General features: G+C 49.2%; 4 protein-coding genes and 2 long non-coding RNA genes across 8 annotated transcripts in view; 4 read left to right on the plus strand and 2 right to left on the minus strand.

The window, feature by feature from the left end:
- The first annotated feature begins 239 nt into the window (after positions 1 to 239).
- LOC125716992 (lipoprotein lipase-like) lies at positions 240 to 6,619 on the plus strand. Its single transcript, XM_048989888.1, has 10 exons — positions 240 to 467; positions 1,384 to 1,565; positions 1,701 to 1,880; positions 2,350 to 2,461; positions 2,600 to 2,833; positions 3,067 to 3,309; positions 4,283 to 4,403; positions 4,579 to 4,761; positions 4,866 to 4,973; positions 5,090 to 6,619. Exons 1-10 carry the CDS (start codon positions 374 to 376, stop codon positions 5,139 to 5,141), a joined length of 1,509 nt encoding a protein of 502 aa, XP_048845845.1. The 5' UTR covers positions 240 to 373; the 3' UTR covers positions 5,142 to 6,619.
- Positions 6,620 to 9,817: 3,198 nt separating this feature from the next.
- On the plus strand, positions 9,818 to 15,566 carry LOC125716822 (lipoprotein lipase-like). Of its 2 annotated transcripts, XM_048989585.1 has the most exons (10): positions 9,819 to 10,101; positions 10,926 to 11,146; positions 11,248 to 11,427; positions 11,510 to 11,621; positions 11,905 to 12,138; positions 12,324 to 12,578; positions 12,707 to 12,827; positions 13,084 to 13,305; positions 13,407 to 13,502; positions 14,750 to 15,566. In XM_048989585.1, the coding sequence occupies exons 1-10, from the start codon at positions 10,005 to 10,007 to the stop codon at positions 14,769 to 14,771; spliced, it is 1,560 nt and encodes a 519-aa protein (XP_048845542.1). In that variant the 5' UTR covers positions 9,819 to 10,004; the 3' UTR covers positions 14,772 to 15,566. The 2 variants fall into 2 exon arrangements, with proteins under 2 accessions (XP_048845543.1, XP_048845542.1); XM_048989586.1 differs by lacking the exon at positions 14,750 to 15,566 and having other exon boundaries at positions 9,818 to 10,101; positions 13,385 to 13,502.
- Positions 15,567 to 20,413: 4,847 nt separating this feature from the next.
- LOC125716821 (mucosa-associated lymphoid tissue lymphoma translocation protein 1-like) lies at positions 20,414 to 31,102 on the minus strand. The gene is given in 18 exon segments (XM_048989584.1): positions 20,414 to 23,418; positions 23,512 to 23,649; positions 24,082 to 24,239; positions 24,325 to 24,474; positions 24,734 to 24,861; positions 24,945 to 25,019; positions 25,573 to 25,750; positions 26,052 to 26,255; positions 27,634 to 27,675; positions 27,762 to 27,806; positions 27,896 to 27,992; positions 28,528 to 28,596; positions 28,598 to 28,716; positions 28,796 to 28,946; positions 29,227 to 29,348; positions 29,636 to 29,802; positions 30,341 to 30,511; positions 31,081 to 31,102. Coding segments are annotated over 17 exon segments (2,442 nt in total). The 5' UTR covers positions 30,478 to 30,511; positions 31,081 to 31,102; the 3' UTR covers positions 20,414 to 22,956.
- Positions 31,103 to 31,177: 75 nt separating this feature from the next.
- On the plus strand, positions 31,178 to 34,510 carry LOC125716823 (uncharacterized). 2 transcript variants are annotated; one of them, XR_007384409.1, is made up of 4 exons: positions 31,178 to 31,531; positions 32,335 to 32,387; positions 33,149 to 33,288; positions 33,522 to 34,510. It is a non-coding gene; the product is annotated as an uncharacterized LOC125716823 (long non-coding RNA). The 2 variants fall into 2 exon arrangements; XR_007384408.1 differs by having other exon boundaries at positions 33,149 to 34,510.
- A 10,610-nt stretch (positions 34,511 to 45,120) lies between these two features.
- On the minus strand, positions 45,121 to 50,134 carry LOC125716229 (uncharacterized). The gene is made up of 4 exons (XR_007384280.1): positions 50,013 to 50,134; positions 49,118 to 49,280; positions 45,978 to 46,017; positions 45,121 to 45,808 (listed from the first exon to the last, which is right to left on the minus strand). It is a non-coding gene; the product is annotated as an uncharacterized LOC125716229 (long non-coding RNA).
- A 12,072-nt stretch (positions 50,135 to 62,206) lies between these two features.
- The window catches only part of LOC125716942 (Krueppel-like factor 2), a 2,516-nt gene continuing 1,595 nt past the window's right edge, over positions 62,207 to 63,127 (plus strand). The window contains exons 1-2 of the mRNA XM_048989806.1: positions 62,207 to 62,722; positions 62,900 to 63,127. The exon at positions 62,900 to 63,127 is cut by the window's right edge and continues 703 nt beyond it. Of these exons, the coding sequence (XP_048845763.1) occupies positions 62,651 to 62,722; positions 62,900 to 63,127 (300 nt within the window). The 5' untranslated portion in view covers positions 62,207 to 62,650. The remainder of the gene's footprint in view (positions 62,723 to 62,899) is intronic.

Raw genomic sequence — 63,127 nt, forward strand, 5'->3', positions numbered from 1 at the left:
GATGAAAAACAACGAAAGGGGTGTTTTTATTAAATGAATAAATATTTTGTTATAAATACCCAATAAGCCATATAAAATGTGATCGGCAAAACGTTTTATTTTGAGGGTTACAGGTACGGGACCGTGCGGAGAAAGTTTTACAAGACTAAGTCACCGCCCATTAGAAGTATTTCCGACCAATGGGCAGTAGGACATTTGTGTGAACCATTGGCTTTGGCATAAAACCGCAAGAGCGCACCGAATGCGCAACAAAGAACGGGATCGCCGCTCCGCTCCTGGCCGAAGGCTGAAGTAGAGTCGAGGGACCCGGGATTGTTCCGCACACGTCTTTTCATCCGGGATCCGCAAAAAAATAATATTAATTCTTAATAATATGGGAAAACAAAGTATCTACATACTGTTTTTTGGGGTTTGTTTTATCAAAACTTGCGCAAGTTTTTCCAATACCACTGAAGCAACTTCATCCAGTAAGTTGAAAGTTTTTAACTTTTTTTCCAGCTAACTTTTTTAACCAGTTAACTTTTTGTGTATATATTATTTATATCTATGCAGTTCGTTATTGCGATTTAACGTGAATGAAAACGCCATTGCCGGCGGGAGGGCAGATGAAACCTATGAAGTCCGTTTCTGGGGCGTTCGAAAATCGCAGACACTGATGACAGCAGTCTCTGTCTTTCAGTCTGCAGCTAATCCTCTGTATGTGACCTGATGTCATACGAAATGAGCGAAGGGCAATTAATTTGTGGACGAATGGGAGTAGCCAAAAGACGCCGATGCATTTGCCATTTCGCGACGGTGGTGTCAGTTTGATGATATTCGTAAGTCAGATGTTGGATCGGAGTTTTTTTATTTGCAACAGGGGGCGATATTGCTGCTGATTACTGAAAATTGTTTGGTCAGTGGACAGTTATCATATAAAAATACTAGACACGTCTTCATCGGAAAAAACGCTGTTTGTGATAATATGACTTTTTTTGCAAGACAAACACCTTAAAAGCTTGTGTTAGGTAAAGGAGTTACTCAACATGACCGAGTCAAGTTAACACTGCGCTAAGCGGTTAATTTGTAAACCTCTTGTTCTGTCTATATAACTTATTTAGCACTTCAGGATGGTGATCGCCGAGCATCTCCGTGTTAGAAACCCCTCGTTAATAATGCGCTGTTATAATACTGTGTTTGTCGATCTCAATGAGTCTGTAGCAGAGAAAAACAGGAGATTTTCTTATGGGCTGAAATTTTATTCATCTCAAATGATGGCGATCTTCCCGTTTGTCAGAGATGCACCTTCCTTTCCTCTGTGTATCCTGCTGAAACCACTGACATGGTGTGTGTGTGTGTGTGTGTGTGTGTGTGTGTCTGCCTGTTTTTCCACGTGGTGTCCAGGCACTGGCAACACCACCTCCTGGATCGAGAACTTCAGCGACATCGAGTCGAAGTTCTCGCTAAGAACGGCCGACACCCCGGATGAGGACCTGTGCTACATCATTCCCGGCCAACCGGACACCATCGCGGGATGTAACTTTAAATGCGACTCACAGACCTTCGTGGTCATCCATGGATGGACGGTGAGTCTTTGGCAGCGTTTGGTGAAATAAAGGGGAAAAAAATTAGCTTAAAATCATGGGTTAGCCTAACTCTGGATGTGGATGTCGGTGGGGGTCCTGTGTGAACCGCGTGGCCCTCTCTGCGCCCGTCCACAGGTGACAGGGATGTATGAGAGCTGGGTGGTGAAGCTGGTGAAGGCCCTGTATGAGCGGGAGCCCTCTGCCAACGTGCTGGTGGTGGACTGGCTGGCGAGAGCCCAGCAACACTACCCCACATCAGCCGCCTACACCAAGCTGGTGGGACGTGACGTGGCCAAGTTCGTCAGCTGGCTGCAGGTGAGTCCAGGGGCCCCGTAAAGGATGGGACCAGGGGCCCCGTAAAGGGTGGGACTAGGGGCCCCGTAAAGCGTAGGGGCTTAGGATGATTCAGAAGGCACCATAGTGAGAAGGGCTCTAAAAAATTTTTTTATATAATTGGACTGATCTGGGTTAGGGGTCCAAAATTTTATTTTTCATGGGGCCCAAAGTCTCTGGTTGAACCCCTTTAGCCGAGGCCCCACTTTGGGGGGAGGTTTGTTGTTATCTTTACAAGCAGGGCCCCTCAAATCAGTTGCTGGCCCCTGGACACGTGATACGCAAGCAGTGGGGGGTGATTAAGTCAGCTGGTGCCGGGACACGCATGGCGGCAGTATGAAGGTCACACACATGGCCTTCAAGAGAAACACTTGGGACCCGTAACACAACAGTGGCGGCTCGTGACATAGCTGTTCTTGAAAGCTGTTTAAAAAACTGCCGCCTACCACAGGCCGAGCTGAAGTACCCCTGGGAGAAGATCCACGTGCTCGGTTACAGCCTGGGGGCTCACGTGGCAGGAATCGCCGGCTTCCTCACCAAGCAGAGGATCAGCAGGATCACAGGTAAGCAGCGGTCAGGTCTGCTAGTCACTCACGGGCCTGAGGACAGGGCATTGTGCAATGACCCCTTAATTAGTTACACCACGAGTAAATGGACTCATCATGAACAAGCCCCTCCCCCCACCCTCTGTCCCACTCCAGGCCTGGATCCTGCCGGGCCCGGGTTCGAGTATGCCGACGACCAGAGCACACTGTCCCCGGACGACGCGGAATTCGTGGATGTGCTGCACACGAACACCAGGGGGTCGCCGGACCGCAGCATTGGCATCCAGAGGCCCGTGGGTCACGTGGACATCTACCCCAACGGGGGCACCTTCCAGCCGGGCTGCGACCTGCAGAACACAGTCATGATGATCGCCACCTCCGGCTTCCACCGTACGCTGCCTGCAGAACATGTCGGGTCCCTTGCGATCTTAGACAGGGCAAGCAGGTTTAACTGAAATACATTACACCTGCAATATGTCAAACAGCCAGTCAATCAAAAGTCAGCTGCAGTTATTGGCCAGTAACGTCTCTGACCACGCCCCCTGGCATTGATCTCACCATGTTCCTTTCTGTTCTGACCCCGCCCCTTCCCCTTGCTCCACCCCCTTATTGGCTCCTCGCAGACATGGACCAGATCGTAAAGTGTTCCCATGAGCGCTCCATCCACCTGTTCATCGACTCACTGGTGAATCAGGAGAAGCAGAGCCTGGCTTTCCGCTGCGGCACCAAAGAGGCTTTCAACAGCGGCCTGTGCCTGAGCTGCCGCAAGAACCGCTGCAACAAGCTGGGCTATGATGTCAGCAAGGTGCGCTCACGAAGGTCTGTGCGAATGTTCCTGAAGACCCGCGAGGCCATGCCCTTCAAAGGTAAGGCCCCAAGTCTGCTGCCATTGGGTAGAGTATTTAGCCCACGACTCTCTTCCTATGAGCTTTGAGCTTTTTGTCACATGACCTCTGGAATTGCTTTGATGCAGATTCTGAAAGTTTAAACTGACCACAGGTGGCGCATTGGTTAAGGTTCCGGCTAAGCCTGTATGGGGGGGGCTTTCTTTGCACATGGCAGCTGAGTGAAGCTTTGAGCTCATTCACGTACCTTTCCACGTGAAGACGCCCACCCCCATTTTCAGTATGGAAAGCCACACGTGACATCAAGAGTAGAGCTAGCGGTGACACACCTCCAGGCTTCTCGCGTGGGATTGGTGGAGAGTGGCATCCCTGCAATTGGTGTGTCAGGGAAATCACAACAAGGAGGTCACTGGGAGGAACGGGGCACAGATATTTAAGTCTGAAACTGGACACCCCCGTGATCGAGGCAAGCGAGTGCAGAAAGAATCGGGCATTTTAGTCCAGATCCTGCAATCCTAAACCATGTCTGATAGCCTGTGGACTGTTCCACAGCAAACCAATTAATGCCCGCAAAATATTCGCATAGCCAACATCTGCTAATGTTTAAATCCCGGTGGATAAAAACTTTTGTGCCCTCAAATAAGGTCATCCACCCGTTTACTCTGGTACACATTATGTTGCATTATAAGCTGCGAAAGTAGAAATGCACAGCTGTCGGTCCCCTGCTCAGAGAGTGGATGTCCATCTGTGAGCCCCCTAAACAAACATGATGATAATGTAGTTATGCTAGAGTTGGGCCGTGGTCCAAATGCCGTGCTTCCCATAATGCTGTGCTGCTTGACTTTCCTGGGTCTCCCTGATGGAGACAAGTGTCTTCCACACATCATGCTGACATCCTGAGCTTTTCCTGATCATGCAGCTGTGTGTTGGGGAGAGGGTGTCTGAGGCCCTTGCTCATGATGCTATTATCAACCCACCCCCCCACCCCCCCCAGTCTTCCACTACCAGGTGAAACTGCACCTCTTCAGCCAGCAGAATCAGACCTTCGTCGAGCAGCCAATCAAGATCACTCTGCTTGGGACCAATGGAGTGAAGGAGGACATCGCCATCGTTGTGTAAGACGCACCATCTCACACAAATGGTTCTTGCCAGTTAGGACTGCTCTGCTTCTCTGAATCAGTTTTCATAGCATACAATTACAGTGAGGATTTCTATCTAACCTCTGTGCCCCCTGGTGCCCATAGTATGTACTGCAGAAGAGTTAGAGGTTTCCTGTGTTTGATCGCAAAGGCCTCAGCTGAGCACCAACAGCACCATTTCCTTCCTGCTGACCTCCGACGTGGACATCGGAGACCTGCTGATGGTGAAGCTGGTGTGGGAAAAGGACTCTTTCCTCAGTTTGTCCAGCTGGTGGAGCAGCAACAGCTTCCTGGTCCGGAAGATGCGCGTCAAAGCTGGAGAAACTCAAGCCAAGTAGGTCCCCCAAATCCCTGCCTGCGTAACCCGTTGCTGGTACCTGGTTCTGTTGCCAATGCGTGTGAGGATGACCCAAAACTCACTATCTGCACACATTCCAGGGCCGTCTTCACTGTCAAACAGGGGGACTTAGTACACCTTGTGAAAGGTGGGGAGGAGATAGTCTTTGTGAAGTCTGAAGAGGATGAAGCCAGCCGGAAGCAGAGACGGTACAGGCCTGCCTTCTCAGACACGCAGCCAATGGAGTTTCATGTGCGGCATCAGGTGACTTCTTGCTGGCACGCCATTGGCTGATTGAATGTTTTTTTTTCTTTCCTGATTGTAGGATGCACAGACTGAAGATGTATGGGAGTTCCTTCAAACAAAGCACTATGTAAAACTTCCCCCAAAGCCAGCGCCCTCCTGCTGGCCAGAGGCTGGTTCCTGCACAATGTAGCTCTCTCTAAATCAGCATGTCTGTCTCACTGAAATGTGCCCGCTCACTGATTCTTTGTCCTTTGACAATTTAAGCACTTTGGTAACAGTCTTCTAATCAGTGATGAAACACCTCATTGCTGTCTTCCAGTCCTCAGTCCAGAACTAAGTGCACTCTGGATTTTTAAACTGGACTTTTAAAACCGACAAGGGTTGAACGTGGAATGTGTAGCCTTTGGACTTTCCCTTGAAGCTTGCAGTGGTTTCTCTTCTTCCCCTGCCTACTTGTTAGAGTGTACTGCAAACATACCTGCTTAATTTATATATGTATAGCACTTGTCTGATTGTCCTCCAAGTGCTGCAGTGCCTAGATGGGCCTGAAGTGCAAAACACAAAGTGTTAATAAAACACAAAACATCAAAGAAAGCACAAAAGTTTGAGAAAAACGCAAGACGGACATTTTTGGGGGTTTCCTTAATGTCTTGTGTTTTGCACTTCGGGGCCACCTTAGCATTCAGATAGAATTTAGCTTCTTTCTTAGCTTTTTAGCATTAGCTTGCAGGTGCAGCCTGTACTTTGTGGGCATCATTCACTGTCCAGTGTTGCTTAGATCTGCTCTCCAGATGTCCTAAGGTTACCTTTGGTCGCATCATGCCCATAATGACATAAAGATGAATCCCCTCTTTAAGCAGACACGTTACCTCCAATAGCATATTAGCCATCCCAGTTAACTCCCAGGGCTGACTGTACATGTGTCTCAAATGTCTTTGGAATGCATGCTATATCTAGGCTCTTAGAATAATAATAATAATTTAAAAATGTGGGTCTCAAAGCTTCCCATTGTTACACCAAAGGGACCAACCCAGGCAATTGTCACAAATTCCATGGAATGGTGCCATTTGGGATGCGATTTCTCAAATTTAGATAAAACAAATTGAAACTCACATATCCTGTCTCTTTTGTGTCTATAACGTCATTGGGCTTAGGGGGTGCAGTCAAGGTATGGTTATGAGTCCCCACAAGTCAGGGTTAACCAAAAAAATCATACAGCTAGTTCAGTATGACTGTCTGCTATAAGGGACTGACCTGAAATCGAAGCTCATGTCAGCCCTGGTACTTGAGTGTATTACCTTCCATGATTATTATCTCTCCAATAATACTGCATACTCTATTTATTGAATGTATGTGTATATTTGTATATTACGCTGTACATAATATATTTTTGCTAGGCTTCCAAAGATATCTATTTTATTATCCTGTTCTTTGAAGTACTATTGAGCTAACATTCTGCTTTTGAAGGTCGATTTCATACAGAGGGATGGGAAAGTGGGTTCGGTAGGCATTTCTCCCGCCAATGCGGGCTGTGTTTATGTTTGTTTTGAGATGCAATGTACTGTATTAAAGGGGAAACGTGGTACTGTAATAAAGCTGGTAAATCTCATGTACTCCCGTCACCTTTTGACTTCAGAGGAGAATCACTGATAAGGCCAGCATTTTTTCACTTCAAACAGCACAGCCTTGCTGTGATTTAAAATGAGATTTAAAATGTTGTTATTTCGCAAGTCCTGCAGTTCCTGGAAATCCGTGGACCGACGTAGTGGAGAGAAGTTAAGTAGACATTTCTCAGAAAATTTCTGCAGAAGGAATTAAGTGCCCCATGAAAACCATCACGCCAGGACAGCTTGGCTCTACCCAGAGTTTTACCACGTACTACAGACCCACTAACAACAGGCAAAAGTATTAACACTCCAGTCCATTTAAGAGTAAATCAGAGCAGCAAAAACTCTGTCCCCTTCATTCCTGATTTGAAGTCCTTGCTAATTCTCACTGAGAGAAATTTTCTCAGCTTTTCTATCGTGACACCCATAACTAACAAAACGTATTCAGATGCAAGAATAAAATGAATCGAAATGTTCCACTGGGGTAGCAGATGTCCAGATGTTTGTCAACGCAAGCTTTCAGAATTTATGTACGAATGATCCAGGGCCAATTAATTTCACCCAGCGGCGCCATTCATTTGTAGCAGTAAACAGCGGCTGACAAAGCTGTACGCTTTGTACTTTCATTTAAACAAAGACGTGGTATTAAGAAAATATCAGTCTGTTTATATTTTCGAAAAACTACTGACCTCGGACCAGTTCCCAATTCTTTGACTAAAACAATAATCTTTACAATGGAAACCCATTTCCACTACATTAAAAAAATATATGTTTGCTTAATTGCGACTTTGATTTCAACTCTGGCTTTTTTTTCTCAAATTCTGACGTCTCTTCTCTAATTCATTATTTCATGCTGTTTCTTCTAATTCCGGCGTTTTTCTCTATTTTTTCCCTTAGACTCCTTGCTTTTTTCCCTTGTATCTCTGGCGTTTTTAGCCAATCACCTAGTGTCACCAATCCTGCAGGATTCTGCTGAGGAGTACATCCCAAACACGCACTATTCACATAATGTAATCTGCTGGCAGGTTAGTCTGGGTTTCCCGTTTGCTCGCTAAATTCTGAAAGCGGTAAAACGGGGTGGTATTATTACTGTTTTTATTACCTTGGTTTGAGTTATTCAGTGACACCAGCGTTTGCCTAAGACGTCTAGCAGCCTAGGAATGAATAACACATTTGATATTTTTTACCGACTATCATTAGAACATAAATTCTGTGCAATAATACGATTGTTGGGGAGATTCTTGTGATGCATTAACATGACATATGCCTCTGCCGGTAACACTTTACTTGAGGAGGAACAAATAATGTAGCATTAACCCGTATTTAAGAAAAAAAGGTACAAATGTGTACCGTTGTTTGTCACAGGGGCTGTACCATTGTAATTATACCTTTTACGGTACAGAAATGGACTCTGAGGAACATCCCAAAGGTACAAACAGCATTTTCATGATTTGTATCCGTGTAGTATAGCTGAGTTACTAAGTTACTTGTGCCCCCCCCCCCCAAAGAAAAGTGTTGTATGAACCCAGAGGTGTAAAGTTCAGGTCCAGAAATTACAAATCCAGAGCAATATTTTGTTTCAACCAACTTGTTGAATATAAAGAGTACTCAGCTGGTTGGCTGAAACAAAATCTTGCTCTGGATTTATACTTTCTGTACCTGAACTTTCCATCTCTGCACAGAACCATACAACCAGGAGCAGAAGCATAAAAGCACCTGGTAAGACGAATTCTGATGGGACATTTGATCATATTGCAACATTTTAAAAATGTAACACACACAGTTTTTTCTCAATCAAAACATTTTGTCACGATCACGTTTGTTCGTGTACGGACAGGATGAAGGACCATGGCTCTTAGTATCGTTTCTTTGTCACATTAATGCTTAATGACATTTCGATTTCCAGTTTTGGTTCCCGCCTTATTTTTCACTCACTCTCAAACAAACTCAGGTGATCCCCACCTCCCTCATAGCAGCGGTTTTCCATTAATCGCAGGAGTTGGGCGAGGAGGAACAAGCGCAGAAGGCAGGCATGTGACTGCGCGTTTGGCGGTACTCCAACTCACCCGTGCGTCACTAACGGGGACAATCTGTAACCCTAAACAGGCACATCCAATACCCCCCCCCAAATGCCCCTTATCTTAACCAATGGGTGTGGTCTGTAGGGACATGGCCCTACCAATATTGTAGGGGCTGATTCGGCCCCTGCCAATGTTGAAATGAAACGTACGCCTATGTGTAAACCACTACTCAAATAACAGTACATTTATATCGCTACACCGAATTATATTTTGAAGTATTACAACGTGCGATTGTGACGAGTTTTAAGATGATCTATCAATTTCTCATGCATGACTCCCTGCATCTTCCTCGGGTAGGGGTCATTGCGCGTTCGTTTGATATCAAATATTTATACTGAAGGTTCACCATCTGCTAATGGAACAACAAAAAACGAGGAAAAGAAATCCGAACGGGAGGGGGGCATTTAGACCACCGATCAGAGCTCTCGGTCATGACAGCGCGATGTTCCGTCCAGATTAATGTCGTCATGGGCTGGCGAACGATGACAATGTCACCTGAAAGGCGACACAAAGGAACACCCACCCCCTCTCTTCTTACATGCCCTCACAGTGCCATGCTTTAATTTTACATTTACTTATGATTACATTACATTTTGACTGACAGTCAGCCCCCAATTTTCAAGTTGCACCCAAATTTTTTTCATCTCCATTAAAGTTTAGGTTAGGATTTGTATTATAGCGACCCCGTTTGTGATAAGATTTTATCAGATCGATAGCATTATACAGGGTATGTGTATGTAAACACATACACGCTTTAACAGCGTAGTAAATTGACGATCCAAGCACAGTAAATGTTGCAATACAATACACTGCCGGGTGACAGTGTCCATGGATGAACACCTAACTTCACACCGTTTAGATAAAATCAAACTGTTTTTCAGTAACATCCCGCATTTCAGTAGGCTCTTTGTATTTGTATCTTGGGACAAATCGTGAGAACAAACGCCTTCTAATTTACCTTTGCAAGAAATTCACTTGACATGTCACCCCAACAGCTGTAAGGTCAGTATAATATATAAATAAAATGGTATCTGGGGATATTTGTAAGGAACTTTCCGGTGACTTAATGGGTGTCGCATCACTAGTCCGGTATAATAATCACGCCCAGAGTGCAGCCCACTGGGCGTCCGGGTGCGCTATTTAAGAGCTGACGGACCCCCTGAAGCATATTAATGCCATAATGACACACAAGGAATATTGATTTATGGTTTATTTTTTAAATCCGCAGGCAACAGGTTTGCATTTCATTACATTGGATTTTGCGCTGATCGGGTTTTCGAGATAGATCGCAAATTTCCGGAAAGACATGAAAGTAGAGGGTTACTGTTGCATTTTATTGATCGTGTTAAATATTGCAGTGCCCCCTGTGAAACTTTTAAACGAAGACGAGTCCAACTTCTTTGGTAAGTTGAGCAAGCGGCAGGTTTTCCTGTGTTAAATTAATGCGGCTGCCTGCATTCGTTTAGAGCTCATCTGCTCAGATTTGTTGCATTTATTAAGTTTTCAAATAGCTGGATATTTTGTGAGCTAACCGAATATGAACTTTCATTTGGATCACCGCGTGAATTGTCTCAATGACTTTATATGAGATATTTTATACGATACGAATTTTAAGTAAATTAATACATTTTTTACCTGGGAAATGAATATCAATAGATGTAATGTACGTTTCATAACTGGGGAATCTTGAGGTTTTGCTTTTATAACAGAGAATCTGTTTTTTGCTGATTAAATCTGAATCGCGATTTTGTATTACATAAGCGTTTGGAGAGTGAGTGAGGGAGGGAGTAGTGGGAGTCAGCTGGGGTACTGACCTTCACCCCCCCCGACCGGGATAAGGGTATAGCCTGCCTCTATGGGGCTCACCGTATCGAACTTTCTGAAGAGTGAATACCGGCTAGGTATCATGTCGGCGATGCACTGAAGCCATTATACATAGTGCAATGATGTATGAAGTCTTAGATTTCAACAAGTGTCACCTTTCTCTACATCAGCATGAATTTGTGAAATATATAGTTAAAATCACAACGTTGACACCCGGCACCAGCTATTCAAAAACTTTGTCAATTTAACTATAAAATCTGGCAGTTAGGACTATAACTTTAATTCACATTTGATAAAGTTTACAAAATACAGTGATAACCTCAAAAAGGGTAATTCTACTAAATGTTAATTATGACTTTAAATATGCTTGAGTTGCCTTTACCCCCCCTGGGGCCTCTTGTAGGCAATGTCTTAGAGCCCTTGACGGACCTGTTCAACCAGGAGAGGCAAACCGAGGACAGTAACCACACAGAAGCTAACCCGACCCACACCAAGTTCTCCGTACGCAGCCCCGGGTCCCCCCACGAAGACGAGTGCTACGTAGAAGTCGGGAATGCAGCCTCATTGCACAAATGCAGGTTCAACGCCACCTCGAGAACCTTCCTGGTCATCCACGGATGGACGGTAAGCTTTAGCAATGTTACAGTCATAATACGTTAATGCTGAGCAGGAGTATATGAGGTCTGGCTGAGCCAGGGGTCTCACTAAGTGAATCACCCGCCCAGGTGAGCGGCATGCTGGCAAGCTGGGTCCCCAAGCTGGTGTCAGCTCTGTTCGAGAGAGAGGCAGACGCCAACGTCATCGTGGTGGACTGGCTCAGTAGGGCCCATAACCACTACTTCACCTCAGCCCAGGACACGGAGCTCGTGGGCCAAGATGTAGCCCGTCTTATTGACTGGATCATGGTGCGTACTCTGTCACCATAGACCGATCTGGCTGTCTAAACAGAGCCGCTTCAGCTCTCTCACATGCCTCAATCTTCTCAAGGAGAAGACGGGTGCTTCAGCAGAGAACCTTCACCTCATTGGCTACAGCCTTGGGGCCCATGTCGCGGGGTTCGCTGGCAGCAATACCTCCAGGAAGATCGGCAGGATAACTGGTGAGCACAGGGTCTGGGGGGCAATGGGGGGGAGGCCTGGCCTGTCCCAGGACTAACCTATGGGAAGTGACATAAACCAGTGATTGACAGGATGTGATAATTCCACCCATTTTTCTTGAGGAACTAGTTTCTCAAAGCAGCGGAGCAAAAACAGCAATGACCAATGGCTACTGTTAGGGTGGGCGGGCATTAAAGAGATATATAGGTGGAGTTTAAAGACAAACCTGTAGCATTTTAAGGCATGTGGACATCATTTACCGTAGCATGGTTCTGCTTTTTGTAGGTTTGGATCCAGCCGGTCCAGTCTTCGAGGGGGCCCATGCTGACCAGCGCCTCTCCCCCGATGACGCTCACTTCGTAGATGTGGTCCACACCTTTACACGTGCATCCTTGGGTCTCAGCATCGGCATCCAGAGGCCCGTGGGCCACCTGGATGTCTACCCCAATGGGGGGACCTCTCAGCCAGGTTGTGACCTGCGCAGAGCCCTGGAAGAGATGGCCCAGTTCAGCTTGGCGGGTGAGTTCCGGGAGGGACAATGAGCCTTCAAAGGGGATTGTGCTGTGGGAAATGCCGCAGACTGCTCCAGCATCAGCCAGCCAATCACGTGGTGGCCAGAAATGACAGACACGGCTGTCACTGAGTTCTGAAGGTGGTTCCCCGTTGCGCTCTGTGATAGCGCTTCTCTTGGCATTCCCCCACAGACTGGCCCTCAGCCATGAGCGTGGCGGTCCAGTGCGAGCACGAGCGCTCCGTGCACCTCTTCATTGATTCACTGCTGAACGGCGACACCGTGGGCCAGGCTTACCGCTGCGGCACCAGCGACATGTTTGACCGCGGCATCTGCCTCAGCTGCAACAAGGGCCGCTGCAGCCGCGTGGGCTACGACGCACGGAGGGTCCGCCACGCACGCGACCGCAGGATGTTCACCAGGACGCGCTCCTCTATGCCATTCCGAGGTAGGGCAACATCTCAAAACCTTTCTGAAACCTTCACTTCACTCTCAAAGACGACTAAACCCTGCTAGTTAGGCGTTAAACTGTGATGTGACACATGACATCCAGTGATGTCTTATTCCTGCCAACAGTTTATCATTATCAGCTGAAGATTCACTTCTCCTGTAAGCAGACCTGCCCCGAGCTGGAGCCCTCACTCACGGTTTCTGTGTATGGGACCAAAGGGGATGCTGAGAATCTCCAGCTGCTCGTGTGAGTTCCCCGCTGAACTCGTGCCTCAGGTGCCCCTAGAGCAGTGGCTCCCGATCTGGCCTTTGGAGACCCACAGAAAGTTCATGCAGGAGATGAGAAGGAGCAAAAATTTGGACTGTCTGTGGGTCCCTGAGGACCGGGTTGGGAAACATTGCCCTAGATGATGATGTGAACCATGGAGGTAATTCCTGTTGATCACGTTAGCATGATAGAGACGGTTCTGTATACAGTGCATGACAGGCAGTCTCCCTTCCAGCTTGGACAAGATCATGGCCAATAGGACCCACTCATTCCTGCTGGTGACTGAGGAAGACCTGGGAGACCTGCTGATGATGACATTTAAGCTGGAGGAGACCGGTGGCTGGTCCACCTCCTCCCTGATGAAGATGGTATCCTCATGGTGGTCCGGCGATGATGCCGACAGCTCCCGCATAATGGTCCGCAAGATCCGTGTAAAAGCCGGCGAGACCCAGAAGAAGTGAGTAGGGATCCTCCCTGGTTGGGCCAACATGCCGTGACTGAGATTCACACTAACTGATGCCAACCAAATTCAGCAGCTGATTTTTCACTTGCCTCCAGGTTGGTTTTCTGCATGAAAGACTCTCAGCCTCTAAATCTGGCTAAAGAAGTAACCTTTGTCAAATGTGAAGATGGTTGGAAAGCAAGCTCAAGAAGGTGAGTAGACCTCCACCACCAACCTCTGACCTACCTGCGACCTTGGTTAGCTGCCCCCTCAGGTCGATGGGGGTCCAAGTTTCTCAGAAAGGACCTAAAACTCTTTAAAAATCACTTCTCTTGTCACCACATGCCATTGCTCTAAGACTACACAGGAAGCATGACTTCCCCCATAAAAAGAATTGAATTTGTCAATATATCAACGTAAATTCATTTTGTTGCAATTAAAGGTGTCTGTCTTACTAAGTGAAACACAATTATCATTTCAAGTTGCCTTCTACAATATTTCCATTAATTTTTTACCATTAATTAGTACATAGACAACCACTGATGCCGTGCTTCACTGGGAGTGGGAAACTCTTGTACATTCAATGGGAAACTCTTGTACATTTTGCCGAAATGGAGAACAGATGAAAGCTTATTGGTCAATATGCTTCGATTACATGTTTTCTGAGCTTCACTGAGAGTCTATGAGAACTAGATGCACATTTTTTTTGCTTTGGCAAAGTTCATTAGAGAGATAGACTTTCATCACACTTTTTAGACCCTTTAGGCTTCTCTGCATGGTGTCGTCAAGACATGAAAAACTATTAATCATTACTGCTCATGATTGACAGGTTTCACATGCTGTCAGCTCATAGTATTCACTCTGTTGTATGCAAGTGCACAGATGTGTTTTCTTGTAACCTAGAGTGACATCTTACCATTTCGTAAGTCATCCGTTGCCATTGGCATTTGCAAATACCGTAGATGAAGCTGTTTCCATTTTGAGTTTGATCACTTGTTTAATTTTCAGTGAACGTTAAGTGATTTTTAGTTTTGTGGTTTGCTCACTAATGAAATTCTCTGTGTTCAAAATAGTCAAGTCGCATGAGGGGCCATGTTAGTATGTCAGGTAATAGATCATTTCTTACAAAAAGAAAGAAGAGTAGAATTTACATACAAGTAGCTGACTAGCAAAAACAAGAAAATAAAATACACTTTTTTGTGGTTATACTGGAAGCGGTGGCCACTATGCGTCCGTCATGTAAAACAAGCACCATCAGCTAATTCTGCTCACCTGTGGTTACCCAAAAAGGTTAACAAATATTTAGCAGGAACAATGAAATGTAGATATAGGGTATTACGACACAGAATTATCTTTGTTATCGTTATTATTAATTTCCAGTGTGACTCACAGACTAACAGTGATCAGAGACAGTCTCCAGGGTAATAATAATTTTCTTCTTTACTTTCATATCACACAGACGCCGCATCCGGAGAGATTGAGACAAAACTCATCCCAGAAACCGCTCCTTAGATGCTTCTTGTTTACGCTTTGGCCCAGAAACACTGCACTCACAGCTCCGCATTGTAGCCGCAGCTGTGTGTAAATGCACGCATGTGTTTGAATGTCAAACCATAAGTGGGAGAATCTATGAACTGGGAGCTATGCTGAAGTGGCCAGAGATGGGAGAGAACAGCTTCAGAGAGGAGTCTGTGCTGTTTGGAGTCAGTCAGACTGACTCTCTTCTGCTTAATGGGTTCCCAACTCAGAGGAGAACACGAGGATGATTTCCATACCACAGCCCATCTGAGGGGTCACTAAATTCACAGCGCTCACTCTCCAAGGTGTTATAACAGAATAATCGCGCACAAATGTATAGATGGAGGTTATGTACCAATTGAGAGTGAACTAGCCTAAGGACTAGTGTGGGCTAAAGAGCTGGATTCATCACCGAGAAGCAGGCATGTAATCCCAAGGTCCTGCTCTTGTACCCTAAGGTTTGTTGGTCCGGGCCACAATTCACACAAAGCTGTCCGAGCTGTGACCGGCAAGGCGACTGCATTCAGATAAGCCCCACTTTGAGTGTGTCTTTGTGTATAATCTGTCAGATTGACTTAATTATCAGAGCTTTAAAATGAATGATGTACAGTATGTATAAAGGTGAATATACTATATATGCAGATTCATATTTATCTGGTGTCACTGTATATTCTGTATATAAGACATAAATAACTTCCGAGTGACAATAACTTATATGAATGTATATCTTGTATATATAACAAATAAATATGACGTTTTCTGACAGTTTCTTCAGACTGATCTGGATTTCAGTAGCTTGTGAGATTACGAGATGAAAAACTCGGTGTATCCTGCATGGCTTTAGACTGCACACACTCGTCCCGGTCCTGCCCCCAGGCCGTGGACGGCTTCCCACATCTACCGGTCTCCCTGATTATGAAAGGCGGGTCAGTCTGAAGCAGGCAGCCCCAGCTTGCATAATTCACAGACACAAATGGCACTGGGGTCATTTCAAGCATAAAAAATACTTCAGGTGGTGCAGCCATTAAACATGCTAAGAATGTCTTCAGAGATGCAGGTCGATGTAAAGTGTGATCCAGCTCTGAGGAGATAGCAGGAGAGACAAACGTGCTGAGAGGAGACCTTGTTGCGCCCTCCAGAGCCTTAATCACTGCATATAACAGCATGTTCTGGGAACACGAGGAGGTGTTCATCGCTGGGCCCCAGATATGCATGTCTAATGTGGCAGGCTTTCACGGGGAGTTCGACATGCCTAGCCCTTCGTATGTTTCCTTTCATATGTTTTGCCGTGTGACTACGCTGCACATGCCACATGATATAAATGAGGACGGCTCCTGGCAGACACGCGGATTTGTTTAACCGTTACACCGAGATCTCTGCTTCAACTTTAACAAAGCCTATAGACATAAAAGTTGATTTTCAGTTCCATAACTGCACCTACTGTTCAAGGGGGTTACGTTTCCCCCTCCCTCACACACTGGTTTTCTCCTGACGTCCCCGGAGAACTCACAGCGGGTCTCACCACACACTGAACTGGGAAAGAAGGGACAAAGAAGAGTCACAGTCAACCGGAGAAAGGTCACCGGAGAGGGGGAGTGTCAATTTCAGACGCATACCTCAGCGTGAACACTTCTCCACATGCGAGTCAAAGACGGCTGTGTTTCATGTCACGCTGGACGGCTGTGAAGAAGGACATTGGTTCTGGGAGTTTATCTCCAGGACCCAGAAACGACCACATGAACACTACAGGAACAATGCAGCACATCAGGGGACATGTCTGTGGGGCCAACACCAGTCAAAGGTCAGGGCTCGGCACACTTCAGGAGAACTTTCCAGAAGCACTTCATTGCGTCCATGTTCCTGTGTCTGTCAGCAGCATTTCAGAAGAATTACTCCAAACATTGACCGCAATGGCACTCTAATGGATCTGTATTCTTGATTACGCCCTTTCTGGAGTGTGATTGGTTTGTGGTGTTATCTGAGGAAATAGTCAGTCTTTGAAGGAGCTTAAGCTTTACTCGTTTGCTCTGTCTTTCATACTCATAGCTTTCCTTGTGTTGTGGATGCTGTTCCCACGGCAACATGGCCACCACCTACCATGTCTGCCGGCCCAGTGCCTCCTCTCATCCATCCTGAAAAATGTGGCATTTTTATGACACCTGTCACACTTCCCCTTGCTATATTTTTACTACAATTTTTATCTATATGTGTTACCTGCATCAGAATACCGAAGCTTCCTTAATGAATGAGTCTTCTCATCACATTTATACTTGGGAGAGGCTGAATATCTCTGAGAACAGCTGCTGTGGGGTCTGACTGGGGTGGGCTTGGCCTGACAGGAGCGAGAGACCCTGCTCCTGATTGCCCCCCCCCCCCTCACAAACTACCAGGGAGTGGGGCTGTGGCTGAGCAAGGTAGATATGTAAGGGAGCCAATCAAAGGTAGGCACTAACACAGATGTGTGATGCGTTGGGAGTTTGGCAAGAAGCCAGGAGGTGGGCCTGTTTATGTCCACCTCAAGGTCTCCAGGGCCTTTTGTGTTTGCTGGCGACTGCTGAGATATACGGAGAACAAAAACATCCGCAGGGAGGCTGAGACCAGCGGAGCTCACCCCATCTCGACATCTTCTGGGGAATCCGCCACACGCGGCACCTCTGAGGTCGCCTTACGGAGCAATTCACAGCACAAGCCCCACCCCACTGCCTACCTCTCATCCAGGACCAGTGGCCTGGAAACGTCCACCATTGGCGAACGCTACATGCATTTCCAAATCCATCCAATGGGGGCAGTGATTTAACATTTTTTCCCCCAAAAAACTAAATTCACCACAGTCCTTCATAAGACAAATGAAAGCAATAGACCAATGCAGAGACAAAGGCAGCTGTTAAATTCAAAACAAATGTGCAGCTACAGCAAGCTTAATGGAACTTTATCCAGCAGTGCTGTGGGGAAGGAATTCAACAGACATACTTCCACAGCCCACCTTAACAGAACCAATTAGAGTGTGCCTCTTTAAAAACACGACGGGTGCAGTGACACAACAATACAACAAGCCAAGAACCAATCAGAATTATTAATGGGGCTGTAAGAGGGAAAGAATCTGATTGGCTCATAACTCATGGAATTCATGGAATGAGGTGAAAATATGAGAGGGGAGAGTGGGCGCCTTTAAACATGGCAGCGGCCCAAGGTATAGCAGGTGACCCCAGGGGGCTTCTTAAAGGAGCTGGGCCAGGATGCTTTATAGGGCTGAGGGTCTGCACTGCCAATCAGTTTCTGTTTCGGCCATGGGGGAGATGTGGGGGGGCATGACTGAACGATAGGCAAGTGTCTTAGTGTGCTGCCGCATGGCCTCGCTCTGTCGCACTGCCCATCTGGCCCATGGCACACAGGAGTGAGATGGGCAGCAACCCCCCCCCCCCCCCCCCCCCCCCCACTGTCTCCCGGTCACACAGCGTTCGCAACACACCACCAGTCCCAGTTGAGTAATCGAGACAGGCACCACCGGGCCAAAGAGACAGAACCTCGGGCTGGCGGCGCGAGTGGGCGTCACCGAAACACCCCGCGGCGCCTTGTCCCGTCTGACCCCAGGCTGCATGGTGGGGGCGGCTAGGGGGGGTCACAGAGGTGCCTCCGGGACCAAGGTGGGGGGTGTCGTAAGTATGGCCTCTGCTCCGAAGACCGTGGATTTCTAAAGCTGCTTCCCAGGTTCCAGTGCCTCCATGTTGGGGACAAAGTTTACCCATGATGCAAGAGGGGACAGCTTGGGCAGGGCTACAGCGGATGACTCAAACGCTAACCAGCAGTATCACCAATACTACTGCAGTAACCTGCAGTATCAGTAATACGACTGCAGTCACCAACAGTGCCACTAATACCTACTGCAGTAACCGGCAGTGCCACTAATACTACAGCAGTAACCGGCAGTGCCACTAATACCAACTGCAGTAACTGGCAGTGCCACTAATACTACAGCAGTAACCGGCAGTGCCACTAATACCAACTGCAGTAACTGGCAGTGCCACTAATATTACAGCAGTAACCGGCAGTGCCACTAATACTACTGTAATAACCGGCAGTGCACCAATACTACAGCAGTAACCGGCAGTGCCACTAATACCTACTGCAGTAACCGGCAGTGTCACTAATACTATAGCAGTAACCGGCAGTGCAACTAATACTACTGCAGTAACCGGCAGTACCACTAATACTACAGCAGTAACCGGCAGTGCCACTAATACCAACTGCAGTAACTGGCAGTGCTACTAATATTACAGCAGTAACCGGCAGTGCCACTAATACTACTGCAGTAACCGGCAGTGCACCAATACTACAGCAGTAACTGGCAGTGCCACTAATACTACTGCAGTAACCTGCAGTATCAGTAATACGACTGAAGTCACCAGCAGTATTATATATAATACCGTTGCAATGACTGACAGTATTACTCATATAATTGCAGTAACTGACAGTATTACAATACCACTGCAGAAGCTATCAGTATAACTAACAGTATTGCAGTAATTTCTGGTATTAGTATTGAAAATCAGTCTACAAGTCTGTGGTCTAGAATCAGGACTGGGCCAATCAAAATAGGCCAGGAGAATCAAACCAGAACAGGCTAATGGGATCCAGAGGGACCAGTCCAGGTTACCAACAGAGAGCTGCAGATCCACAGCAGGTTTGCAGCGAGGGTCAGCATGACTGATGTCTTCCCCCTGTTTTCATCCATGAGCTCCCCTAGTTATCTAGCTGTGTCTACTTGGCAGGCCATGACAAGTGGTCATGGAAAATAGACAGGTGCATATTTAACATGCTATGCTGCTGTAGATAATCTATTTTAACCAGGCAAAGGCATGTGGGGCACATGATCACAAATGGAACAGCTACAATGGTAACAAAGGTCATGTGACTTAAGAGGTCATGTGACAATCTCACTCGCTGGAGTCATATTTGACAAAACAATCAATGCAGGTGAAAACACAATGTTTCAATTTTTCTAAAGAAAGCACTGTTTTTTTGACATTTCACACCAATCTGATGTCCTTAAATGCAATAAATATTATGGGATGCCAAGTGACAAGAACAAAAACAGTCACTTTCCATGGCAATATCTCCTATCTGCTTGCTGACAGAATCACACTGGTTTTGTCTGTGGTTCCAGGTTGCCCAGTGACCTTGGCTTGGGGGAGGGTGGCAGCACCAGAACGAGGTCACATGCTGGGCAAAATCCTGCAGCAAAACTTACGTTTTGTTTCATAGCACAAGATGCATTTTGGGGAACTCGCTGGGACTGTCGAGCTAGAGATCTCTCAGCTGAGTTATGCGTGATTTTCTCCATCCTCTGTGTGCGGTTTGGATACTGATGGACACGCAAGCAGCACCGTTAGGGCACCCTGGAGCGTGTGGGCCGGCACACTGCGGGTCTTTCCGGAAGTGTGCACTCTGACGGCATCCTGTGTCAGCTCTGAGGAAACGGGGACCAGGCACACAAACCCAGGTTTGGCCCTTCATGACTCACTGACAGCCCAGTAACATTCAGCTGCTTTTATTACTGCCACCATGTAAACACCAAGACAGGACAGCCTGAGACCGTGAGGTCATAAACAATGTAATGTCAATTTTATTTCTGAAGCACAATTAAACAGAAGTATTCCAAAGTGCTGTACAAAATTAGCACGAACAAAACAAAAATAAAACCCCATAATCACAATATAATACAAGAAACAAGGGCTAAAATAGTAAAATAACTGTCAACAGTCAGAACTAAAAGCCAGTCTATAGAAATATGTTTTTAATCACGATTTAAAAAGAGACTGAAGGAGAGGACTTAACCTCCAATGGAGGAGTGTTCCAGAGGTTAGGTGTGTGCACAGAGCCAGCACAGTCACCTTCTCACTTATGCCAGCCTCCTGGTACAGAAAGTAAAAGTGGATCAGAGGACCTCAGCCGTCTGGGCCCACAATGTTAGGCAAGGAAATCTGACGCATAGTCTGGACACAACCCATTCAAAGCCATAAAGACAATCAGTAAATTTTTTAACTGAATCCTATACTGGACTGGGAGCCAGTGCAAATCGGCCAATATAGACGTTATGTGATCCTGTTTTTTTGTCTTGTCAATAGCATCACTGGGGCGTATGCCGAACTAGCTGTAGGCAAGAAAGAGAGAGTTACAATAATCTAAGCAGAATGAAATCGGGGCATGAATTTCTCATGAAATGATTTAACTTTCGAGATATTTCTAAGATGGCAAAAAGCTGATCTAACTACAGAATTAATTAGCTGATCAAATTTAAAATCACGGTCAAAGATTACACCCGAGTTTAGTGCACGATCTTTCAAAAAAGTATAAAGTTGATCCAGATACTCAATGACAGGGAGAGTGCGATTTGATGACCTGAGGAGGATAATTTTGGTCTTATCGTTTAATTATAAAAAGTTCAAGCCTTAATGTCTGTCAGTAAAGAAAGTAAGTTCATCACCGTGGGTCACAGGGTTTCAGTAGAAGGTAAATCTGGGAGTCAGCATAGCAGTTAAATGAGATCTTGTGCTTATGAAATACAGCATATAAAGAGAAAACAGAATAGGACCTAAAATGGATCCTTGAGGAATTCTGCATGTATGGAAAAATGGAAACTTCCGGTTTGTACTGAAAAGGTATGCCGGCTAAGATAAAAAAAAATAAACCCGTCACGGACTGTGCTCTGAAGGCCAGTGCTCCCAGTGCAAGCTTTTCAATTATGTGTCACGTGACATGCTTATCTGGCTTCTCCGTTTGATGCCTGTAGATTATTTGACTTTCCCTGTTTTTAATACGCAGACGAGCTGACTGTTAACGGCTTCACGTGTGTGTTGGTGTGTGTCTGGGTTCACAGGCGTCCCCAGATAGGTGCGACCCTCCAGGCCAGTGTTTCTGAACCCGGTCCTCAGGGACCCCCAGATGGTCCACGTTTTTGCTACCGGGAGCTGGGAGGGAGCAAAAACATGGATTTTCTGGGGGTTCTAGGGGACCGCTTTGGGAAACACTGCCCCAGAGAACATTCAGCTGAGACACGAGACCCAAAAATGTGTCCACAAAATGACAGCTCCCTCCCAAGTATTTGCTTCGCGTCAAAGGCTCAAAGACCAGAAGACAGAGAAAGAAAGGATTTTAAGGGCCAGGAAGCAGAACAAGCGGAAGAGTGGAAAACGCAACTGAGGACACGCTCCTCTTTAGGGGGTCATTGAAAACACGAAATGGGCAGACATTCGATTTTTAGATAGAAAAAAAAGCAAATGGGGAGGGATTACGGTGTGGTGATGTCTGCCAAAATATGAGCGTGCGATTGGGTTACAGCTGGGAGGGTGAGTGAGCGTTCCGTAAATCACACTAGGAGGCGCCGGTTCACTCCTTCTATCGCTTCTTACACAATAACTCCAGGCAACCCAGTGACCCCTCCCCCCCCACCCCTCACACCAGCCCAAAATGGCCTCCCAGATGGCTCCATCCCTGGTCAGAGGGTTACAGAGCCTGAAGGAGGTGGGCAGCATTCGCTAAGACCTCCAGACCCAAGCTGACAAATCTGTACCCCTCAGCGGACAATCAGCATCTGCCCTTTTCGGCAGGTCCACACCAGAGTGAGTAAAGCAGTGATAAATGTTACATCTGAAAGAAATGCCCATAAAAGCTGTCACATTATAAAAACCACAACGTTTCCAGCAAAAATTGCGAATTACACAAAATGCTTCGACTGCACACAGTGGCGCCCTGTGGTAGAACTGAGGTACTGCATGTGATTTTAGTCACCTGTGGTGAGGCTTCTCAAAAGTTGCCAAATGCCGTCACTGTCAAATATACATTTTAACTCTTAAAAACTTTCCTTGAAAAAGTTAAAAACAGGAAGAAAAAAAACCCTGAAAAACAGTCAGTATGTTTTTAAAAGCAGAAGTCTAAGGGTCTTATTAACCAAACAATCCAGTGAACAAGAGCTCACTGATTTGTTAGATAACAACAGACACATTATTGGTCCTCTTGTCTTTTCACAGTACACAGACCTCTGAGGTTAACTGCTGTTAATACAATAGTAATAAAAATAAGCAAAATGTGTGTCTGCTGTTGTTAGTGGGCCTTGTGAGAAAAGCTACCACACGACAGAGTGGAAGATTCCTAGAAGGAGAAGTTCTGCTTGCTTCGGAAGCGCAAGGAGAGTCTCTCCATATTATCAAGCGGCAGGCTCCTGATGTCTGCAGAGAGAGGCCTGGGCAAGTCTGGATCCAGGAACTCGGGGCTCACCGTCTCCTCAGGCAGGTTCACCTTTGCAGGGGAAGGGCTATCAGGAAACTCCCCAGGCTGGTAGAAGGACCAGCATGTGGAGGCCGAGCCGATGGAAGAGGTCTCCGAGGCGGGGAGCTGGCCATCCAGACCATCTGGGAAGGAGGAGGACTCCGGGAGGCTGAAGCAGTGGAGGTCGCAGGAGGAGGAGGCAGAAAAGGACCGGGGGAGGCGTGGCTGGTGCAGGTTCAGCTTGGACACCAGCGGTTTACCCACAGAGACCAACCTGGTCTCCTGTATCTCATCGTCCATGCTGGCGTACCGGTAGTGAAGGCACACCGAGAATGACAGCTCATTCTGTGTGCGAGAGAGAGAGCGTCACACATGCGGGGGACACAGGCAAGGGGCTGCACCCACGCGTGAGACACTATGTGGGGATGAGGCAACCACCTTCAACCTCTGCAGGGCGCTGAGGCGCGTGTAGAGGCTCGGGAAGCCGGGCTGGGCCAGGGTCTCTGCCGTGAACAGCAGACTCCCAGCATCCATCGGGCTCTCCTGATTGGTCAGCTTCAGCTCCACACCCACATCCTAGGGCACAGGACGGGACAGCGTCACCAACAGGATGAGAACGAACTGGGTCGTGAACGTGTCACAGTGGTCACGCCAGTCTGGGTCGGGACCAATGTCATAATACTCTTAATCTATAAATTTAGCTTCTATTTTGTATTTTTTGCATTTTTTTCTTTGAAATCCAGTCTAGTTTTAGTTTTCAGTTTGGTTTATGTACTAATGTCCTCAAAATGTGCATCTAGCTCTTATTAACAGTCATTATGGATAAACAAATCATTTGTTAAAATAATAAAAAGAATTTTAAAATAATTTCAGCTAGTTTTAGTTATATTTATTTTTTTGTTTAGTTGTAGTTTTTTATTTTACTTTCACTTTTTTCAGTTGACTGTTCCTTATAGTGGCTTATGGTCCTTGTCGTCGGTAATGACAATAACCCCGGGCGGGGGTCACCTCAGAGAAGTCAGCGAGCTGGGCGGTGCATGTCATCACGGCATCCGGCTTCTCCAGCACGCTGGCGTAGATGATCATGATGTTGGAGAACTCGGCTGCGAAACCCAGCTGCACCGTGACGCCGCACTCGAACCGCAAGTACAGGCTGTCCGGGAGCACTAGGGGGCGCCATGGAGTCGAGGGTCAGCCCACTCACCACATGGAGCAGCTCCTGAAGCCCGGACCCCAGCCCCATAGGCTCACCGTTAGCGACGGCCCACTGCAGGTTCCGCACGGACGTGATTTCAGGGGAGTCTCCGTTCTGTACGCGGTCCGTCAGGGCTCGACGCTCCGACAGGTTACTGCGCAACTCCAATGCCTGTCTGCCCCGCGTGATGTCACAGTGGCCCATGTCTGCAGGGACACTAACAACCAGTCACATCGTACATCACGGGACAAGGACCAATCACATCACACAATCCAGAGGAGATGACCATGTCATACACCGAAGAACACATCCAGTTACATCACACAATGCACGGAAAATGCCCAATCACATTTCACAATCCGGAGCAGATGACCCATAATATCAAACAACTGCTTCTTTTATACAAATTATAACTAGCATTATCTTGTTCCAGAAGGATGAAAGACAGCAAGAAAAAAAACACACCTTCAGCGACCTTGTCCAGCATGACAGTGACCTTCTCGTCCTCCAGGAGGCGCCGTGTGAGGAAGCTCATGAAGATGCCGTTGGAGAGGCCATCCTTGTTCACCTCGTACGCCTCAGCGTCTACACATCTGCGGGGCGAAGGGGGACTTAAACTCAGACGCACCCCTGGCACATAGGGAGAGAGGAGGCTATAGTGGGGGGGAGGACTCACGTGGCGTATCCAAACACGATGTTGGCGGTCACCTTCAGAGGGCCCGGCTGGGGAATGACATCATCATTCAGGTTCCTGGAATGACACGCCCGCATCAGACCCGAGGCTGTGGTGCACGGTGGCCCAGAACGCCAGTCACACAGCAGTGTTTTCTGTGCTCTTTCTGTCCCTAAACCACCTTTTCTGTCCCTAAAACTCTGATGTCTTCCTCAAGTAGGAAAAAGTCAACAAGGATGATGGTCGTCTAGCATTATCAGGAGCAGCGCCACCCCTCCCTACACGCAGAACACGTGCTGTGCGTAGGGCCCCACGATCCATGGGGGGGGGCCCATTTTCCGCAAGGGGAGGCATTCTCCGCAAATGTGCAAAGGATGCGCACCGCTGCCGTGAAGCGTGCTAGAGCACCAATGCAGCCCAAGGGAGGAGAGAAGAAATAACAGGCCAGTAATCGGACATGCAATGATTGACAGCAGCATCTCACCAATCAGCGGTCAAATGCGCCGAAAGAGGCTGTTCATTAGATTTGTTCCTACTAATAAAGGTTGTAAACCTAAATGGCATTTCGTGATACAGTCTGCTTAGGGCCCCAATTTGGCCCTTGATCAGGAGCATGAGTGGGGTGGGGTACCGCTTGCGACACATGTCCAACAGGAAGACGTTGAGGCCGGTCTGACGCCCCTGCATCCGTCGCAGCACATCCTGCACCCACAGGCAATGCTCAGACGTGTAGGAGGAAGGCGCGTCTATGGGCACCATGAAGCTGTTCCCGTAGTTTTCATACCCGTGGCCGGCAAAGTACAGCAGTCCTTGGGGAGGAACAAGACACATGCATTCAGATAGCCGGTCGCGGAACTGACATGACTGACGACCAGCCATTTACAGGACCAGTCATGGAGGTGATCAACCAACCAGTAATGGAGCAAGTCACAAAGGTAGCCAACCAGTCAATAACAGAGGCAGTCACTGAGATAATCAATAACTCAAACACACAGCCAGTCATGAGGTGATCAACCAACTAATCACGGAACAATCATGGTGTTAAACCGTTGCTGAAGTCTAGCCGTTACTTTGCATCGTGTTGCAGCCGCATTCTGACGGCATACTGACCGTAGACGCCGCGATCCAGAAGCAGCAGGAACTCTGTGACAGCGCTGTGCATCTCCTGCAGTGTCAGGTCCAGCAGAGAGACTACCTTGAAATCCAGCTGTCGCAGCAGGTTGCAGAGCTGGTGGACGTCAGCCATGGGGGCTCGCAGCTGCCGGTGGTGCTGGTAGTTCATGTTGCCCATGAGGAGGGCCACCTTGTCAGTGGCTATAGGGCGGGGGAGGGGTGCAAGAGATTCACAAGTCAGAAGGTGTGGCCAGTAAGCACAGGACCCAAGAGCCTAGCCTGTACTGTAGATATTGTAAAAAGCAGACGGGGTGTGGTCAGTCACATATGGGTGTGGCCAACCAGACAGGAGGTGTGGTCAGTCACATATGGGTGTGGCCAACCAGACAGGAGGTGTGGTCAGTCACATATGGGTGTGGCCAACCAGACAGGAGGTGTGGTCACTGAGGTAGAATTGCCACAGTTTTTTTTAGGGCCAGTCCGCACCAATACGTTTTCGTTTAGTGACACAAAATCTTTCTTCCGATTTTGCCTTCCATCCACACCACCATGTACTTTTTTTCCCAGAAACAGAGAAACAATTTCGCCACTATCCGACAAATAATATTTCTGTAAACACATGCCGATGCTCATCAGCGTGAAAATTGGTTCGTACTTGGCTCATGACCATTTCCTGATTAACTCTCTTCGTTTTAATGTCTCGGAAATGACGAATGCTTTTCCTGTTTTCACTAAATAAGCCACACGTGAACCTGGAGGATGTACAGGACTTTTGCTACCTGGCATATGTTGCTTTGCATACTTGTGTGCAGCTAAATCATGTTGTACGTACATTGTATGCTGTTTATGACTACTGTGAAACTCAAAACGAGAATTTACCTAAGCCAAGTTTAAGTGCTCTAGCTGATAATAAACACATCCAGTCATCGAACTTTAGAGTGTTCTGGAGCTGAGGGGAAGAGAGTGAGACGTGTGGTGACTAAATTTCTGGATCCCTGGTTGTTGTTGTTATGATTCATTCTAAGTACAGCTTTATGTTTGCGATGCTACAGTACTGTGATATTTCACTTTTGCTAAGTATAATACACATCGTTGTTTGTGACGTCAACAGTCGAGCATATATAAAAACTGAACTTCATTACTAATCGAAGTCAAAATAAATGATTCAAAATATATACTTCGTCACTTCTAGAATTATAAAAATTTTGGTTGAAAAAAAACATGCAGACATGCTCGAGCTACAACAAAATATAAAGTGTGCCACTTCTAAAAAATATATTACAAAAAGTTTGGTTAAATGAGCAAAAGAAAAATGACAGAAATATATACATTTACAACCAGTTCTTTAGCTATGTCATTTGCCTTTTATACGGAGCAGTATAAAGGTAGAATTTTTTTTCAACGCTAGTGATAACGGTAGTGTGGACGCATATCTTTTCTTTTGAAAACTTCCGTAAAAATGTTTAATGTATTAGTGCAATCAGCCTTAGTGAGAAGGCAGAGAGTGACTTGAGTCTTTACATATTCAACAATGTGTATGATGTAATACCTGCTTTCCCGACACATTTAACAGACTTACCATAGAATCTGCTGTGCTGTCGAGCAGGTGGAGGGTTATACCCTGTAAAAGTTGCCGGGGGGGATTGGGGTTAACTACCTAAAGTAAGCAATGGAACATCCTGGATTTTAAAACAGCTTCCAACATACCATCATCATTTTCTTCAAACGACGAGCAAAGGAATGATCCAGGACCTACGGATAGCCCAGAGGGATGAAGAAGATGGTGAGAGGACAGTTTGAGTGATGACAGTGCATTGTGGGCCTCTGTGACAGCCCCTCACCAATCTCCACGTGGATCTCCTCACTCCGGATGTCGTGGTACAGGTTGAACACCTTACAACTATACTGCCCCCTGCTGGAAGTGGTGGCGCAGGAAATCTGAAACACGAATCCACATGAGAATGGGTGTATTACAAAAAGCAGCTTAAAACATACTCTCTGCTTATACTGCTCACAGACAGTCTTGGGATGCTTGCTTAATTCTGTACAAATGTTGCAAGTTTACTGGCTATATACCAAAAATCCATTGACAAGCAATGATTAACATATCTGCACATATCCACTACACAGAAATTCTTTTTATTAAGTGTAATATTTTTAATAGACTCAGAACTTTGATTGACTCAATACAGAACTTGATTCAGTTCTGTTCTTGCCATTTTCGAACTATTTTAGAACTATAATTTGGGTTTCAAATTAATATTTTTAGAAACAAACAAATAAAGCAATGATTTTTATCATGAAACCAAGAAGTCTGCAATATTTTTTACTGAATTAAGCACACATCCCAAGATTTTCTTTGAGCAATGTACTTGCATTAAAACTGGGTTGTGGGGCGGGGGGGGGCGGGGGGGGTTGTGATATGTAATTTTGCATAGAAACAGCAACTCCTGGTGGATAACACAGCACTAACCTCAAGACTGGGCCGGGTAGCCTGTGGTACTGGTTCGTTGTTATGGTACCACTGGTACTGAGGTGGGGGGGTTGCCCTCAGCAACACATTCCAGGCGAAGAGGGGTTCCCTCACACACGGACAGGGACCGGGGCTGCTGGGTAATTCGCAGGCTGCTCGTTGAGGAGGGGAGGAAGCCATCCCGAGCATCTGAGCAAAGGACAGCGTGAGACACGTAAGAGGAGCTGCCAGCAGGGGGCACCGGTCGCCGCCACACACGGGTCGGTACCTGAATTGGAGCAGCTCCCACTGGCAAGCTGCACCTTCGCCCACTGGGAGTAGACAAAGTTCTCCCCGTGGCTGACGCGACAGATATAGTGACCTTGTTGACTCGCTACGAAAGGGCACAAGACCAGGTCAGGGTTCTGACCGTTGGGCACCTAAAAGCAGAAGAAGGAATAGCGACCCATGGTGAAGCTGAACTGGTCATTCGCGGTCCGACAGTATTAACACGGTCATTAATGGTCATGCTATGCTAAACCAGTCAAGGTCGGCCAAGATTAATATTAGTCATTCACGGACTAAACATAGAACTAAAATGATCAATTATGGTCATGTAGTATTAACACGGTCACTTGAAATTCAGTCTAGGTGGGACTCCAGTCGAATGTGACACACGTAAGCAACCATGTGAGGTTCAGTATCCGGTTCTGACCCAACCTCCTCTTTCCCTTTAAACCACTGGTACGCCATCCCTTTGGGACCCTCTGCCTGACAGGTGAGGACTAGCCGGCATCCATCCGGTTCACACTGGGACTGCGGCTGTACGATGATCCGGATCACTGACCGAAACACACACATACACACAGACAGTCGGCTTTAACATGTATTACACAAGTAAGATGACACAAGATGATACATCGACCTCACAAGCTAACCGGTGTTTACGTGGCTGACAGCAGTAAGCAAAAGGCACACTGGTATTTATGGGAGAAACAGAAGCTTTGGGCCCAAAGTGTCAGTCTACCGTCATCTTTAAACCAAAGCCAGCCTGACTGCCCATGCTGTAATCTGCACCGTATGCTAATGAGGGTAAACTCTGGACCAATGGCACGAGGTGGGCGGAGACCTGTGGCAATGAGGTACTGCACAGCGGAACGGTGATCGATTTTCCGAAGGCAGTGCAGCAGGAAGGCCAGGGGACAGGAGCGATCAGCCAGCATGGAGAGCAGCAGGCGACTCGGGCTGCCAGTGGCACTAAGCACCTGCAGGGAGCAATTCAGTAGCTCCTTCTCACTGGAACAGAGAGATCGCACAGTCACTTCCTCCTCAAAAGAGCTCAAAGAGACCACATATTTGGATGCAAAGAAAATATTTGGAAAAGAAATCTCTATTCAACTGTCGTATATTTTACTAATTTTTGATGATCCTACATTCAATAAAGATGAACGTTTTCTGATTAATCCCTTGATTATATTAGGTAAATTTTAAATCGATATAAGAAAATACTCCAGAAAGATGCCCCCATTTACATATTTTATACATTCCGGTTTTTGTTCTTACTCGTCTACGTTTACAAATATAAAGCTTCAACACAACAACAAAAAAAAGTTTATTTTATTTAATGTTTATTTACATTATCTTTTTTTCATTTTTTTGTCAGTTTTGTTTGTAGTACTTCATTGAACACTCATGCTACTTCTCTGTAGGCAGTTATATGACTGTGATGTCACACATGTATGTGAAGTTATATGAATGAATAAGAAAAAACACAAAGAGATCACATGGTCAGCTTCTCCTCGCCGGAGCACAGAGAGCCCAGCTGTCCTCTTACCTGCAGCGGAACTTGGGCTGTTCGGTGACGGCGGCTGCCAGCTGTCTCCAGCCGCACTTTGGGTTGTCCAGCATTTCCGCCAGGCGGTTCAGGACTCCGTCTCCCAGGGTCCCCAGCTCCTGGGTCCAGTCCCCCATTTCCACTGTCACCTCTGCCAGGTTACACTTCACTCTGCCAAAAGGACTGGGATTTACAAGGGCTAACGCGCAGACACCATTTTGCCCAGATGCTGGAATTGCCTGGCTCCTACATAGACGACTAAAAATGACAGAATCGACACACACAATAGATGCTTCCACACACAGCTGGAGTGTCCAGTTCTCCAGTCCCGGGGTGAGGTGGAGGCGCGGGGCACTGAGGGGCACATTGTGGCTGAGGCTGGCCGTAACTGGTACCCCGGGTCATTAGGTCAGTGAGAGCAGCGCTGAGCTCGCCACAGTGGCGTAACACAAGGCGCAAAGTGACGAGGAAACTAACAGAACCAGGCAAACCAGGGGAAACGCACGAGCTCCCCCTGACGGCGAACCGTATTAATAGTAAGGGCAGAATTTACGTATTACTAAACACGACGGGAGATCTACTGTGAAAGAGCTCCGTAATAAGCACTAAAATCAAAAACTTGTCCTCTTTGTATCAGTGAAAGTGACACGTGATCAGCTAAAAACAATACATATTTTACACAGCCTCAGTTCGCAAAGAAAAAAGTCGTTTAAAGTTTAAAATGTACCGAAAACACATACAGGCATCTAACATAGTCGTGGTGAAGTCACATCTAAAACAGAGCTGATAACGATGCTCCGTTAATATCCGTATATGACAATAAACTTGAAAATATACCGCACATCTGGAAGGCTGCGACAGGCGAGAGTGACATGAACGACAGGCAGAAAAATACGACAGGCTGTCAGAGATGCAAAAACAGGAAGAGGAATGCAAGCGAAACAAAGTCAAATACAGGGCGATTTGTACAAAATATTTAATAATTAACAGCAAACACAACAACGGAATCCGGAACGCTGTCAACTGCTGTTTAATATTTAAACGACCGCAATTCAGAAGGACCAAAGTTATACGATGACTGAACAAAAAGGAGACAACAAGCATCGGAAGGTATTTAAGGAAACTGGAACCCACTAAATAAGTACCCTCCCCTTCGTTTGTGGGCATTATATCGGCGCGGTATGTGCACAGGTGAGTGGGGAGGGAGCGCGAGCCTCTGCGCTCCGGTCCGCTCTAGTCCGCTAGATGCCGTCTTACCTGGAAGGACCGAGAACGGAATCTCTGCGGCTCCGCACCACAAACTTGAAGTCGGGTCGTCAGACCCCGAAATTAACCCGATTAGAGAGCTAAAGCGAAACTGGGCGGGACGAAGCTTGAGAGATGCGGCGCAAAGGACTGATCGTCCCCTTCTATTTTATTAATAAAATACGGTGACGGGAGATGTGTAAAAAAGCAAAGAAAGGCTACCTCTATTTTCCACTGTGAAAAAAATTGAAAAAAAGATACTTCTGCTTTCTTCGTTTCCGTTCCTCTTTTTCTCATTTCAGTTTTGCATACCGTTTTTGAGTTATTCTCACAGGTGCGCCGGCAGTCTGTAAATCCCACACGCACCAGGATACTTATTTAATCCTCTTTCCTTCGGGGCTCAGTGTATTACCTCAGTACACGTTGATGGTGATCTGTAAATACGAACAACTTTAAAGTTAATGTATGACATTTGACTTAATGATTATATGAAACTTGCTTAAATGATTCAGAATAAAAATACGCTAAAATTGTTGTTGCAGTTTCATATAATCCAATTCCCGAGCGTTTATCCTGTTCAGCATTACGTGAGCCTGGAATTTATCGCGGGTACTACTAAGGTTGCGGAACGATACTTAAATATAGATTCTTTCGATGTTAAATGGCTCATTACTAGACTCGATTCCAATGTTGAAATATCGATTTGGTAATTTAATTTTGAATTTCGTTTTTAAATGTTTATATTACAGTGAGCAGAACATGAAACACCACCAGGCAGGCCACCCGTATGTGAGGATAAAGGGTAAGACTGTCAGAGCCCTCCACCCTAATCACTAAGGAAATGATCCCCGCAAATTTCATTGCCAGCTTATTTCATATTGTATTTTGTCACTCAATGCTTCCTTTCTACAATCGATTTATACTGACACAGCGCCCCCATGCGACCCTGTCATTGTCGACACTGAGGTAGACAGGTTACAGATATTAAAGGTGTGATTTCAAAACACAACAGCCTCCCCGACTCCCTGTCTAAAACACACTGCCTCTGTGAGTTGATTACTTTCCCAGTACATAAGTTGCCAAGAGTGTGCAAAGCAGTAATCAGAGCAAAGGGTGGCTATTTTGAAGAAACTAGAATTAAAAACATGTTTTCAGTTATTTTCACCTTTTTTTGTTAAGTACATAACTCCACATGTGTTCATTCATAGTTTTGATGCCTTCAGTGAGAATCTACCAATGTAAATGGTCATGAAAATAAAGACAACACATTGAATGAGAAGGTGTGTCCAAACTTTTGGCCTGTACTGTATATGCACACACACAGACATCAAGTTCCATTTTTAAAGAAGACTTTCCTACACAACAGGATTTGTGAGTACTACACTGTCATCTACTGCTCTTACTTTTGATATAGTCATTTATATGACAAAAAATCAGGTAGGGAAAATGCCCAGACGAGAGTCGCCGATCACGTGTAATTTTAGTAAAGATCCTAAATAGTCATGTGACCAAGAAGACATTTTAAAATATAATCGGAGGATGTCCTACCGTTCTTTCTTCTAGGTGATTATGTCAGCGATATCTTCAGTGACGAGGAGAAGGGCTGGCTGTCTGTCAGCGATGACGTAGTGAAGAGGTCAGAGGAGGCGCTGGTGATGAAAAAGAGACGGAGCAGCGCGTACATGCTGTTCTACACCCAGCAGGTAAAAAAGACACACTGAATACATTCTGTTATATTACACCCAGCAGCTAAATACAGACATGCTGGATAATGTCAAAGAAACAAAACACTCGCTTACACACCTTACAGCAATATGCCAAACCTACAGCAGTATAGAATGCAGTGTTTTGTAATTTATGCCACACTAATAAAAGGCTGCCGGCTGGACCACTTGATGCATATGTAAGGTAATGTCGAAAGTGTATTAATTCGTAGGAATCCTTCCAGAAAACTCCACTGATGCCTCCAGACTGGGGACTGATACTTGAAAAGCAGGTTAATCTCCGTGTCTTCAGGTTTTCTCTGCTGAAAGACGAAGGACGTGGTAACGGTCAGTGTCTAATTACAGGCACCTGAAGGACACGGAGGGGGTCCAGACACCTTTACCTGAACCTGCAGCGGATATCACCGCTGACTGGGGACAATAGACTTCAGTAAAGTAAGCAAATAAAGGAATTGATAGATAGGTAAATAAGGAAGTATGCGTGCTTTGTCAAGTCCGGTCATCTTATTTATGAAACACTATTAAAAACAGCCAGTGGCTGATCAAAGTGCTTTACATCAATCAAAACAATAAGCATAAAAACCGAGGGGAAAAAGTAAATTACGTAAAGCAAATAAAACAAAGGAAAATGTAAAATATAATAAAACAAACAGTACGCTTGCACAGAATTGTAATAAAACACACAGCACATTAACCTAAAAAGCCTCAGCAAATAAATGAGTTTTTAGCCTGGACTTAAACCATTGGGGCCGACCACGGAGAAAGTGCGATCGCCTTTCGCCTCGCGTGTGGTGTGTTTGCGCACCAAATTTAATGAACATAAGGATTCCCTGATTTATACAGATTACTAACTTTTGGGCATCGCAGTACACATCTCATTAATATTTTATGCCAAGGTCCTGAAATGTCAGTGTCCGGACAAATTTCTACGCCCGTTTTCTCAAGCCCAGATTGAAGTATCAGACACATTTAACAAACGTGGGGACAAAGGTATCACTTTAAATTTGGGCTGATGAGAGACCAGTTCCAGAGTATCCAGGAACAGCTGGATTACCCGAGTCATACTTTGTCTGGCCACTCACATAGGATAGATAACAAAGTTTCTTCTTAGAGGTGTGAAAAATTGAGGCATTTATTGACATAACAGAGTGAAATAACAAGGGAACAACCCAGGATGGAGGGCCAACCTTAGATAACTCCAATTAGCCTCAGCATGTTTTTGGATTGTCGGGGGGGGGGGGGGGGGGGGGGGACCGGAGTACCCAGAGGAAACCCTACGATGACACGAGGAGAACATGCGCACAGTGGAACTCCACACACAAGGTGGCCTGGTGAAGACTCAGATCCCGGACCCCAGAGGTGTGAGGCTACAGTGTAAACCACTGCACCACTGCACCATCCCGAAAGCAAAATATATTAAGGATATTTCACTATTCACTGTTTGTACTGGGCAGAGCAGAGTGGATCTGAATGGAAGGTATATGCCATCGGTCCATTGTGCAGGATTTTACCTTCATTCCATGTCCTCACTTCTGTACATGCTTTTATACATACTAACCAAGGGGTTAAAAGAATAACAGAAGTATATCAGACACTTGAAAGGGTTAAAAATCACCAAAGGTGGATTTAAGGAAATTGATTTGCAAAATATCTCGGGGATCATACCTAGACCTGACACCATAGGGTGAGTGACAGTGGGGTCATCATGTCCCCAGGGGGGGGGGGGGTGGTTATGTTTTCAATCAGGGTGAAGACAGTGGTAAGAGTATTCCAGCAAGCAGCGCCACCGTGTGGCCAGCCTGTTACTGTACTATAAGATTTATTTCGCATTTACCCATGAGGCTGACCTCCTACGGGAGAACTGCAGAGCCACAGATCATCCAGCAGGATTGTTTTGCACAGGAATCTCTTCCTCCAGAGCACTGACACTAATGGTACACAAGGTGGTGCTGTTGGACCTTTGGACCTTTTCCTGACAATCTGAATGTTGTCAGGCTCTAATTGCTGTAATATATATACTAAATAAAAAGGAAAGTGAAGTGATTCTTTGTACATGAATAAGTGGCCCGAGACCCGATTTCAGATGTTTCTGAGACAGCATGCAAGTTGGGGACCAGGCATCCCACACAGATGTGAGTCTTGGGAAGTTGCTAGGAATTGATTTAAAATGACCAGAATTCTCCACAAAGGAGGGAGACCCCAGTGCCACCTCCTTCCCACTACAATGTTCTCACCCACATGCGATATTCAGCCTCACCACTAGGGGGCAGCCGCACAACCTGGTCATCAACTGTTTTGTGTGCAAAACATCATAAGTAAAACACAAAAATGGTCAAGAAAAAAGTCAGAAATAAGTGCAATTTAAAGCCCTAGAAAAGAAGAAGAGGAACTGGGCCAGAGAGACTGTAGATCAGAGACGGCCACCACATGCTGGCTGAGACCACCCCCACCCCCCCACAGCCGAGCCGTGTGCCGCCCTTATTACAGGGTAGGATCCCCTCACGTGGGGACAACCACGCGACCAGGGGGGCTGATTGCCCCTGGTTGTGAATCAAAGCATCTGCAGGAACGTATCATTACATCACCGAGGATGAGGTTAACCCCCCCCCCCCCAGGAGCACGTGTGTGACTGTTGGGGGGAAATTACTGTGCTTGTGGGATGGGGAGGTGGGGGTTACGAGATGGCAGGGAGACCACATCAGGGCAGCGCCGAACACCTAATTAAAATTACCTCTGATTAGCCCCCTCCCTGAATAGAAGCTTTTTTCTACCCTTACAGCCATCTTGAAGGGGATCTCATGGCCTTGATGCCCCCCCCCAGGGCTTCAGTGGTTCTTAAAGTACAGAGAAATCAGGCAGTACATAGACAGCCCCCTTCTGAAATTTTCATTTTCAACCCCAAATACTGTTCTCAGTGGATACAAGCGCACTAAGCAACATTTTCATCAAAGGAAAGTTCTCCGTGGAGAATGAGACACAGTCCCAGCAACCCCCCTCCGGGCCACCCGCACCCGCCCCTCAAAACATTGAGGCTTTTCCTAGAAGCATGTTTCTTGTTGCCAGGGAACAGACGCCTGAAGGACCTGACCGGGCGACCTGGTCCAGTGCATCGCCAAGGAGACGGCGAGAGCCGAGGTCCAGTTTAGCACAGCAGGCCATATTTAGCAGCATCGCGGCTGCCGGCTGCCTTTCTTACCGCCGCGGCACTTTAATCAGCGGTAGCGGCCGCCAGACGGAGACGCTCCGGGAGTAGCCCCACCCGCCCCTGGGGAGGCCAGAAATCCAGGGTGTCAGCACTTTCTGGCACTTTCTGTGGGGTGGCCAAGACTGTACGCCTGCTCCGTCACCGTCAGCAACGCCAGCCCAGCTCCAGAGCTACACGCATTTGGATAGCGGTGCACCCACAGTTTACCAAGTTCACCCTCGCCTTCATCGTGGCTGACCTCTGACCCCTAACCTTTCTCTGACCACCTGGCTCCCAGAGACAAGCTGCTGCTCTTTTTCCCATCGGGGAAAACCGACCTGGTGTGACATAGGGGTGTGATTTTCAGCGTAAATCCGTGGGAGACGGGATCACAATGGACCTGGAAAAGAAGAGAGTTGAGCTGTCCGCAACAATAAGTATATGGTCGTGTTCATCTTCTGGAACCTTCCACTACACATCTCCCAGAATCCTCAGGGCAGGCTCAGTGTCCTGGTTTTGGCTGGGCAACTGCTTTCTTTCCAGGGAACGAAGAGCCCCCAGAATACGGGTCACCATCACCCAGCGCGACAGGGACACACAGAGATGGCTGAGATATAACTGGTTTGGCATGAGCTGTATGGAAGCATGTCAGGCATGTCTGCACGATTAACCCCATGTGGCCCAGTTCCTGCAAAGGCTATCCCAGCTAGAGATCTGGTAAGCAGCCGCAGAAAGGCTTCCAGCTAACTCAGGCGAGGTCTAGATCAGTGCCCGTGTCTGCGAGGAGGTGGGTTTACGTCAAGTGGAGAGCAACATGGGATATATGAGAACTAGCCAATTTCCAGACAGGGTTAAATAAGTTACGTCTAATCTATTCTATCATGCCACGGGGGAGGGGGGGCATGGTGGCTTAGTGAGTAACACTGTTGTCTCTCACCCCTCCAGTGCTGGAGGTTCAGATCTCACCGCTGAGCTGTGTGTGTGTGCAGTTGGCAAGATCTCCCAGTGCTATGTGGGTTTCCTCTACACACCAGTACTTTTGGTTGATTGCCATTTCTATAAACCCAGCTGCCTCAAGCCTTGTGCGGCATGGTACGGGCCCCAGGGCCCCAGGGCCCCTGGCAGGCCCTGACCAGGAAAGGCAGCTGAAAGTCGGATAATTGGGGCCTCCAGGCGCAGTGGAGGCTCACGTGTGACACTAGCACATGGATCGGAGTGAGGCGTGACCTCAGCACACGTGTTGGCTGCACTGTCAAAGATCCAGAAACACACCTGTTTGCGGAGTTAATACTTGGCTTTCTCTGTGGGGGTGGGGGGGGGGATGTGTCTAAATGTGTCTCTGTTTGTTTTTATGTACGCTGATCGTCTTGGCTGGTACACCCTGACTCATTCTACCGTGACCACAAACATGCAGAAAGACGAGTTCTCCCGGGTCTGGCGAACGGTTCACGCCACACGTGGAACGCTGTGGGAACGCTGTGGGAACGCTCTCCGAGGTGGCCTGGCGGCCACTCCCGTCCAATCGCCGCTCGGCCGATGCCATGTTTAGCGTTCATGGGAAACTCATGTGTGCGGGGTGTTTACGTTTGGCCCAGACGGGCAGAGGATGCTGTCATGGACACCGGCAGTGATAAAAGACCTCATGGGAGGAAACAGAGGAATGCAGATCGCGGTGGTGAAAAGAGGCCGTTTATCAGCAGGAGGCCGGATGGGGTGAGCGGCCCGATTTGCTGGAACGTGCTAGAAAACGTGGTTGAATCCCAGCCCTGAGCCCCAAGTGTGCCCTCAGTGGCACTAGCCATCCTCCTGACATCATTTCCTGTTTCTCTGATAGCAGGTGGGTGGAGGGGATGGGGCAGACTTCGAGCTATCGAGATTTCGCTTCAGTGATGTGCCCCAATTGTCATGCGTACTGCTTAATTAATGAAGCCCGTCTGCTGGGTTAGATGAGGACCCCCACCGATTGAAGGGAGACTGCAGGTCTGCAGGTCAGGAGGAGCACAGCAGCACATGGACACCTGGACATGTTAGGAGTCCCACACAGGAAGTCTGGAAATATGAAAATGATTTACCTCCAGCCAAATTTTTTTACAATCAAAACTGGTTTTCTTTAGGGTCAGTAGACTGTGCGATTTTGTGAACTCAGAAATGCGTAACCGCCATCCTGACCTGACAAGAATGTAGCTGACACACGAACCTCCAATCAGGATCCATCTGGGTCTATGCCCTCCCCCCAGGTCGCAGTGGTCTCCTCCAGCCTTAACCAACAATTAAACAAAGCGCACTTGAGTTCTACAAAGGTTCTCAGACCACTCCTTCATTGTAGGATACATTAGCAAGGAAGATGAGTCAGAGTACAGAGGGCTTGTAGAGGGCTTTGTCTTGGGAGAGCAACCAGCACAACATCAACAAGACTTAGGTGCTGGTGGAGGACTTCTGGTATAACAGGGAGCCCCTGAAACCAGTGACCATCTAGGGGGAGGAAGTGGAGGCGGTGCAGGGTGACCTGGGGGTTCACCTGAACAGCGGACTGGACTGGGCGGACAAAATAGTAACACTGTAGAAGGAAGGCCAGAGCAGACTCTACCTTAGATATTATGAACAATTCTGCCAACCCTCTCCAGGGGGCGCTATCCTAGTCCACAACTAGCCACTGGCTCATTCCACCATAAAAAATTCTACTGGGGATTGTTCCTGCCTGCTTTTTAAATATTTATTTCTGTAGTATCACAATATTCTTTTTTTAGCATATTTTATTTGTACTGTGGTCTTTTTAATATGTTTACTTTGCACTGTGTACTGTGTTTATACCTCGTCTCTTTGGCACTATATGCATTTACATGTTCTTGCTGCTGTTTGCACCAAAATTTCCCACAGGGATCAATAAAGGGCACTTTAATGTTAATCTTAATCTTAATCTTAATCTTAATCTTAAAATATAAAAGATTAAACCCTGCTAACCAGGGGAAGGTGACTGATATCCAGGATGACTACCTGTTTCTTCTTGCATTTCCTCATCGCGAAGGTAAGTGATGCGGGGGTTCTTAGGGCTGTTGATGTGAGACGAGCTGCATGCCAGCCATGCCAGGATATGGGGGCAAACGCGGCTCCCACAGGAGTGTAAAAGCAGCACCCTTCACGGGTTCATGTGAGGCTAAGCAGGGCTTAACGAGTCCAAGAGAGGCTGAGTGGGGCTGAATGAGTCCGGGGGGGGCGAATGGGGCTGAGCAGAGCCAGGAGGGGCAAACTAGGGTCTAAAAACAGAAAAACAAGAAAAGAACTAACTTTCATTGCTGAATATTTTTACCCCTGAGGGGGTATGACTCCAGCTTACTCATACTCATATTGACCTTGCGAAGCCCAGCACTGCTGACAAACCGACTTGCAGCACTGACTATGGGCACAAACCCGGGAACTTTTCAGGTGGTAGTTCCCCCTCAGGGGACATAGAGGGCGCTGCTCTGCCACGTCTCTGTTTAGAGGGAAATGGAAAGCTGCCATGCATTCTCTCAGTGTGGAGAGACTGAGAGACGCAAAACGTGAGCGTGAGAGACGGCGCAGCCTTCTAAAGGCAGCACATTAATGACCCAAGCGGCGAGACAGCACCACTGCGAGCAGCACGCCAGGCACCATAAGTATCCACCTCCTCGAGAGCACGCTCTGGGCTCAGTATCCCCAGGGTCGGGTCCGGGTCGTGACCTCTGACCAAACCGGCGTGGCCCTCATTTGTAGTTCTTTTATCTCTCTTTACACATCCCCCCTTCCCCCATCATTAAAAAGTGATCCATTTACCCAGCATTGTCTGGACATTGACTCATATCTGGATCTATCAGCAGCGAGCAAACAGGTCTGTGCATTAACCGGAGGATTACTGCATTCTCCCGGGAGAAGGGGGGTCAGATCCGTGTTTATCTAAGGTGAATGGGGCAGCCAAGCTCTGGGGGCGGGCAGATAGGGGCAGCATGGAACCAGAAGGGTCTTGCTGTTGAACCTTTGAGGGAGGAGCTTATTGCGGTTAGGTCTCTTCCCAGGCTTCCTCCACCTTTTCGTACCTTAAACACCTGCATAACAGCAGGTCGGTGTCAGACCCCAGGTGGGTAACAGGTGTCCTCAGGCCAGCCTGAAACACAGTGCGGGACGCTACTGCCCCCTGCGGCTTTGCCCCATTGGCCGTGCGGCTAATGCTAACCCAGGATGTGGCGGCACTCCCCTTTGACCCCGTACCCATGCGTGGGCGAAAGCCAGCCTCCCACCGGAGCCGATAAGGCCGAGCAGGCTGTGATAACTCCCCCAGGGCGTGGAGACGCGTGGGCCCTGACAGGACAGACAGTTTGGCGTGTTTGTTTTGGCACGTCGCCTAGCGACGGGCGCTCTCAGAGAGGGAGTCCTGGCGTGTGTGAAGCAGGGAGGCACGGATGGCGTCAGCTCGACGTCAGAGTGCTCACCTCCCCCCTCCTGACCTGCAGGGGAATCCTCTTGCAGGGGCCCACCCCAGGGCCATTAGCACATACGCAGAAGGTAGCAGGTAGGTGGGGGAGGCAGCAGGAATTCATTCCAGCAGATTGGAACCCTACTAACAGCTGGGACTATGACAGCTGCTTTAAAATAAGCAGCCTGCCTGCAATATTCCCTGTAGGTGCCATTTCCTGTCCGCAGTCTTCCCTGTACTCTCCATTTCCTGTCCACAGTCTTCCCTGTACTCTCCATTTCCTGTCCACAGTCTTCCCTGTACTCTCCATTTCCTGTCCGCAGTCTTCCCTGTACCCCCCATTTCCTGTCCGCAGTCTTCCCTGTACTCTCCATTTCCTGTCCACAGTCTTCCCTGTACTCTCCATTTCCTGTCCACAGTCTTCCCTGTACTCTCCATTTCCTGTCCACAGTCTTCCCTGTACTCTCCATTTCATGTCCGCAGTCTTCCCTGTACTCTCCATTTCCTGTCCACAGTCTTCCCTGTACTCTCCATTTCCTGTCCACAGTCTTCCCTGTACTCTCCATTTCCTGTCCACAGTCTTCCCTGTACTCTCCATTTCCTGTCCACAGTCTTCCCTGTACTCTCCATTTCATATCCACAGTCTTCCCTGTACTCTCCATTTCCTGTCCGCAGTCTTCCCTGTACTCTCCATTTCCTGTCCGCAGTCTTCCCTGTACTCTCCATTTCCTGTCCACAGTCTTCCCTGTACTCTCCATTTCCTGTCCGCAGTCTTCCCTGTACTCTCCATTTCATATCCACAGTCTTCCCTGTACTCTCCATTTCCTGTCCGCAGTCTTCCCTGTACTCTCCATTTCCTGTCCGCAGTCTTCCCTGTACTCTCCATTTCCTGTCCACAATCTTCCCTGTACTCTCCATTTCCTGTGGAGAGTCTTCCCCATGTTAGTGACAACTTTAGGTGTCCCTTCAGCCCTTGGACACCTCATTGGTTCATTAATGTCGCTGTGAATCCAGAGGAATGGTGGTAGTTTCAGTGGAAACCTTTAGATAAGGGGGGATGCTGATTAACCCCCACCTCTGTCAGTGTCTCGATCTTATGACATAGCAGACACCAAAAGATGTTTCTAAAAATTTCTAGAAGCGGTCGGAAGTTTCTAGGATAGTCATCGGAACATAAACAACTGGGGTTTGCCTTCCCCCTGGAGGAAATATATCTGATCTTGTACATGGAGAAAGGAAGCTGACTCCTTCTTAAAAACATCTGGAAACTTTATAGAAGAGTGAGATGGTGACGGAGCACAGGGTTCCAGCCTCGGGGTTCCAGCCTCGGGGTTCCAGCCTCAGGGTTCCAGCCTCGGGGTTCCAGCCTCGGGGTTCCAGCCTCAGGGTTCCAGCCTCGGGGTTCCAGCCTCGGGGTTCCAGCCTCAGCTTTCCCCTACTCTCAGTGGGAGACCCTAACACCTGTGCACAGCTCCAGGAGACCCAGCAGCCCGGCTGACAGGTTTGCATTTTCTCCTCTGCGAATGTCTGTCTCCAGGGAAAGGAGTCTTGGGCGGCAGTGTGCATATTTTCTGCCCTTTGAATTTGGTTTCTAGGCACCAAAATGACGTCTCAGCACATGGTGACGGATTCCTGGTAAAACCACTCCGGCGAATTACTGATCACGTCAAAAACCTCCATGGTTTCAAGATTGCAAACATCAGGGCTGCGAAGGCGCAGGCAAACCGCCCCCGAAATAGGGAGGGCTATTTCTGTTGCTCTTGGGTTTCTGGGTATGTACTGCCTGCTCCCGCCTTCAAAGCTCCTGACAGTTTTGGCGACTCCACCTGCTTGGATCTTCTCCCTGCCGCTCCGTCCCTTAGCCCCGCCTCCCCTTGCACGAGAGACCCCAGATCCTGTGTCTGTTCCTCACCTCCCCCTCCCCGAAGGACCCCCACAAAACTCCTCAAAGCAGCCATAGTACAAGTCAGTGTGGCACATCTGGTTCTCATCTGAGGTGGGGGGGGGGGAGTAGTAATAGGGATTCTGGTGGTGGCCTACTGGTTTTGATTCATCGTGTAGGGACGCACGATGGCCAGTCCGCTGTGGCCGCGGAATGTGCCCATCCCCCCGGCAGAGAGATGGATGCCCGGTTGCAGCTCAGCGTGTGGACGGGGGGGGGCAGCGGACCCAGGGCGGGGTGCAGCAGTCGCGGGCCTGTGTACGATCACATAGTGCAGGGGGGACTGAAGATTGTAAAAGCACGTGCGTGTTTGCGTGTGCGTGTATGTGTACGTGCGTGAGTATGCAGTGTGACTCACAATAAAGTGTTTCTCAACACTTCCTGTGGGGGCAGGAATTATATAGGTCAGTTGATACACAATCAGTCCACACCCGCTTCTGTAGGTGTGTGGCAGGTGTCATTGAGCCCTGCCCCACTGTCTCTCGTCACATGTCCGCTGAGTATAATCATGCTATGGGGTGACGGTCGAGAAATCTGTATCGGCCCTGGGTTAGTCCACCTCGTAGAGCCTGTAACAGGACCAAAGCAGCCAGTGTCCAATGAAACGTCCCAGAAGTTCATGGTGACCAATGCGCTGATGCTCTCATGCTTCTCCCGAGATGGACGGCTCCGCTCCTGCAGAAAGGAAGACAGCCAGAAGGTGGCACTCCAACCTGAAAGGTCTCTGTCATCAGCCCTCTGCCAGAGTGTCGTGCCATTCGGTCCCCTGTGATCACGCCGACTGGAGGAACCCTGAAGATCACCCATAACTGACCTCACACCATATCCATAACTGTCCACCTCGCATCCCTCTGGCCTAAAGTCACACTCGGTCACACCAGTGAGACCGTCGTGAACATGCCATTAATCATTATCCGTCTGGAATGAGTCAGGTCTGACCACGACCACGGCCTCAAAACCTCTCAGTCGGAAAGCCGTCTCCAGTTCATAAACTACCCGGAAAAAGGTTTTCCGTGTGGTTTTGTTCCTTGTGTTGGGGACAGAGGAAGGCTGGCACTGAAATACCAGTCATGCCAATCTGGCTTTACGTGTGGCTAAGCTTCTGCCAGATGGAGCACCAGAGAAGTTTATGAGGCTGTGATCAACTCCTCATGCATGACACCGCGGAGTCTGAGGGCTCAAACAGCCCACGACAAGTTACAATTTAATCCAGCCCTCAAGTCAATCTTTACTTTATACTGTGGTATTTTTCCTTTAATTGATCAGTGGGTCAATTTTTATAGGTCATGGAAATAGAATTGAATGGAATAGTAACATAAAACAGGCTTTTTTATGGGGTTTTTTGCAGCCCAGGCAACCAGTCGCTGTAACAGTTCATTGGCTACAATCCATTAATAAACTACAGCGCATCTCAGCACCTACCAGAAGTGCGGGGTAGTGAGAAGGCCGTTCGCTGATCTCTGAATGACTGACGTCTGCTAGTCTATGTTTGACAAAACGTCTCTTTCCAAAATGAAGAGAAAAGTTGAGCTGGAACCCAAACAGTTTTATAAAAGATGGACAACTTATTAATTCTCCCTGATGTGCAGAGAGAAAGTAGCTGCTGTAAAGGAATGTAATCTCAAGTGGTTTTACTGTACACACCTAGCAGTGTATGGATGGGTGAGGGGGGGCATGGGGGAGAGACAAGCTACTTCAACTGCTTAGGGGAATGTTCATGCAGCGAAATCTTTTTCAGCCAGCGAAAAGAGACGGTAGTTGCGGCTAGTTATGCGGTGAGCAAACTAATCCTAAAAGCTGGGAGACCATTCGCAGAGGGACTGGAAGATTACATGCTGCAGGTCTTACTAACTTACTCTGTACAGAGAAGGCGGAATTGTTAAGAAACGTGAGTTTGACTGCAAGTACTGTGGCAGGGCGGATTAATGAGTCATCAGATCCTCACGTGGCCCCCTTCAGGGAACGCCAGATAGCCAATGGCCCTCAGGTAATTTGAGTTTGAGACACCTGGTGTAGATTCTCGATGATTAGCGAGGGGCTATTCTCCTGAGCTTCATGCCAGTCTTACAGGGCTGGCACACCAAGCACTTCAGAGAAGGTTGCATCATCAGCTTCCTTAGGGGCACCAGACCGCACCACTCAGCAAGTCCAAAACCCGATCTGCTACAGTCATCAATGTTGCAAAACATTTCTCAAGACCCACAAACAATTTCTCAAGTTTACTTCTAAGGAAAAAGAGTCAAAGGGTAGCAGAGGTGACATCCCCGCAGGCTTGTATTTGTTTTATTTTTTCCGCGAAGACACACAAGGATGGTCATGTCAACACACTTGGGTACATCTATAGAAACCGCATGCAAATCCCGATGGATCAGAGAGATGCGACAGCTGTGTTTAAAAGCACGGCATAGGTAGGGGCATGGGAAGGAAGGCGACGGACAGCACTGTGATATCCACGTGAAACGTCGAGTAGCAGAGGACAGGATTGTTAGTGGCTCACATGGTTACTTACCGGCACTTTGGCAGTCTGTCATTAACATTCTGGCAGGTAAATTGGACAGCATGCCATTACAGGCTATCGCACGTCACGGTTTGGGTGCAGACAAAACAAAATTAGGAGACACGTGGATGCTGTAGCACACTCCTTCCTTCTCGCTCTGACAGACAGCTGAACCACTGCCCACCCACTAGGTCCATCCAGTCCTCAGGCATTGAGAAGCCCTTTGTTGGGGTCACAGGGATTATCCTTTGCGCTAATGGCAGCGACCTTTCTTGGGCTAATTTTCAAGTCATGCATCAAAACCTATTGGGATTGATGTGATACCAGTTGGTGTCATCACAGTGAAGGGAAAAGCAGCTTTCTGGGTGGTGTGGAGTGTCCTTCACCTCGTCTGGTCGACAGAGGAACCCCGCAGAAAGGGCGCCCACTTTCCTCAGCCGGAACCGACTGGCCGGTTTCGGGTCGATCAAGGCCCAAGAGATGGAATAGGAGAGATAGGTGAACTCATTCCAGGCTGAGTACAGAGAACCAAGGCACACCGCACACACCCGAATCCACAGGGACCTGTTCTTGGACAACAAACGATTCTCCAGTGCATGTGGGCGGGGCCTCGTACCTGCAGCATTGTGACCTCAGAGGGGATATATCAGCCAGATCTGGGGAGAGAGGACAGGTCATTGACAGTGAATGTGAGACGCCCATAGAGTGTGACACATTCCAGCGGAGGAATGACATAAACAGGCATAAAGTGTCACTGTCGTGCAGACGATAAGCTGGGCCTCCCCCCTGCAGCACTTTCACAATCATGCTTCCTCCAGGGCCTGGGCTCAGAACTACCACAAGTACCTTTATCCATCCTGGTTGTGGGGGGGGGCACATTCGTCTAAAGTTTCAAGGTGCGTGGAGGTGTCAGTTTAATGGGATTGATCTTTAGCAACTGTTTCCTGTAACTTTATTCACACTTTACCCTGGGGTTACTCATACTTTATTCTGGAGTTACTCAAACTTTACTAAAGTGTATGTCAGCGCAGATCCCATCTCCCTGGACCCGAGTGGCCCGGCAGTGTTGAAGGACATACTGCCAGGTCCTCACCATCAGTATTTGCTGTTTCAAGTGTGAACTGAGGGTTTAACTGTGACCGACTAGGTTTAAACAGTGAATGCTGTGGTTCCATCAAGCAGGATCCAGCTCCTGCCAGATCCTGGAGGGTGGGGGCATTGGCTGTGTGAGAGTGAGAGTGGAGGGGGGAGGGTTAGGTTATGGTCTGCATGACGGTGACACTCCATGCTTGTTTGTTTATGTCATTCCTCCGTCGTGGGGCCCTGAGTCACATGACTTCAGGAACAATCCGTGGCTCAGGTGTCTTTTCACGCTACCTGCTTGACACAATTCTCACGGCTCATTGCCTAGGAAGGCGTGGATGGTCTTGACGATCCTGGGAAGTTTATGTTCCCACAGGGCCCCAGAAGACCAGGTCCGCTCACGCTACACTATTTGTTCGGCACTCGCATGTCTGCAGCGAAAATGAAAGGCCATTTCAAGCAGAGGGCATCGGCAGAGTAATGCGCAGCTCTGACAGGATCAACCGTTTGGAATCACTGAGATTTACTGTGATAGGACAGTGTTTAGGACAGAGATCGAATCAGCGGCTCAGAGTCATGCGACAGGGCAGAAGAGGGTTGTCACAAATTTCTTGGGGGTGGGGGGATGGACTTGGGCCATTCCTGGCGAATTTTGTGTGATGATTTGTTATCTAAAAGAGCACTCAGTAAAATTTTCCGGGGGGATGTCCCCCCTCCCCTCCACTAATGTCCCATCCTGTGGGGGGTGTCTGTGCTTTTAACAAGCAAGAGGCTCTACTTCGCCCCCCCAAAGCACACTAAAAGCCCCAGCTGCACGGTTTAACTGTGTAATTATACAATCTCCGAGAAATGGCTAATTTCAGGCTAGCAGCTAAAGGCCTAAGCTGGCGCTGACTGTAATTTGCGACGCGTACGAGTGCAGACTGCTGGGCAGTGCTTCAGGGAATCGGTGGCAGCGGCGGCATGACCGGCCCACAGGACCAGAGAAGCAGCAAACACGTCTGCCCTCCCTTCCAAACACCATGTGCCCTAAACAGAACCTCACGTTTCTTGGCCCAAGCCCCAGAAAGCCTGGGAGGGTTTCTACGGCGACACACACACCGCTCGTCGCTGAGTCATGTGCGTTGGTGTCCTCCCACTGATCTAGCAACCTCAGCCAGCAACCCCCCGGTGACTGGGGCACACGCCTGGCACCCGCATGGACGCGCCCGCTCACCGGCCGCCGTCGCTGAGGCGCACGTGAGCCCCGAGACGTGCTTTTACACGCCACCCCACCAGGCGAGGTCGGCACTCCCAGTGCCACAAAAGAGTGCAAAGAACAGACAGGATCAAGATGCCAAAAGGGCCGCACATCTGACCACAGCAGATCGCCATGCACACCGGGTGGCACTTGACTCCCCGGTCCAGACCATCAGGGTAAAGCAGCCTGGTTCGAATTCCGGACCTGGATGGGGCATGAGTACTGCCTAGCAGTGCCATCATCAGCCCCTCCCTCCCATACACCAGAGCAGCTTCCCACCCCACATTCCCAGACATTGAGATCCGGTCGAGGGACTTTCTGTCAGGCCTGTACTCACTTGCCAGCTGTGGGGAAGAAAAAAGGCTGGACCCTGTCCTGCCGTTTGTCATCATTATCGGCACCTTTGCTGGGCAGTCACCAGGGCAACCCTATGAGGTCATTCATTATCCTGTCGTCAGGGCAACAGATGCAAAACTTTAATCAAGCATACCCACCGCCCCCCAAGTACAACCTGGAAACAGAAGGATGTGTGGGGGGGGAGGGGTGCTATTTGAAAATGGGTTTCACTAGGGGGCTGCTGGGAAAACAGCCTTCACCAAGAACAAGACTGAGCACCTTGGAGTTCCTGGAGGAGTGTGAGGCGACGGTGAGGTCAAAGGTCACTATGCAGACCGAGGGCCTGCGGATCCTTGCTCACTCGGCGGGACCGGATTGGCCAGATCGCAGCCTCAGATGGAAATGCGGCTGGGAGGGGGCAGGGGCAATTAGTACAGGATGCGTCACATGACAGCCTTGCCTTCTACTAATCCCAGCACTATTCTAATAACGACTTCCTGTGCCCTAACCCCATTACTCAGAGCCCGGCCTCCCCCTCAAGGCCACCACCCCTCGACACGCGACCACGTGACCGACACACGTTTCCTGAAGCATGCCAAGCGGCCATCGCTGACGGCAGGCGTGGGGACAAAGAGCAGAGTAGAGAGGATCCTGCTATCTACCAACCCCAGTCAGGAAGCACAACCTGATCCCCCCCCCCCCACCCCGCCATGTCCCTAAAGCTGGCACAGATCCAGCCCCGCAGTCCAGCTCCCACCGCCTCTCCTCACCATCCCAACAGCTGATTTTCAGCAGACGGACAGGTTCAGACGTCCCCTATTAGGCATTTGCTCATGTTCTACAAATCCAATCCTGCAAATTTAGGTCAGATCTGGGGTACGGCAAGGAAACATGAGGCTGATCCAGGTAACGTGTAGCTGAATGTAGCCCCCACCCCCACAGATAAAACCAAGGTGCGACCGAACACACAGGAACACCGAACAGACAGTGAAGGCAGGGATTCCCCTGGACAGATCGGCGAGGCCTGGATCTCAGCAGCCATGGACAATGGGCGGCGGGCGGCAAGTGCTCTCAAGTCAAGGTTAATTGTACGTTACCCGTCTGATCATGAGCAAAATAACTTCTGTCGCTCTTCTCTTCTTTTCGGGTCGCGTTTGCAAGTCTGTCGCTTCTGTCTCCACATCAAAACGCCCGCGCGTCGCTGGGAGTCAGGGCGTTCTGATCCGACGCTGCTGGGGTGGGAATGGCACTGCCCTGCTCCTGCCCCGGGAACAGACAGGAGAAAATAGACCGAGAGAAAACAGACGCAAATAGAAGAGAAGAGTCCGATACATAAGGAGCGACTATGTATACGCAGAAGGGCCATTTTCGGCACTGGAGGAGAGCTTAGGTGGAGAGGAGGGTGAAATTAGAGTCTATTTCAGTTAGAATGGATTTAAATGGACGGATGACAGACTAAACTCGTACGAAAGCGGTCACTAGTTTGTATTTTAGGAAGATAACCACTGTTGGACAAGTAACTTAAACTAAATTAGTATGGAATAAAAAGCAGCTGTATAAACACAATCCACTAACCGTTTTGGACATCGTCAATATTTTCGGCAGGTCTGACGTCACCATGACCCCATCTCCACCGAAACTCGCATCTCAGAGGGATTTAGTCTCCCTCCCCAGTAAAACCACTCAGAGCAGCTGACAGAGACACTGGGCCCAGATGTCAGGCCAAAGAACAGAGTTGGCATGAATAGTCTCAGAGGAATGTCTTACTGGGCTTTTAGCTGGTGCCACATTCCACCAAAGCCGAAGAAATATGGCGAAGAAATAAAAGGGATTCGACTGTGACAATGTAAAGCTTCTACACATTGCAAGAAAATTTCACTTTCCCTGCCAGAAACGTGTGCGACAATGAAGTGCTGAAGGTCAGATCTGATACGCTTTTCCTGGAAGGCAATGAAAGGCAACACATCAGGAATGTGTGGAATTCAGATTCACCTGAGACTTCAACACACCGTCGGGCCAGGACTCCCACCACGGACGTGGCCCGTCGCTTGGATGAAGACGGAGAGCCTGGGAGCTCCCGGTGAATTAAGGGGTGAAGGATGCCAGTCTGTGAATGTCCTGCTTGTAACAAGACAGCTTATCAAACAGGCGCCAGGTAAACAACCGCGAGTGAAACAGCACCCAGGGCGGGGGGGGCAAGTCAAAGTTCCCAAAAGCTTCTACACATTCCAAGAAAATTTCACTTTTCCTGCCAGACCCGTTCAGGAGAGCCCAGCTGGGAGGGGGCATGAGACCCACCCCGCAACTAGAGGCAGCACAGGACTCAGGGTCCAGCCAGATTGCTCGCACGACATGGCTACCGAGGCCCAGACAGAGGCCAGTCCGGCGTCGGGTGCTACAGTCCTGCCCACTCACCTTATCACCTTATGTGTTTTTCTCGTGTTTACAGGCCTCCTAATCAGGAATTCATGAAACTATACATCTTCCTCAGCATCTCCAATGCTGCAGCTTTCGTCCTTATCGCACAAATTCCAGCCGTGACGAGACTGGGAGGACTCCGCTCGTTACCTGGGCTGCTTAACGAGCGAAGCCCAGAGGGGCTTGGACAGGCAGGCAGGATGAAGGATGATGAGGGGGGAAAGTCACCCCCCCCAGCCCCATATCTGTCCATCTTCTGTGCCAATCAGACTCCCACTAAGTGGGGGGGGGGGGGAGGGATTGGGGGCTCAGCTGTAACGGCTGTTGTGTGGCTCAACGACTTAGGGCACTGTGCCTTGAATCAGAAGGTCATCGGTTCAAATCCTGTGGTCAGCAAAGTGATCCCATCAGTGGGCCCTTGGCTGAGCGGTGTGCTTCGCCCCTGCGCACCAGATTGGGTGTGCAGCCGCACAAGGGAGGGAGACCAAGGCAAAGACGCCGGCAGCAATCTCCATTTCCCAAGTCCCTCCCGATTCCAGTTGCCGGCTGGGAATCTAACGTCTCCATTTCTTGAGTCTTGACTCTATCAGGATGGAAAGGTGAAGCGGGGGCGGTAACTATCTGGTAAGTGTCCTCAGATTATCTTCAGCATCTTGAAGGTTGACCATCTTCAAACTCAGGTCAGTCTTCTGCTTCCAGTTGCCCTGATAACAAACTGAACACATATGATGATAGAACACATCCTCTTCTACTGATCTGGAATAAATTTCTACATCCTCAGTGCTGGTTTTGGGCAGTGTAAAGGTCCTCCAGGACTGGGGGAGAGTACTAGGCATTAACCCCCTCCCCTCAGGTAACTGAAGCCCCCCCTTGCTGATGGGTCTGAAATGGTGAGTCACTTCCTCTCCTGTTGGAATCTTCAGTTCACATAATTTCTCTGGATCTTCCTTAACCTGATCTCAGCCCAGTGAAATGTTTTAAATGCCGTCACAAAGCCTGAATGACACCCCCCCCCCCCTTTCATTATCCAGAAGTCACAGTCTGGAGTTCCTGGAAGTGTCTCACCAGTGCTCCAGTGTAAGTTCCTGCCCCGAAGGATATGCATCACTGCTGTATTCACATGGAAATTAGCCAGATTTACCAGAAACTATGTGTCTCAATTTCTCAGAGGCACAAGAGCAGCTTCTGCTCAGGAGGCAGACCAAACGGCTTGGGGGGAGGCGTCCCCCCCCAGGGCACATTGCTTTAATGACCGGGTGCTAACAGGGGAATTAAATCAGTGTTAAATTGGTGTTTCGCTCCCAGCTTCCCTATGCTTCCCCTACCCTCAAGTAACAACAGAGGAATCCCAAACAGTCATCAAAATTGCTGAGCCTCTGGGGGGGCAGAGACCAGGGTGATCCTGAACTTACACTGCATCTGGGGGGGGGTCCCTTCCCCAGCCCTGCCAATGTTTACACGGCCCATGGCTCCAGGCGACTTGCAGCTGAAATGGGTCTCACTGGGGGCTAAATGTGTGTGTGTGTGTGGGGGGGGGGGGTCCAAGTCCTGTTGTCACCCGCATGCCTTGCTGACCTTGGCCCAAACCCCCCCTATTTGCCCCCAGGTGCATCATAAAGTCAGGTTTATTGGAGAGGTGGGACCAGAGTAAAGAGTCCTATAAACCACAGGGAGAACGAAGAGGAGAGGAAGAGAGGGGGAGAGGGGGGAGAGAGAGAGGGAGAGAGGGGGAGAGAAAGAGGGAGACAGAGGGAGAGAGAGAGGGAGAGAGGGAATGGGAGAGAAAGAGGGAGAAGGAGTGGGAGAGAGAGAGGGGAGAGAAAGAGGGAGCAAGAGACAGAGAGGGAGGAAGTTAAAGAGGGAGAGAGAGAGAGAGAGAGAGAGAGAGAGGGAGAGAGAGAAGAGGGAGGGAGAGAGAGAGAGAGAGAGAGAAAGGAAGAGGCCCTACTTGTTCTGCTGCCTCTAAAATCACACCCAGTCTGCGTTTAAGAGGGTCAAACGCAGACGAGTGTGTAAAAGCCACACACCCTGTCCCGGCCCCGCTGGCCCGAGCCGCCGACAGTAACAGTCTGTGTTAAAAGCAGGTCACAGGCCCATGGCGAGTGTGGCGGGAAGAGAGGGGAGGAGCTTTATTAGAGATCGGGGGGGGGGGGGGGCTTCACAGGGCTTAGTATTACACATTTTGGGTCACATACCCCCCACGGACATGCCTGACAGGTGACTGCAGACATGAGATGGCGGTCGGGCTAACGGCTTGGTTTAGGGTTTATGGTTTTTCTGAACAGCTGAGGGCCCATCTGGAGGCTGATGATGGCGACATGGTGGAGGCGGGGAGGCCGAGAGACAGAGAGGATTGTTACGATGAGGGCACAGGTGAACACCCACATCCCTAAGGTGCGACAGTGGGCCGGGTACGATAGCCCCGCCCCCGGCCACGATAGCCCCGCCCCCGGCCACGATAGCCCCGCCCCCGGCCACGATAGCCCCGCCCCCGGCCAGCTCACAGCAGCATTGTCAGCACGGAACGATTTATAGATGCCCTTTATCTGACTGCTATAAAAGCACAGAGCAGCTTCAGTGGGGGGGGCCCAGCACAGGGAGCCGCTGGCGCAATGAGCCTCCCACGTAGCCGTGTTAGTGGCGTCGGCCAGGCGGTGCTCAGGACAAGGAGCAGGGCTGCACCGGGGGAGCACCCTTAGCACGTCAGGACCCAGGTCCAGAAGGGGCACATTGTGTTTCCTATGGGTGGGGGGCATTAAGGTGAGGATTGCCCTTTATCTATTAAACAGACCACATCCACAGTTCTGTAACATGGCAATTTTGTGTCCCTGATTTTTTTTGTGTCCTGCGATGGACTGCCATCTCATCCATGGTGTCTCTCACATCATGCCTGGAATCCCACAATCCTTTGCCAGAAACATTTGGAGTAATGATAAATGATGGTGAATTGATTTTTTCCTCCATTTTTCCTTTTCACTGATTCAAACGTGCTGCACCATTAATAAGAACCTAAAGTCTGGGACCGGATTTCTAACTACTACTCCACCTGCTGGCCACTGACAGCGGTGTTGCATGCGCAGACCATGCCGAGGCCACGCGTACATCCCCCACCCCCCTAGAAACCCAAACACGGATTTTCACAGCGACTGGATGTTCCCCGCGCTTCCTCGGAGGCTCCGGGGGTCAGATAAAGTACGTCAGTCCTGCGGCACGCAGCCCCCCCAGTGCACGCTATCGGCAGGAAACATCTTTGCCAGTGCAGGAAGCGCCGCTCTCTGATTGGTCCGGTGTGATTCAGAGAGTCTCCTCTCTCGGCCAATGGGGCAGCAGCTATTTTAGGCCTAGGTATAAAATGCAAGAGCACTTGTCCCGGAGACGCAAAGGGTACATGGCGTGCCTGGGTACAGAAACGCAGCCGCCATCACGCGCCCCTGTCCTGTGTGGCCCAGGGACCCCCTGCATTCAGGCACGTTTGTCGTTTGAAGTTTAAAAATGTAACATCCGTCCTTCACGCCAAAGCGTCAGCAGGCTTATCGCATCAGGTCCCTTCCCTCATCAAGGAATGAAATAATGAAGGACAGACTCCTTCACAGCCATGTGCTGCCCTTTCTGCATGAGCCACACAGAAACACCTCCCACGACTCCCCAGGTTATGGGACTCAGAATGGCGATCATCACCCTCAAAGTTTACAGACTCACATCTACTAAGGGGCTGTTTCAGCCCCCTTCGGCACCCCCTACAGCCCTCAGGGGGCATTTAGCAGCCATTTATCTAGGATTTGACAGGGAATCCTGGCCTGCAGCGACTCGGCATGACTGCAGCATGACTCAGGGTACAACTGACATGCCTTCCCGTCAATAGTAAGGATCAGCTCGTGACATCATAAGGCTTGTTACAGCACGGCTGGGGACCTTAGATCCCCTACTGTAAACATGGCAATATAGTACAGAAAGATGGACCAATCCAGACCGAGGGGGGGTATTCTGCTAATGCAGATCCATTCTGACAAAGTCACTGGAAGAGAGCGACAGACATGCGAGCACATAGCACCAGAAATCAAAGACAGGAGACGTCCTTAAATGGGATGAGGTTCTGAGCTGCGTGGCCGGATCCGACCCAGAATCATTCCGCCAGGGTGACACCGAGGACAGAATGGCCACCATAACACCAGTGTAAACATTTCTGGACGGGCTCACGTGTGTAAACCTCCGCTGCCTGTCCAGGATGTCGTGGGCCGACACCCCTAGGGGGCGCCCCCTCGTTTCCCAGTGCCGCCAGTTCCTCGCGGCTCCTTACATCGTCTTTCCCAGCCAATGCTCAAGGACCTGGGAAGCGTCTCTGTTCCACTCCACCGTCTTAAAAATGGCAACAGCGGAAATAACGGCACATGGCTGGCGCTTCCTCGCCTGTATTTTCGAGCCCTCGAGTCTCAGATGGGCCTAAATTTAACCCCCTGTCCCGTCTTTCCTCAAGCTATTTGTGTCCCGGTGCGTTTATCGAAAGGGACTGAGAGGGCCGCGATTATCTGGGAAACCACTGAGATCATCCGGCGAGGAAGACGGGCTGCCAGTGATGCGGAGCAGACTGGGGAACACAAGGCTTCCTGGGAATCTTGTCCTGAGGAGACCCCCCTAAAGGCCCCCCAGAGCCCGCCAGGGAACCCGCAATCGGAAGAGAGACCCCTGTCCCATTAGAGTCTACCTATCAAATTATCAGGCTAACGCTACTCTGACGCTAACCTGACCTTTTAAGCAGCCCCACCCTGTTCCCACCCCAGGGCAGGAGAACTCAGACCCCGATGGCCGAGATGATCCCGGAGCCGAAGGCGGCTCAAGAGAATCGCACAGAATCACCTGAGAAAAAAGCAGAACGTTCTCACCAAAATCTCACCCCCCCCCCCAAGCGCTAAAAACACACCAGTTAACGTTGACATGTGGTTTTGTAGCTTTCCTGAAGTGACAAGGCTGTTCATTCAAGGAGAAACTGCAGTTAGGCAGTGAAAGGGGCTGAGCACGCCGCTTTCGGCTCTGGTGGGAAGGCTGCGACCGCTGCGCGCGTGCAGGAAGTGGTTATAGCACGAGCCCAGCGACAAGCACACCTCCCAGAAGCGTCACAACCCGGACTGATGCTGTTTTTCTTACACCTTGCAACGCACTCTGAGGTGTCAAACTCCTGGATGTGCTTTAATTGGAGATAATAACTGAAGTCGGCGACACCGGGATCGCATGCGATGGTGACTTTCTGAGTCAGACGGTTTAACCAACCGCTGAGGGAGGAGGGGGCCCCTGATGAGGCCCAGCTCACCAGCAGGGCGGCACTGTCTGCAGGCCGGGCCTGGGAGGTGGGGGTCCTGTTTTCAGGGAGCGGCAGAGCCCCTCAGGGCATCCCAGGACTCCGTAATCCCTGACACCTGCGTTCCTGTGCCCCAGGGAGGGGGGGGGGGGGGGAGGGGTACCTCAGCACCTGACACCTGTACGAGAGTGACTGCAAACACGACGAGCCAGGTGGGAATTCGCATGAGAGGCAAGCGTATCCTGGGGGCGCCGGGAGGGGGGGGGGGCATTCACCATGAGATCCTGAACCACAACCAGCACAACCAGTAACTGAGAGACCTTTAAGCTGCACACTGTTTACGTTAATTAGCATCTCAGGACCAGGGGCAGGTGGCTCAGCTGGAGCGTCTTCAGGCAGCAGGCGTGATTCTGAGGGAGAAGCGCAGAGCAGAGTAACGACGGGGAAGCTCTGTGACACAAACTGATAAGGGGCGTCTTCTAGGGCTCCTACGGTGATTTGAGGAGGTTAAACGGTGAGTCAACCTGATAGCCTCAGTCAGTCAGAGCCAAACCTCCTTCTCAGGGGCGCCCCCTGCAGTTGTACCACGAGGGGAGGAAATGGCATGTTTGCACCGTGGGAACAGCTTCAAAAGTGCCCATCCGGTGGAGTCACTGCAGCCGGCGGGCTTATGCCCACTGTCCACCCAGGGCAGAAGAAGCATGGCGGAGTGGGGGCATCTCCCTCTACCAGGCAGGCCACTCCCAGGAGGGCACCAATTTTCCTCGAGGTACAGCGGGGGCCTGGGTACCAGCGGGAGGAGCGTGAGGCCGCGGAAGCTCCCTGCGGTCAGACTAGCCCACACTTCCTGTCCCCGCGGCTCCACGTTCGTTACATTGAAACCAATCTGGACGACTGAGGTGCAGCCCAGCGATATCAAAGCACGAATCGTAGTGGGGGGGAAGCCGCTGCGGAGTGGGTGGGCGGGGAGGGGTGCACTCAGAGTGAAAAAAACAAGCTCAGTCGAGCAGCTCCGCGGCTGACACGCGTGGCCAAAACCCCCCGGCCACCGCCCCGGATCCTCTCCATATTCTGGCACCTTCCATCCACCACTACCGCCATGTGGCACAAACAAAACCTCAGAATTAGTAAAAGGGCGTTAGAAACCGAGGGAACGTTGGCCCTGCCCTGCGCAAGGCGCCTAACTGATATTACCGTAGGATTCTGCCCTCGCCGGTCCATCTTCACGCCCTTATAAGGCACTTCTGTCCCGGGACTGGAGCAGGAGGGAGCCGAGAGAGTAAATGGCATGCGATCCTCAAGGAACTCGACAGGTGTCAGCACTTCTGGAGCAGGACCTCACACCGTCCGCCGAAGATGGATGGACAATGGATGGATGGATGGATGGATGGGCAGACAGATAGATAGAGACTATGCTACTGATTTTAGTGTGTAGACTGAGTGTACGTACATACCTCAGCACAGAGATGCATTCCTGTAACCTTCCCCTTCACTCTTCACGGCCCCCCAGGGTAAGATGTGAGGGGGGGGGGGCCACACAGGTCAGACCGCTGTGTCAGTTTACGTTGCACCATGACACCCTACAAAGTGGCTGTGGCTGATGCTGCCACTGCTCAGAAGGCAGTCACCCTATCACTCTGTCACCCCATCACTCTGTCACTCTGTCACCCCATCACTCTGTCACCCCATCACTCTGTCACTCTGTCACCCCATCACTCTGTCACCCCATCACTCTGTCACTCTGTCACCCCGTCACTCTGTCACTCTGTCACCCCATCACTCTGTCACCCCATCACTCTGTCACTCTGTCACCCCATCACTCTGTCACTCTGTCACCCCATCACTCTGTCACCCCATCACTCTGTCACTCTGTCACCCCATCACTCTGTCACCCCATCACTCTGTCACTCTGTCACCCCATCACTCTGTCACCCCATCACCCCATCACCCCATCACTCTGTCACCCCATCACCCCATCACCCCATCACTCTGTCACCCCATCACTCTGTCACCCCATCACCCCATCACCCCATCACTCTGTCACCCCATCACCCCATCACCCCATCACTCTGTCACCCCATCACCCCATCACCCCATCACTCTGTCACCCCGTCACCCCATCACTCTGTCACCCCGTCACTCTGTCACCCCATCACTCTGTCACTCTGTCACCCCATCACTCTGTCACCCCGTCACTCTGTCACCCCGTCACTCTGTCACCCCGTCACCCCATCACTCTGTCACCCCGTCACTCTGGCACCCCATCACTCTGTCACCCCATCACCCCATCACTCTGTCACCCCATCACTCTGTCACTCTGTCACCCCATCACTCTGTCACTCTGTCACCCCATCACTCTGTCACTCCGGACGCCGTCGACATGGCTGTAGACAGACAGACTGGCATGGGGGCCAGGGAGGGGGTGAGGCACATGTCAGCATGTCACCATACCTGAAGCGGCCTCCTTCAGGACACAAGACCCCCGGCGTGTTTCAGATGTCTCAGACACGGTGGAGTTTAGGCTCCGCCTTCAAAGGTGGAAGGGTGGCCATGTGCCGGAGCGGGGGGTGCGGGTTGGGGGGTGCGGGGTCCATCCAGGCAGCCAAAGGCTGCGCTGAGGCCTTGCTTTCGAAAGTCGGCCAGGCCATTATGAAACCCTAATAGCGCAAACTCGTTAAATGAAACAAAGCTTTTCGTTCTCCTCACGTGCGAGAGCTCCTGGGAGTGCAGCCAGGTACGCGGCCGCCCAGGAGGCACGGATGGCGCATTTAACGAGACGCCGCACTTCGTCTGGCACGTTTGCAGGCGTCAGGCCGGCACACCTGTTCACATTCTGAAAAATCTGCCACAATTCCCAGTGTGAGTGACAGAGCTCTGCGCTGCGATCAGGACACTGCCGTGAGCGGAAAGCCATTCCAGGCTGGCAGCTGCTGCGTACGGATGACACTGAAACGCGTGTCATGCGGAACAGCGGGCAGCAAGCTGTCTTGGTGTCGGGGGGACACGGTTACGGGGGGTTAGAGCTGCAGGACCTGAGGTTCACACTTCTGTCAATGCAGTCAGTCCACACGCACGAGGAACCCATACCGATGTACGCGCTGTCCTGTGCGTTATTCACGAGAACAGCCCTCCAGGCAGAGAGACCAGTCTGAGAGAGTCAACGTACCACCACATTTTCACAGAGTCCGCTCTCCCTCTTTCTCTTTCCCTTATCCCATGTTTCTGCCATTTTTTTCCCATTGGCTGGGGGGGGGGGGGTAAGCGCTATCACTCCCTTGGACGGTGCAGGAAAGCCTGTTATGTCGGCTTCCCGACAGGAAGGCTATAGTGTGCTGTGGAGAGGGCGCTTAAAATAGCCAGCGTATAAAAGGGCCGCATTGAGGCCCCCGATGCCTCAGAAGGCCAGTGCCGGAGTCACAGGAGCAGAGAGGCCCCCGCGATGCTCCAACACGGACTCACTGTGACTCCCTCTGACCAGTAAATCCAAGTATAAGTCACCACAGTCCACCAGACAGAAACACGCCGGTTCAGTTTGTCAATTCTGACGTGATACAATTCCAAAGCACAGATTTCATTCCTATGACTGCAGAATGCTCTAACCCATTTCTGAGTTATAAATCTCCCAAATTTCATATTTTTCCAGCTGATTTCTGGTAGGAAATCTGTAAAGCAGGTGTGTCCTTCAAGGTTACCTCTCTCCAGGCCTCTCCCCCTCAAACAGACCTGAAACATAACAGTTAAAAGTTTGCCCCATTTCAAAACCACATAAAAGTCTTGCAGATAGCAGCGCATGCTTCGTGTTTAGCCAGGTCACCATGGCAACATGGCGGCTCACAACGCCGAAACTAACACTGTCATTGCTGCAGATCTATATGGGGTTAATGCCATTATAGGGCTATTAATCTTTGACCTAAATCATTGCTGGTGTATTTTCAGGTGGCGTGTAGATGGCAGGCAGCTCCGAGCGGCGGGTGGAGGCCGCAGTGACACCACAACACAAGGCCACCCAGCTGCACGGACCTGCAAATCCATGAGATGCTTCTCCTGGAGACCATGGACTTCCAAACCACCTCGGTCTAACCACAACCCTAAAGATACAACCCTGATATCAGCCAAGACTTCAAAAACAAAAATCTGGGTAGAGGGTCATTCAGATGGGGCAGGGAAGGAGTTTGCAGGTCATATGCTAGCCCCCTATAGGCTGGTCACGTGGCTGCAAGGACACTCCTCCCGTGCGACACAGGAATCCCATGCCGTACAGTGTCACGGGTACGGTGGGGACACGCCCTGCCTCACAGGTGACACGGTTCGGCAAACGGCGCTCACCTGCCTGTCTTTTCACTTGAATGAAACTGCTGTGAGGCTCGAACGCCGATTTTAATGTTTTATTCAGTGGAAGCCGCCTTTATTCACTTAACACGGGACAGAACAAAGAGTGACATGACTCCGCGTTGCGTAAAACCCTTTGACAGCCGCAATTGGCTCTTAACATTCATTTCTTTGTTTTTAAAATTACTGCAATAGTACGGTACATTGCCAAACCGCCCGGCGAGGCGTTGTGTAATCCCTTTGACACATGGAAAAAAAAGACACGGTTCTCACACCTAATGCTTCTGGGGAAGAGCGGATCAGCAGAATCTGACTTTACTGTAAACCTGACACAGGGACACAGTGCCCACTTTTAGCTACTGACGAGTTTCCCCAAAGCCCAGATCCCAGCCCGCCTCTGGCCGGCTCGGAATTCCAGATGACCGGCTGATAACCAGCTCTTCCTAAAACACCCCCCCGGGAAGCTACTGTCCAATCTGCCACGGCCTTTATCCAGGATGTGTGAGACACAATGGAGACAGAGTATAGACCTGGGAAAGAGTGCAAGCTCTGTGTAAATACTGTTAGGGTAGAACTGCACATGAATAAAATTCCACGTTAGTTCCTGCACGTGATAAAATCCTAAAGATTTCAGAGATCAGTATTAAGATGGCATTAAGGCTGTGTGTTAATCTGATGCGGTTTCGAGGAATCTCCTTGTAATGTGTCAAGTAGCCAGTTAAGCAGTATTTAAATGGCATCCAATACATTTTATGATTTTCCGTCTAAGGTGCTGCAGGGTTTATGCATGGTCTGATCCAAGCTGCACGAACAGCACAGGATCAGCAAGGCTGCAGAAGTGCCATTAGCAAAGCCGTTCGGGGTCTCCTGGGGAACCCAAAGCCCAAGGTCAGGGGCCATCGGACAGGGGTCAGGAAATACACAGCGCATTACTCTGAGAAGCGGTTATCGAGTGTTACTTCACAACAGCTTTGTATTAAATATCCCAAAAAATCATGCCCAGAATAGACTAGCATTTGGCCTGCTGTTTTCAATTGATTCCAACTAGCGAGGTGCAGCATTACAATAACTAACTGCTTTGCTCAACAGGAAAAGATGCATGAGATGTATAGATAATCCACTATTTTTAAAATGATGAAATCTCCTTTCACGTCTTGTTTGCAAACACTTCATTTGACCACTTCTGTTTTTCGGCATACTGTACACAGCCGCAAAACAGCACCAACTAGCGTTAGTAAATGTACGCAGGTTAATTTCCCTCTTCACTTATGAGTAGCTTTGTACGAAAACGCGCAAAGACGCACCAGGTCCCGCAGCTCGGCGCCTTATTGAAAACCACCCAAAGAAGCACGTCAACGAAACTCTCTAATCCGCCCGATACCGGATAAAATGTCCAACTAATTTCCATCTGAATGGATCATGGAAATAAACCCCAGTGCATAATGAGCCGACGTTTAGAGATTATTTAAAATTCCGAAAAGACTCTGGGTACCACTGCGGAGGGGACAAACTGGTTCATAATAAATACGATGGACCTGGAAAAAATGGGCTATATGCAGGTTTACATAATTGGCTTCGTGGATGTTTAGATATGTTTCACAGAAATATGTGATTAGGTGTTAAGTTTTTCTGACAAATTGCGCTATGCATAAATCACGGCGTTTGGCACAAGTACAGCGGGCAGGCAATTAAGTTGGAGCAAATCCAAGTTACAATGCAAAAGTATTACAAAGATAAACATTGCCGTGACTAGAAATGGACCCCCCCCCTCCCCTGACGTTAGGACGAAACCTAACGAATTCTTGCAACTGTCAGAAAAACACTTGCTTTACACGCAAGTTATTTAATCCGTTCCCACGCCTTGGAACCTTTCGATAACTTAACCGTCTGAAGTACACGGTTTACTTAACAGCAATGCTTTCCGGAGATTTATTGATTTCTGAACTTTGTTTCGAGTTTATTTGACTATTGATTGTTTTTCTCTTCTCCTGAGAAGTGGGGCTGAGCTTAAGCGTCATCCGCTGTTACACTAGTTCAGCCGGAGTCGCTCCAACCCGGACCGTGGACCCCCTCCCCCTTGCGCGTGTATCTGCGCATGTGTCGCTTCAAAGCATCGTCAAACTGTGCTCCCGGTTTAAAAGGCACGCTAGTTTCGGCTTGAAGGGAGACTCGTACTGTGGCCCGAGGTGTAGGCGGCGGTTTCAACATTGAACTGAAGCGACCGATCGAGACGCATCTCAGCCGATTTTCGGAGCGCTGCTTGCGATTTGCCCTTTTATACCTCAGCTAAATTTAGGGACAGACCTCGCTACGCTCATCCTGAACGCGCTTCCTCCGCTCTGCTCAATTGGTCCGGCGTTTGAGCAGCAATATTTATAAGGTAGGAGCCCCACCAGGAGTTAGAAAAACTGTTTCATAAGAGGCGAGGATTTAAGTGTGCAGATTACTGCTGCTTCTGGAGACGGGCAAGGTGGATAAGGAGCGCACGAGCCAGTGCGTGTTTTAGACTACAGCTGGCAAAAGGATCATTTTGTGGTTTATTTTTTTTTCCTGTAAGAAGCACCGGTTTTGTCTTGAAAAAAGTCTGGATATGGCTTTAAGCGGGGCGATGTTGCCGTCGATTTCGACATTTGCGTACCAGAAGGATAAAGCTTGGGAAGACGTAAGTATCGATCTAACCCTAACCGATGCTGGGATGTGGGGCTGCAGCCTCTGAAAGGGGGGTCTTTCTACTTTACATCACTTAAGTAATTAGGTTGTGCAGTTATTATTGTTTGCACGAAGTGCCATTTATATTGCTGTGTATGTAGCGCAAAGGCCAATGCGTCTCTTCTTGCAGAAGTGGAAATGCGACATGAGTAAATGCGGCATCCCAGCGCTGGACGGGTCACACACCGCGGATAACTTCTTTATCAGAAAAGACGAGGAGGACCTTAGCAATTACCTAGATTTGGACTTTATCCTCACCAACACGGCGGCCCCGGAGAACATGTCTGCACCCGGCGCTGAATACCCGGTGCCCTCGGAGGCTGGCAGCCTGTACCAGCCCGGTACGGTGCAGGGTCAG

Source organism: Brienomyrus brachyistius, chromosome 21 (assembly GCF_023856365.1).
Source record: "Brienomyrus brachyistius isolate T26 chromosome 21, BBRACH_0.4, whole genome shotgun sequence".
NCBI classification, from domain to species: Eukaryota; Metazoa; Chordata; class Actinopteri; order Osteoglossiformes; family Mormyridae; genus Brienomyrus; species Brienomyrus brachyistius.

What these genes read in the sequence shown, in the direction of transcription:
- LOC125716992 (XM_048989888.1), top strand. Translation starts at nt 374, where the DNA reads ATGGGAAAACAAAGTATCTACATACTGTTTTTTGGGGTTTGTTTTATC. An exon ending in CACTGAAGCAACTTCATCCA is followed by an intron (nt 468 to 1,383) that starts GTAAGTTGAAAG and finishes CGTGGTGTCCAG; the next exon opens with GCACTGGCAACACCACCTCC. An exon ending in GCTGGAGAAACTCAAGCCAA is followed by an intron (nt 4,762 to 4,865) that starts GTAGGTCCCCCA and finishes CACACATTCCAG; the next exon opens with GGCCGTCTTCACTGTCAAAC.
- LOC125716822 (XM_048989585.1), top strand. Translation starts at nt 10,005, where the DNA reads ATGAAAGTAGAGGGTTACTGTTGCATTTTATTGATCGTGTTAAATATT. An exon ending in AGACGAGTCCAACTTCTTTG is followed by an intron (nt 10,102 to 10,925) that starts GTAAGTTGAGCA and finishes GGCCTCTTGTAG; the next exon opens with GCAATGTCTTAGAGCCCTTG. An exon ending in TGGAAAGCAAGCTCAAGAAG is followed by an intron (nt 13,503 to 14,749) that starts GTGAGTAGACCT and finishes CATATCACACAG; the next exon opens with ACGCCGCATCCGGAGAGATT.